Raw genomic sequence first — 61938 nt, 5'->3', positions numbered from 1 at the left:
ATCCTGTGACCAGGGCAGCTCCACACAGCAAAGCATTATCAGTCCAAAATGCCAGTAGTGCTGAGATTGAGAAACATTGCTCTAAACCTGGGCTATTCGGTACAGGAGCCGTAAGACACATTAGGCTGTCGATCAGCTGAAATGTGTCTAGGCTGAATTGAGACGCGCTGTAATATAAAAAAAATACCATGTTTTGAAGATTCAGTACAAAACATGTGAAATAATAATTTTGATGTTGATCACACATTGAAATGGTAATAATTTGAATATATTAGGTTAAATAAAATTCATCATTAAAATTAATTCCACTTCTTTTTACTTTTTAAATGTGACTACCATACAATTTTAAATTATACACGTGGCTAACATATTTCTGTTAGTACTGTTCAAGACCTTTTTCTGATTTTCACAACTTTGGAATATCAAGTTAATTTAGTTAACTACCTGGGAACAAAAGGTTAAATTATTTTAAATTCCTATTTAACATCACATTCCAAAAACAAATCTTGGTTTTCTGAAAATGTTAAAAAATTTCAAATGCTCTAACATACTAAAAGAAAATGTTCATGAATATACATGAAAGGGAAGGTCTTTTCTAAGCCTGATATCAAAGGCAGAAACTTTAAAAGAAAATACTGATAAATTAAAATACATATCATAGATATTCAGTAATTAAAATATATATCATAGAACATTCAGGAACTGTAGTTTCTATCTTCAAAGTGTTCTCCTGAGCGCATTTTTTGGTCAACTTACATCTTGTTGAATGTCTGAGCTCTGTGTTAAGCCCCAGGATGTCCTAGGATATTCCATCTGTCTGTGGCCCCAAGGAAGTCGAGGATCCTGCTGTTCCATCTGCTTTCTGAAACTGCAGACCATGAATTTCACGAATCATTTGTACGTACCTTCCAGCTCTGGTAGGTGTGTTTTGTGTGTGTGTGTGGCGGGGGCGGGGGGACACTTTAATTCTGAACTGAGTCCCAAGAGACCACTTACCAGTCCGATCCTTCTGACTCCAGAAGGATGTGGATGCAGAACAGGTCCAGATCCCTGTGTCTTGGAGCTGTTGTGCTGTTTTATGATTTATGAATATAGAGTTTGGACATGAGGTGGTCTTTAAATTCCCTGTGAGTCCTACAGTCCATCAAGCTAGAATTAGACCATCAGATGGAATCCTCTGATTTATACGATATTACATTGCTTGCTTTTGGGGGGTTCTTAACTCTAATCTAGATTATTTCATTTTTCACGGGATGTGGGATGTTTTATTCCCCAAATGGTGTAATTTTCTACAATTTCAATCATATTTGAAGTGCTCTAGGATGACTTTTCAATTAATTCATTCAGTACATTTTTCCCCGGCATCTATTATGTGCCAGGCACCAAGGCTCTGAAAAAGATGGACAAGGTCCTTGCCCTCGACAAACTTATGCGTTACTGGAGGCAACAGGGACTAAAGCAACACATACGTACATATCATCGTGTCAGGAAAGTGGTAAGACAAATAAAGCAGATTGGGGTAACGAGAGCTACTCTTTTAGATAAGGTAATTAGGCAAGGTCCCTGGCAGGATGACTGAATTGTGAAAGAACTCCTCAGGCATGCGTCTAGAATTTATTAGTTCATTTTTACTGTGAAGGTTTTAGTGACTTTTTTCAGTATATCACGTTTGTTGTTTTGTTTTGCTTTCTTTGCCTGGTTTAATGTCGTGGTCCTGTTATAAAAGTATTTTTGATTCCTGCTTTTCCCCCAAACCATGTTGTAATGATTTTCTAAATTTCAAACCCTTTGAATCTATCCTCTCAAATGGCTGCATCATATCCCTTAGCTATTTCCATGTTGTTGGAATACTTAGATTACTTCTAATTTCTTGCTGTTACAAGTAACACTAGTGTGAACTTCCTTTTTTTTTTAAATTTATTTATTTGACAGAGATAGGGACAGCCAGCGAGAGAGGGAACACAAGCAGGGGGAGTGGGAGAGGAAGAAGCAGGCTCCCAGCGGAGGAGCCTGATGTGGGGCTCGATCCCATAACGCTGGGATCACGCCCTGAGCCGAAGGCAGATGCTTAACCGCTGTGCCACCCAGGCACCCCCGAACTTCCTTTTTTTAATAAATCTTTTTAAATGTTTGAAGTATTTCTTAGAAGATGTTCAGAAGAGGTATCTACCGATTAGGAAAACTATTTAAAATAATAGTTAAAAATAATTGGAAAGATTACACGATAAATCACTTTAAGGGAAAAATATTTTCATAACCACACAGATCTCCAGTATTACCTATCCATGTACCATGTGTCTCTCTATAGAGACACCTAAGACGTCAATCTCTATACCCTGTGTCTGTCTGTCTCATCTGTCTACCCATCCATCATTTATCTGACTATATTCCTCATCTGCCTTGACCCATTATTTTTTAAAAAAGTAAGCTTGCCTGTTTTATTTGAAGACTTAAGCCTCAACTCTTTCAACATCCCTTAAAGTACTTAAAAGGTGAGGTATGTCATTCAACATCTCTGTTTTTCCTGTGTTTTTTATTAAGGGACCGTTTCTCCCAAAGTGATTCTGCTCCCTGATATGTCTACTGTCGCCTTGTCAAAGAAACCTGAGGCTTACAGATGATACTTTTCTCAGTAACAACGCTCATGGCTGAGACAATTTGACGCACGTACCACGACGAGAACGGCGGAGGCTTCCGAGACGTTGCCCGAAGCTGGCAGGGTGAGGGGTGAACGGTGGATGAACAGCTTGCTGGGGGAGGGCGCGCTCAGTGTCGGAGGACCTCCCGAGCTGACCCGTCACAGATGGCTGCCAGTGGCTGCTCCCTCGAGGACACTTGCACGTGGTGTCGATGATCTCCTTTCTTCAGCGGAGCTGGCACTAGGACGAACACATGGGTCACACTCAGAACAGCAGCTCCCTACTTTAACACGGGTTTCACCTGTAAAACATGTACCCAGATTTTAATTTTTATGTGATACATTCTCCCCCACCGCTGTTGTTTTGAAACTTCCCCAGCCTACAGAAAAATGACAAGAAGAATACAGTGAACATTTGGATACCCATCACCTCAGTTCACCAATTTTTAGCATTTTGCCACATTTGCTTCTCTGTGTGTCTGCACACACGTGTGTATACGTACATACATGTGTGCATGGGTGTGCACACGCCTGTAGAATTATGTGTATGTGAACCATGTATAGTGAATACATATACCAATAGTTTTTTTAAAGATTGATTTATTTTTGAGAGAAGGAATCTCAAGCTGACTCCCCACCGGGCACAGAGCCCACTGTGGGCTTGATCCCACGACCCTGAGATCACAACCCAAGCTGAAATCAAGGGTCTGGAACTCTTAACCTACGGAGCCACCCAGGCGCCCCTGTACAAATAATTTTAAATGAGCCATTCGTGAGTCAACTGTGGAAGTCCTGAGTCTTCCCCAAGGCCAGGATTAGCTGAGGCAAGTGTTGCAAAAAATTTAAGGGGGCACCCAGAAACTCTTATCATCAAAGTAAATATTGTAGTGCAATCTTTAAAAAAACCCGACATTACAGAAAAAAGCCCAGGATGATCAAAAATATCAAAAATTTTTAATAAAGACGGGCTGTGGTTTGTTTTACGGGCTTACATAATTGTGCAAGGAGAGGAGTGTTTCCAACCAGCTGGAGGTCCTGGGACATGTGGCTGTTGGGTTTATGAGGCATGACGGTGGCTTGTGAGCAGATTAGGCAATGAGGGCTTTCTATATTCTCACGTGTTTTGACTGTAGAGCTTGCATTAGCTTTTTGTCTTTGGTGCACAATGTGTCAGAGGGGCAGGCATTCCTCCCTCTGCATGTGGCTCTGCCCCGAGCCCTCGAGCACGCGACTCCTTAGGAGCGCAGAGTTTCTTTTGTACCGCCCCGTGAAGTCACCACGGGCAGGAGGCTCGCCGGCGATGCACTTGTGACTATGTGGCATCAGTCCCTATTTAAGTTTCGGGGATGGTGGCATTGATGTCTTTTAGGTCTTACCGCCCCCAACACCCCCCCCCAGGCAGGATCTGATCAAGGATCATGTACTTTTTTCTCCTTTAAGCTAGAAAGCCTCCCCACCCCCACTTTTGTCTTCCGCGCCACTGGCAGTTTTGAAGACTCCAGCCCCATTGTTATGCAGACTAGCTCTCAATTTTGATTTGCCTGATTGTTTTCCTCGAGAATAGGCATTAGGCTGGATTTTAAAGAACACGTCCTTGTTTGGATCTTACCGCACTGCTAGACGGAGTGAAGGAGTGACTGCATTCCCAAGTAGCAACTGTCAGCCAGCTCAGCATGCAGAGCCAGCTATGCAAGGACAACAGAAACAGCTAGGCGTTTGGCGGGTGGCGCAGATCATTCCAAATTAGCAGAGGAGATGTGTACCTTTGGGGTTTTAAAGGTTTTGTGCTAGAAAAGTTGCTGGCTGGAATGACAAGAGGTTTCTGCTCCTGGGCCGACTTTAACTGATGGGAGGTGACTTTCAAGGCTCCCCAAGGCCTCGGGGCCGGGGCGGGGGTGGGGGGAGAGTCTTGCAGTCCATGAGTGGTGTCAGCCGTGTACATCTAGGTGAGGGGTGCAGAGGCACTGGCTGAGCGTTAAGACTGCACCTGATAAAGAATGACTGTGGCCTTAGTGCTGCCGCAAGCCATAATTCTCTCTTCTTACCTAACCTGGGCCAAGTTTCCTGAACAGGCGCACACACGCATGTACGCATGCGCGCACGAGGACTGACTGGAAGTTTGTAAGGTGTCCTTCTCTTGGGGTAAGCCCACCCATTCCTCTATAATCACAGCTCATACACATGTAAATCAACTTTATCCCCATACAGACCCTTAAAAATGCATGGCCTTCTCTAGTAATGGTTTTTGAATTCCTGACTGAAGTGTGGCTGAAGAGTTAAATAAAAAAATCAGGTCCCATCCTCCACTATTCACGGGAGGTGACCAACAGTATAAATGTAGCAAGAAGGTTAAAAGCTGATTAATTCCCTCCCAGGTACTAAGGCAACAACCTGGAAATCCTCTTTATTGTCATTTTGGACAATAAATTTGGATATGGAAAAGTGCTATCTTCTTGGAGTTTAATTAAAAGTAAATAAAGAAGCTGTACCATGAAGACTTTACTCAAAGAACAGGGATAATATTCAGGATCCCCATGGTGCCTCTCTGTTTAACTCCTTGTCATCCAGTCTACCTTGGGAATACATTTCTCAGTCTCTGCCAAATGCAAGTTTTATAGTTCTTCGAATCTTTCCTGATGTTGCAGTGAACAATGCCTATGCCTGTGGCCTGTTCAGATAATTCTGGAAAGAACCGGACGGCAGTTTGGCAGTGTTTCTATCAATCTTAAAGGAACAGCCCCTTTTTTCATTTGCATGCGGTTGTAAGCAGTAATACAGAGAGTTCTGCCGCGGCTTTGCCCACGTTCCCCCAACGACAGCTTTCTGCAAACCTTGAGTACAACGGAGCTCGACCGTGACACAAGCCACCGACCTCATTCAGAATTCTCCAGTTTGGCTTGTAGTCACTTCTGTGTGTGTCTTTAGTTCTGGACAAATCATTGCACGTGTGGGAGCACACCTCTGACCCGGCATTCCCGCTCTTAGGAATCTCTCCTCCAGAAACATTTGCAGTTGTGCACAAAGCCCCTGAGACAAAGATATGGACTGCGATGTGTTTGTGGTAGTAAAGAAATGGTAACAGTCTGCTTCCATCACAGGGGAATAGTGAAATATTTGGGGCCCAAGATGGAATGCTACACAGTAATGAAGAAAGAAAGGGACAGCTATATGCGCGGGGAGAGATCTCGAAGATAAAACAAGTGTGAGAGGCATAGAACAAGATGGTAATATAATTACATTTATGTGAATAATGTAAAGGGATAAGTGTGTACCCATATGTTTGCACAGAAATGCATTTAAAACATGAAGGGCAGTGGCTGCCACATGTTTCATTTCAGGCAGGATCCCTAAAACAGCTACCTCTTTGGCATTAAAAAAAAAAAAATCTGCAGTCATTTCACAGACTGCGCCTGAGACTAACACAGAGCCTTCCCTCCCTGGGAAGAAAAATGCCCTTCACCTGGAAAAGAGGCCCAGTGGGAGTCTCGGGAGGGCCATCAGCCCGCAGCAGCACCCAGGGGTGCCGGAAGCTGTTTTCGTAAAGGCAAGCGGGCGAAACCTCCCCAGAGTAAAACTTTTTATAATTAACAAAGTAGTAGGTTTCCCCCGCAGGCCATGCAGCCACCCATTTCCCAATAACAACCATTAATTATTTATTTAGAAGTTAAAATACAGTGTGGGGAGGAAGGGCGAAGCAGGACGCCCAGTGAAATCCTCGTAGTCAGAGGGAAGAAAATAGAAGTTCTGGCCAAAGGGGCATTTTTGTAACATATAGACACATTTTCCCATAAGAAACTCCCAGAAAAATTGAAACCACATGTGCAGATGGCCAGGGCGTGCTGTGCATGTTGCTGTGCAAGCGATTCAGCGGGGCTGCAGCAAAACCAGCTTTCTCAGCTCTTGGGTTCTGGGGCTTTCTCAACAATGAGAAGCCCCCAAAGAACAAGCAGATCCCAGCAGAGCGAACAACGTTGCAGCAGGGAGTGGTTTCCTTCACCCCCACCCTGTTTGTTCCCTTTGCTCTCCAAAAGTTACAAACTGGCTTTCCTTCCTGATAAACCAAGGCTTCCTCACTGATTGGTCTCAGTTTGGGAAAGGACGTGACATCAGCAACTTTGCAGACTTGGGGCTTGGGGGGCCGTTGTGAGCTTTGGCCAACCTCCAGCCAGCTAGGTGGAGCGTGCGTGCGTGCATGTGTGTGTGTGTGTGTGTGTCTGGGCGCGTGCGTCTGACCACAGGTAGTGTGCTCAGATTACCCTGCCTGTTCTGTTCTCTGCTGTTCTCTGCCGTCTGACCAGGACGGTACGGCTCGACCAGCCACAGCACTGGAATTCCCAGGAGCAGGGGGAGCATGGAATTTGGACTCTCCTGAGCAACTGAAGTGGAGCACAGAGCTGGCCCGGCCCAGGAGAGCACCATGGACGGCGAACCGGGGGGCAGGAACAGCAAGTCCCCGAGGCCAGGAGACCCTCCTGACACCAGGCTCCTTGCAAACCCGTGGATGGGGGGTGAGTGGACGGGCTGTGGAATCAGAGTGCTGGGGAGGCTGCCTAACGTGCTGAGGAGAGGAGAGGGCGGGCTGATTTCAGTGGCCCTGTCTGAGGTGTGTCCACAGCTTGGAAGATGTATGTCCTTTACACGGTGGTTCAAAAAAGGTGTGCACCTCTATCTGCAGAGTCCTAGAGACCGCACTAAGTCGACTGTCACAGCTTATTCACCGGTAGAAACTTCCGCTCCCAAAGAATTCTCTTTTGTGGGCCAGAGGTATCACATATATTACATCAGAGGTATAAAACTTATATTTAAATAGGATAGTTTTACTGCCAAGACATTATTAAAAGGTCTTAGGTATTTGGCATTTAGGCGGGGCCGGGTTTATAAATGATGTCCAAACACTGAGTACTGATTGATTCACTTTAAAAGCAGACTTCTTTTTTTTTTTTAACTTTGGAGAAGCATCTTGGATGATTCTCACCTGTCAGGTGGTGTCTTCACTATAAAGCCTCATGCCTCTGGGCAACTGTCATTTTTGGTGAACATTCAACAGGTGCCTGAAAGGATTCTGAAAAATGGGTCTAAGCATTAGAGGAGCGATGCTGACATTCGGATTCATATTACTAGCAAGGCTGCCCACAGCACTTGTCTATCAGAGGGGCAATATGCAGGGACCCAGAAGTCAGGCAGGATTTATTACTCTCCTGTCGTACAGCTGCCGAAAGGCGAGGAGAAACCAGAAGAAATTAACAAAATGCCTTCCCTCCCACTAACGACTGCTTCGGTCCTTCATTCATGTATCCAATTTTGCTGCTAAAAGGAGCAGAGCTTTCAACAGTGAGTAGGATTTGCATCTGCAAAGGCAGAACTGGATTAATCAGATTTTTTGAGCCCAAACTTGGAGGAGTAGAAAGCAGAGTGGCACCAAAAATTGCTTTTAAAAAAATGAATTTGGTAAATATATTTTTCAAGCAGCAAATTGTATTTCCGAGTTCATGTGGGAAAGAATCAGTAATCTGGATGACTTGCACGTGATTATTTTACACCTAAGTATGATGTTTATTTTTATTTCCACTCCAGAGAGGGGTGGCAGCCACTTTTCACTGATTAGGGTTTCTAAAGTTCCTAATCTCCATTTGGGGCCGGATCAGTGGGTGGAGGCGGGCAGGCGCCTGTATACTTAAAGGTCTAGTGCTTAGAAAGTGGATAGAGGGTCACAAGTAGGATGCAGAGAGTCTTAGGGAGTCCGCCGAGGGCAAGTTTGGAGAGATGAACTTGATCATGGAGCTGCGGAAGGCTCGGACGAGTGAAGCCTTCATGAGGCAGGGAGTTGAGAGCCATCGATGGTTCTGGAGTGGAGATCGGGCAGTAATGAAGGCTGTTAAGTAAGTGAACCTGGTGGCCAAAGTGAGGCTGGATAGTGGGATCACGGGAAGTTCTTGCACTAATCTGCTGCTTCTCCAGCTCTCATGCAAGGGCGTCACCCGGAGGGCTTGCTCGCATGCAGATGGGTGGGCCCCACCCCCGGAGCTTCCGAGGCCCTGGTAGGCCTGGGTGAGGCCTGGGAGTCTGCATTCCTAATAAGCTCCCAGGCGATGCTGATGGTGCTGTTTGGGGACCAGGCTTGGAGAACCATGCACTCACTATCTCAGCATGGAGCTTACACTTGGATCGAACGTTGGAAATGACAGAGAAATGGGAAACGGGTGACTATTTCAGAGGAGAGAGCAGCCAGGCTATGTTGCTTGATTAAATACCGGGACGAAAGGAGGGAAGGCAGCTGAAACTAGTTTTGAAGCCTAAATTAATGTCAGCCAAGGGGGCAAGGTACGAGAGAAGTTGGGGACAGGAGCTGACGTGGGAGCCAAGTGAGGAAGGGAGGATAGGGCTTCTGCTTTGAACATCAAAGTACCAATGCCGCTGCCCGGCGCACAGCATGACCATGTGGCCCGGACGCTGGGGAATGCGAGGGGTCGGGAAGCCGAGACCTCAGAGTATTCTGCGGGGGCTGTGCTGAAATCCTGGGAAAGGAGAGCTGGTCTGATGGCCCACAGCTGAGAGCCAGGGTTGGGCCCCGGGGCCAGGCCTGCAGGTGAGCACGTAGGACCAGTGAGAGAAGCAGGAAGAATTCAGTGTTGGCATTCCCCAAGAGCTAAAGGAATAGGAGTTTCCAAAGAAGCAGGAGTCACAAGGGCAGATGGCAGGACACCTCTGCTCTCCTCCTTCCTCGTTTCCTGCCTCTGACTGGCCAGGTCCCCCTTATCTTCCACCCCTCAGCCCTGCCACTGCCACCACGAAGCCCTCCTGGGCTCTCTGCTGCTCTCTTCCCGAGTGGAGCCCAGCTCCCCTTGCTTTGTTCCAGCCTTGCCCCTTGCGCGTAACCTCAGTTCTAGCCCAATTGCATCTGTTTGTGCTTCTGAAGTCCTGACCTTGGCGAGGTGTGGAACGTGAAGTATTCCGAACGCTGTTTCCCAAAGGCCCTGCCGAGAGACTCAGCTCAGGTGAAGCGTGTCCCCTGGCACAGGACCAGGTCGGGGTTAACGAGGGCCCAGGTGTGGTTCATCTGGGGAACTTGGCTGCTCCCTTTCTCCCTTGCAGGTCTTTCTCTGACTCCTACTCTGAGGCAAGGGAGGAAAGGGTAGGCAGATGGCAACCAGCTCTTCGCAGAGATTGGTTTAATAGTTTAAGGAGAATGTCTTTATTTTCCTGAAAATACCTTGTTATGTATGGGTTGAGTTGTGCCTCCCCAAAGGATGTTGGAGCCCCAACCCCCATTACCTCAGAATGTGACCTTATTTGGAAGTCGGGTCGTTGCAGATGTAATTAGTTAAGATGAGGTCATACTGGAGTCGGGTGGGCCCTAATTCAATGACCGATGTCCTCATAAGAAGAGAGGAGAAAGGGAGAAGACCTGTGACAGCAGAGGCAGAGATTGGGGTGACGCGTCTAACAAGCCAAAAAACCCAGTAAAGATGGCCGGCCACCACCTGAAGTTACAAGAGGCAAAGAAGAAAGGATTCTTCCTTAGGGCCTCTGAAGAGAGCATGGCCTTGACAACACCTTCCTGCCTTCCAGCCTTCAGAACTAGATGACAATGAATTTCTGTCGTTTGAAGCCAACCTCGTTAGGGCAGCTCTAGGAGAGCGATGCATACCTCCTCTTAGCAACTCGTACTCCTTACGGTGGAGGAGAAACTAGACATCACCCATGACGCACTGAGCAGGTCCCCACTCTTGCAGGTTTTTGTAGAAAGGTCTTTCCTCCCGAAATCGAGCCCACCCTGTAGAGAGTGGGCTCGCATTTAAGGAGGAGACAGGCGCGAACGGGCACGGAAAGGAAGCAAGCCCATGTGCTCATGGTGGATCTTGAGATATCAGGGCGCTTCGGCGGGGGCAGGTTTTCTGGGGAAACCTGCCTGACCAGCCAGAATGGGTGCTGCTGTGAGGTCCCTGTGGAGAAAGCAGCCTGAGAGAGAGACACAGACGGACACCGGGAAAGAAGAGGCTGGGCGATGGGGCTGGAGAAGGAATTACAGTGGACAGGTCTGACTTGCCCAAGAGCTGCCTCAGTGGGCCTTTCTGTTTCCTGTTTCTGACCACGAGGCTCTGCCTCTCTTCCTCTTCTTTTTGTTTGTCCTGATACCCAACCAGGGTCCATCGTAATTGTGAGCACAGCCCCCACTCCCTCTGTGTCTCGGTGCACACCCCTGAGCCCCCCTCGCCACGTCCCGTAGACCGAAGGCAGACGCTCCCACCCTCTCACGGCCACCCAACCTCCCCTTCTGCCCCTTGACCTCGCAAAATGTTTCCCAGGATGGAGACAGATTTATGCCACTGCCTCAGAGCTTCGGTAGTAGCTCTTCTCAGAATGTACCAATTAGCGCCTTTAAAATCTCTTCTGAAATAATGGAAATTAAAAAAAATCATTCCAGAATTGCAATAAAGATGAAATGGCAGCCTTCCTAATGCGCTGCAGGGTTTGACGGCGGCTCGATTTAAGAGGAAGGTAGGTGTAATGGCCCTAATTGGAGGACTGGTGGAGTGGGTTTGTGAGGAGAGCTGCCTGCCCCATTTTCACCTCGAGCTCGGCTGCGGCATCTGTGGCGTTGCCAATGACCCCATTTGGCATTGATTTTCTGGCAGTCAAACCAGTAGACCCTGGCTGAGCGAGTGTTGGGGAAGAATCCTTAATATATCCTCAGGGCTTGGGTGGTGTGTCGTGTACAGATAATGGCCCTTGAGTTTCAGAGGCGGTGGTGGGGTCAGTGGAAGAGGGGATGGTGACCTTGAGTCCCTTCTTCGTCCAGTTCCCTACTGGGAGCATTTCTGTGTTCTGGTGGAAATTGGTCCCCTTTCCTGCCCTGTCTGCTCTCTGGTGGTTAGCAGGAAGGCAGGCAAAGCTGTTTCTGGGTGTAATTGCACATGTTGTCTATAGCTCATTGCCTGCTTGGGTGTGGGCTCTGGAAAACCCTAGAGAAACCTCTTCCTGATCTTCCCAGGCAGGAGCATATAAGGTGTATGCCTCAGCTGTCTCTCCAGTGTTTTTAAGAGCTGGAGAGAGAGAGTGTGTGTGGGTGTGGACTAGTCCGTGTTGCAGATTACGGTGTTTACTAAACCATGTGTGTGTATGTATGCATATAGATACGTATCTCCACGCTCTCGATGCTAGAAAAATGTCAACCTTCCCACCATCATGGTTTTCAGTCTTCACACAATCACTCAGTTGTTCAGAGACCAGCTGAGGCTGACGTCCTTGTATAAATTTGAGATGAATTTTGCCTTTGGCAGGACCCATGTTTTTCTCCTGGGCAGGAGTGATCGACACATTATGATAGGCTTACCGAACCCTAGTCTGAAATGACTTCCAATGAGAAAGGTGCTGACGGGAATATAAAGAGGTACGACCCTTTTGGAAGAGAGTTTGGAAGTTCCAGAAAAGGCTAAACATTGGGTGACCATGTCCTACAGCACTTCCACTCCTAGGTATGAAGCCAAGAGAACTGAAAACAGCCACGCACAGATTTGCTCATGGATGTCCATAGCAGCGCCGTTAATAGGAGCCAAGAAGTAAAAACAACCCAGGTGTCCATCAACCGACAGGTGAATAAGTAAAATGTGGTCTTATCTCGACGGTGGGTATTATTTGGCCTTGGAAAGCGATGAAGTACTGATAGGTACTAGAATGTGGACGAACCTTGAGACATGACACTAGGTGGAAGAAGTCAGCCGTAAAGGACCACGTCCCGTACGATTCCATTTACGTGAAATGTTCAGCTTGGCAGATCCATGAAGGCAGACAGTATATAAGTGGCCACCAGGTGTCGGGGAAAGTGAAACTGGGCAGTGACAGCTAATGGGCGAGGGGTTTCTTTTGGGGATGATGAAGGTGTCCGAAAATGGACAGCATAGTAGGACGGTTGTACAGCTCTGTGAGAACCAATGACTGGTACACGTTAGGGGCGTGAATTGTATGGTATGTGGATTATGAGTCAATCACGTCGTTAGAGAGATGTAGATGGTCAGCCGCTCACCACGTGCACCAGGACAACACCCTGCGCTTCTCAGTGACACAGACTGTGTCTGCTTTGGAAATCCCACACTCTAACGCAGGGGGACCAAACCGCAGGTGACCTTTTTTATTCCTCTTAGAGGAGTACGTGGTTCTTTATTTACGGTAAATGGAAGGAGTAATGGTTTCAAGACGAACGAACAGAAAGTAAAGCCCGTTTTTGTCTCTGGTTGATCATATAATTGCATCGTTTTTATGAAATCTGAACAGAGTTACAATTTAGGACCCAAATTACCTGCCCGGACTGTTTAGGCTGTCAGCTCTAATTAACCGAGCTCGCTTTAAGAAAGGGGAATGTACCAGCTAGGTTTCTTAGCAGCTGAACACTTGGAAGGAAAAATGGATTAATCATCACACACACGGTGAACCATTAGGGTGCATTTGCAAATGTCTTTTAAAACAGATCTTCCAAACCTTTTTTCAGTTTTTGGCTCTTCTTCTCACTCAGGATTCGGCGCACATTTGTATTTTGCATCAGCACCGACAGTGCAGAATTAGTTGTCCTTTTAATTCTAATTTGGAGAGAAGTCTTTCCGTATCTGCAGCCTCGGGGGTAGGCTCCAAGCACTAGAAACAGCAATATTTTTTTCCTGAGAGAATCAGGAACCTCAGAGACTGCTGCGAGGCCATGAAGTTTCTACTGAGCGTAAGGTTGTGGAGGTAGGAAAAGCCATTTCACGTAAGGAACTCGTAGGGACCCCCGAAGGAAAGCGTTGGATGGACTGCGTGTCTGTAGGCTCGTTCAGCTGCCTCTTACCTATCAATGCTTCACGAATCCATCTGGAAGGATGGTAATTTGCTCCCTAGGACAGATTTTCCAGGGCCTCGATAGCTCCAGATAGCAGGCGGACCTCAGCCAACGCGTGTTAAGTACAAAGTGTTCTAGCCACCTCCTTTCTGGCTTTTCGGTCGGTAAGGCATTAGTAACTGCCCTGCTTCCCCAGGTCCCCGTAGCTTTTAGGAGCCCCTGATTCCTTTACGAGGCGTGGCTGGCGCAGACCATTCTGCCTTGTTCGTGTGTAGCGTGTTTACTCAGGCAGGCAGGGTGAAGCAAGCTCGGATGAACCGCCTCACATTCTGATTTCCTGTGTTTGTTCTAGAAATCAGACACAGCTTGAGAGGAGGAAAATGCAGGTCTCTGTCTCATTCAGGTTGCCTCCACATTCAATTAGAGGAAAACATTTAATGTGTTGGGACAGGGTTTACAGGCTTCCTTCCGCGGAATGTGTATTCTTTCTCTGTGGTCATAAAATACGTTTGCTATTTGAAATAGCAGTGATGAGGGGGTATAATCAAGACTCTGCCTGATGGCAGGGCAGGATAATGATAGTAGCTAATAGGTATTGAGCTGTGGGTAAGTTTATTACTGTCCTTACGTGACAGGGAAGGAAAGTGAGGCTCAGAGCCTGTCCACGGACCCACAGCTCAGGAGCGGCCAAGCGGGTCTGAATCCAGAGCTCTCTTAACCACAGCGGCATGCTACCTTTTGGGGTAAATCATGTTCCCGTTACAAGGTCAGACTGAACTCTACTTTGTGCTTGATATTGGGATAGGAGGTAGTTCATAAATAGATAGGGTTCTGTTTAGATCTGATTTCAAACCTAATGGTGTATGTAATGATGTCAGTACTACTATTAGTATGTGGCGCTGTTTGCTGAGATACCAGAGTTCGGATTTCATGCGGGAAGCTAGACTGGCAACCACAGCTTAACACGCTAATGCTGCTGATTAGTGAAGCTCTCACTTAACTAAATGGACCATTTGCCTTTGAAACCAGTGTGTAAATGGAAGTCCAGTAGTCCGTCATCCCAATCTATCTCTTTTGTCCTCAGCTGGGAGACTGGCTGTCGTTCTTTCTTTAGCTATCTCGACATTTCAAATAAAATGTGTACTGGGAGCATCAACAGAGGGGAGAAATGCTGAAGGGCTCATGGGAGTCTTGGTTGATTGACTCCAAGCTCTCCATCCAGGAAGACCCTTTGGGCTCTTCTTGACGGGGGAGGATGCGCCTTGGGTCTATAGTGTGTTAGCACGATGTAACCCGTTCCTCCCTTTCCGTGTAGATGTTGTGTCTGATTGGTCTCCTGTGCACGAAGCTGCCATCCACGGACGTCTGCTCTCTCTGAGGAACCTCATCAGCCAGGTACATGGATTTTTTTGGGGAAAAAGATAAATATTAAGCATATCTATCTCTTGCTCACCATGCTGAGAAAAAATTATAATCTGATTTATTAAGATAGAAATTTCCTCTTTGGCAAAATGAAGTGAATCCTGTCCCCTTTAACCATTTCTTTATCGGGAGGCTGGCACCAATACTAGAATTTACTAAATTCTATGCGCATAATAGGTACTATTATACCTACTGGGTGAATAACTGAGATCAGTGCATTCGAGTTACCCTCGCTTTACTCGATAGACTGTGTTCTTGAAAATTATCACCTGAAACAGTTTTTCTCAACTGGGGCAATTTTGTCCCTTAGGGACATTTGACAATGTCTGGAGACAGTTTTGGTTGTCACAGCTGGGAGTGGGGGTTGGGGGGGGTGCTACTGGCATCGAGTGGCTAGAGACCAAGGATGTCATTGACATCCTACGTTGTGCAGGACAGCCCTCTACATCAGAAAACTATCCAGCCCCAAATGCCGGTAGCGCTGAGGTTGAAAACCCCTGATGTAAAATAAATGCTTGAAAATGTCTTTTAAAATATGTAATCTTACCATTTTGAAGATACTTTCAGTCTTACGGAACCTCTAGCTGATAGTAGCTCTGCCCAGTTTGATAACCAGTTTCTCTGCTCCCCAGGTGTAATTTCAAGTACACATTAATTTGAGTTTTGCTGGTTCGAAATTATTGGGAACTTAAGCAAAGACACTTGTAAAAAAAAAAAAGCGATTGAAATCAAAATTCTAATAAAAGTTTTTGTTCAGAATGTTCTGTTTTCAGAAAAGACTGTAGTCTTTCAGGTGGGAGCTCTTGGCCCTTTCCGTACCATGGACCCTTTGACAGCCTGGCAAGGTCTGTGGACCCCTTCTCAGACTAATGTTTTAAATGCGTGAAACACAATATTGAGACGACCTATCAAATGAGTAAAAGAACAAATGTGACATGGTGATATAAAATGCATTAAATAAGATTTAGTGGCGATTCCAGTGACTACCGTATTTTCTAAGTAGGCTGAGTGCATGTTTTGAGATATTTTAGATGTCTGCAACAATCGAAACACAATAAGAGGGTCTGTGATTCCTCTCAGTGATAGTCCTCTGTGCTGGTATTACCACTGTGGCTTGTCGTCTGGATTCGTAATGGAAGGACATCAGACATCTTAGGTAGTTGTTCGTGAAAATAAATGTTTTAAGTTTAAAAAAATTCCAATTTCATGGACCTATCTAGACTAAGAAATCCTCCCATAAGATAACAATTTCTTTTTTTTATTTAAGTTTTTATTTATTTATTTGACAGAGAGAGACAGCCAGAGAGAGAGGGAACACCAGCAGGGGGAGTGGGAGAGGAAGAAGCAGGCTCCCAGTGGAGCCGGGAGCCCGATGCGGGGCTCGATCCCAGGACCCTGGGATCAGGCCCTAAGCTGAAGGCGGACGCTTAACGACTGAGCCACCCAAGCGCCCCGTAAGATAACAATTTCTAAAGAAAAATTTCAGACTACGTTAAGCCACTATCTTGAGCTGTTTATGGTAGCAGCCTATTATAAATCGAAATTTAGGTAGTAACACATAACTCCAGCTAAAAGCAGTTAAGCTGCTTCTCAGATAAAATGAAACATTTACCTTATTTTGGTAGGATGAAAAATGATCACTGTGGCTTTTATATATCACTTATTAAATTGGACTGATATTCATTTATATTCAGTATTTATATGTCTACTGCACATCAGATGGAACCATATCTTTATCTAAGTTCTGTCACATTATTTGAGCAACTTATCTTCTTGGAACCTCACTTTCTACCTTCATAAAATGAGCATTCCAATAACTACCTGTATCAGTCAGATCTTGCTGGGCAACAACGCAGCCCGAACGGAGGGGCATAATACAATAAACATTTATTTCTGGTCAACGAGTCTTGAGGTCAGCCAGCCTAGGTCGGGCTTGGCTGTAGGCTGTAGCTTGGGGGCGGCTCTCCTGCATTTATCCCGTCCCTTTTTGAGCTGCGGCTACCTGAGGAATTTCGGCTTCATGGCAAAAGGCTAGAGCACAGCAGGGCAAGCCCAGCCATGCAGGGGTACTTCCGGTCTGTTCATGTCACATCTACCAACATCCCGATGTTGGCCAAAGCAAGTCAGAGGACCAAGTCTGAAGTGAAGGCTGAAGGAAGTACATTTTGTCAACGATGAGGTGACGGCAAAGGTGTGAATGTGTTACACTGCTATAGGAGAGTAAAGAATTAAGACCAAAAATTCAGTCCATTAGGTTACCTTATATGGGTCTGCGAGGATTAACTGAAGTGACATCATGTAAATTACCTACTCCAGTTACCGTCATCACACATGGCGTTTATTTTCTGATTACGATCTAATAGCACTTTGGCTAATCAAAGAATAATGACAAACACGGTTGCTAAACCAAACCTATTTTAGGGAGGGAAATAAGACCAATGTTCAAATGTCTATAAAACAAAGAGAAAAGAGAAAGAGGAAAGAAATTCTAATTTTGCCCAAGAATGGAGAAACTGAATCCGTAACTATTCTTCACCATGGCTTCACATTAAAACATCCAGGACGTTTTTAAAAAATAACAATGCCTGGACCTCACTCCAGATATTCTGATTTAAACTAGGGCATTCTTCATACATTGGTAGGTTTTTTTTTGTTTTTTTCACATTTTATTTGAGAGAGCGAGCGAGCATGTGAGTGGGGGGAGGGGCAAAGGGAGAGGGAAAGGAAGAGAGAATCTCAAGCAAATTCCCTGCTGAGTCCAACTCAGGGCTCGATCCCACGACCCTGAGACCATGACCTGAACCAAAATCAGGAGCCAGATGCTTAACTGATTGAGTCATCCAGGTGCCCCCCCCTGCTTTGGTAGTTTTTAAAAACCTCTTGTAGAACTACTACATTCAGGGATTTTTTTAATAAAAGAGACCATTATGATAGTGTAGGAGAGAGAGAGGCGATTGGATATGAAAGGAGTAGTAGGAGGAAAAAAAAAAGGACCAATAAGTTGGATTTCATTAAAATTAAGAACTTTATCAAAAGGCAATATTTAAAAAGGAAGGAGGCCAGCCACAGATGAGAAAATATTTGTTTTATATATATATATATATACATATATATATATATATATATATGTATATATGTATATATATATATATATATATATATGTATATATGTATATATACACACACACACACACCCATCCATCCATCCATCCAATGAAGGGCCCATAATCCTTGTCTAAAATCAATACAAAAAAGATAGGCAACCTGACAGAAAAATGAGCAAGAGACTTGGACCGGCACTTCATAAAAGGGGCTATCCAAATAGTCAATAAATGTATCCAACTATGCTGATTAGTAATTGGGGTAATTCAGATTACAAGTAGGAGATTGTATCACCAGCTCTTCCCAGCAGAAGGGTTAAATGTGAAAAGACAGATGATATCAAGTTTCTTTACCTGTGTAGTGATAACATGCATATTTTCTTTATGATAATTCACTGAGATTTACACTTAGGCTTTATGGACTTTATTGCACTTCAGTAAAACCTTATTTTAAAAAAAGTAGCAGTTTGTTAGGTCAGCAGAAAGCAATTATGATACCACTTGACCATAGTGGGACCTTAATCTGGTGGTTCTCAATCTGCACTGCACATTAGAATCGCCTTGAGATGTCTGGGATAAGGTGGGGCTCTTAAAAATACTGATGCCTGATTTCAGCCTCCTTTGATTATATGACAAATGCTCTGGGGTGCAGCCTGGGTGTCAGGACTTTAAAGGCTCCCCAAGTGATTCCAAGGCACAGCTGAGATCTAGAACCTTAGCAGTAAGGTCTGGCTAAAAGCAAGTGGTGAAGACGGGCTGTTCAGTTCCTTGAATAAAAGTCCTTATGCTGCCCCCTGCAATCCTCAGAGGCTGAGGATCAGATCATAACTGCCTGCAAGTTACAGCATGCCGAGCATACGTCATTTCTGAGTCCTCGTAACAACCTTATAGGGTAGGGACAATTGTCTCCATTTTACAAATGAGGAAACTGAGACTTAGGGAGAGAAGTAACTGGCTCAAGGTCACACTGCTTGTTAGGTGATGGTGCCAGCATTTGAACTTGGGAATCACTCTGCTTACCCTCCCTCTGAGGTCTCCGTCCTAGGTATGAGACAATATAGTGGGACCATTCAGAGAATTCGGGCTGGCGAGACAAGGAGCCCTTTTCAGGGAGAGTTTGGTTGTTGGCAGAGGCTGAGTTTATGTGGTTAGTTGGGTCTCTAGATGCTTATGTCTTAGCAGGGAATTAGAAACGTGTACGGGGCAGAGATTGAGTTTGGAAAGCCGTATACGATATGTAGAGAGTATTGAGAGAAAAAAGAGCCGAGGGCAAATCCTTGAAATGCCTGCATTTAGGAGATGTGAGGAGGAAAAGGACTGAGTTAGTGAGAGAGACAGAAAAAGGACAGTAGGAGGTCAGAGAAAGCGCTTTTGTCAGGGAGAGCTTGGTTTTCGAAGCCAGGGGAGAGGTTTCATGAGCTTGGGATGAATACATAGCAACTTCCAGAAGTGGAGGAGGTGGAGGACAGAGCGAGCTATATTGCATTCGATAAGGAGAAAGTCTCTGGTGATCTTTAAAAGCAGTTTCAGCAGGATTGTGTTGGCAGATGAGAGAAGGGCTAGAAGTAGAGACAATGGGGACAGACTAATTTTGAAAAAAAGGAGGGAAGCAAAGGGGAGAAGGGCATTGGATGGAGGTTTAGTAGGGGGCCTGGAATGAGAATGGGAAGGCTTCAAAACGCAAAAGGAAAGTGTGCCTGAAGAGGAGAGAGCTGGGGAACGCCTGTGAGAAGGCGGCCGAAGGCAAGTCATGAGGTGGTGGAGGGACCGGGTAAGGTCACAGGCTGTTGGGGCGAGCTCAGATGTTTCTTTCTCAAAGAAAGGAGCAATGGAAGAGCAGCAGACTGGAGACATGCAGAGAGATTTTAGGGGTGGGGAGAGAGGAATGCGTGAAGTCCTCACATCAAGTGGCTTTGATCTCCTTGCTACAGTAGAAGGGAATGATGTGTTTGATGAGCCTGAGCGAGACGGCTGTTCGTGACCTTCTTCTGCCCCGAGCGCAGAGAATGCTGTGTCCGTTCTGTACAGGACAAAGGAAAAAGCCAAACCTTCTTGTAGTCTTCAGGTTGGTTCAGGTGGGGGAGGGCATGTGATTTGAGGCTGGGACAGAAAGCTGCCAGGTACTGAGCACTGTGTCACCGTGGGTAACCTGACATTGCCCAGCCCCAAGGATGCGTCAAAAAGAGCGTCTGATGATAGGCCGAGATTAGGGACAAATTGATTACAGAAAGGTTAAAGATAAGCCATTTAATCCATTTTTTTAAAACCTGAGAACCCACTGGGGACTGGACCCTGTGTGAAATAATGGGTTAAAAGTTACCTTATGATATCCTAGGATTCAGATTTGTCAGTAATTCTGACCGGTTGCCGCTGTTCATTAAAGTTGCGTCCAAGCCCAGTGGAGGAACCTCTTTGACATGTGCTTATGTGATGGGGGTGAAAAGCTTTTGTATTGTGACTAAATTCTTTTTTGCATTTTCATTTACCTGGGTTTGTGTAGAAGAACCCCAATGATTGCTTAGAAACGGCAGCGGTCTCAGAAAGCAAGCAAGAAAGAAAAGAAACGGCGTTGGTAACTGGAGGAGTTCGTTGGTAATAACAGAGCACCTAATACCTAATTCCTTTAAAGGACAGTCTTCTGTCATCTCATGATCTGTGACCCTGGGGAATTGTGAATTTCTTGTGTATTTCTTGTATATTCTAGCAGTGTGAGTGGAAGAGATTGGACAAATACAGAGCATTGAGAGGGGGCAAAAAAGGATCTGAGAACAGAGCTTTGAGGGGATGCCTCCAATTAAATAATAAAATAATAATGACAATAATAAAACAGCAGATGCCACCCTGAAGTCCCTGGGCAGTACCTGAGAAGGGATCAACGCAATAACTCAGTTCTTCTTGAGTCGGCCGTCAGGAAGCATTCATTCAGTGCTCAGTGGGTACAGAGGGGATGCGAGGTTACAAAGGAAGGGAAGATGTAGTCCCATCCCTTCCTGTGAACAGCAGGGCAGTCGTGGGGGGGAATACTGTAAGGGATGTTGGAATTTCTCGTTTACAAGTGGGTTATTTCGAGTCTCCCAGAACCCCTCCCCAAGCCCACCCAAAGAAAGGCTCTGGATTCAGGATCCTGTTGACTCAGGCGTATGTCCAGAATGATTGGACCTCTCAAAATCTATGAGGTCACCCATCAGACAGTAAAAGCCGACAGGACAGGATGATCAGGAGGCTGACTGACGCATAAATGTCCACACAGGTGGAAGAATGTGTGTTAGGAATGACAACGTGAGAGCAATTCATTGGAATGATTTTAGGCAAATTTTAACTATTATGGGAAGAAAAGGTACAATGTATTACCAAGTCATTAGTTAAACTAACCGTGTTCTCAAAAAATGTGTCCCAAGAAAAACCAATTTGATCGTACCCAATTTCCTCCTGTTAAGAATAATGTGTTCCATGATCAGGGCGTCTGCGGAGCCTCTCCTGGAGTTCTTCCGATGTTTTGCTTGGATTGAGCTCATAATCCATCTCCCGGAGAGCACATTTTCCCAGAGGTTGATGAAGCCCAGGGCCTTCTGACAATTTTCTTGGCTCTTCAGACCTCGAGTACCTAGAGTGGGAACGTCATTGCCCCTCTGCCTTGGGACTTTCCGCCTGTCTGTGTGGAGGCTCCCCTCGTGCTTTGGTCCTGCATGAGTCATCTCTTGCTGTGTAACAAATTACCCCCAAACTCAGCAGCTTCATGTAATAGACCGTAATGGGTCACAGGGTCTGTGCATCAGGAGTCTAGACACAATTTACCTGGGTCAGGGACTCCTATAGCTGTTGGCCAGGTTCGGTTCCTCCGGGCTGTTGGACTGAGGGCCTCAGTTGGAGTTGTTGGACTGAGTGGCTGTTAGCTGGAGACCGCTCTCCGTTCCTTGTCATGGACCTCATCGAGACAAAAAGCCAGCAAGTGAGAGGACAAGAGAGAGCGAGAACGAGATAAGTCAGTCTAGAATGTGTATCCCCAAGAGTTAAATTGCGGGGTCACAGGGACGCATCTCGTCCACTCTAGTAGAGGCTGTCCCGCTGTATTTCTGAGAGGCTGTAGCATATTATCCTTTCGCCAGCTGCATGAAAGTTCCTTTTGTGTTTGTTCGTTTGACGTTATCAGCAACACCTTAGCATACAGTCCGACTGGGAGCAAGGTTAACTTTAAAAGAATTGTCGAAGGGCTGGATCTGTGGCTGAAACGCCGCCCTATGGAGCTGTGACTTTGCACCCCTTACTCTGTTCATTTCCTCTCCTGCAGGGGTGGCCCGTGAACCTCATCACGGCAGATCGTGTGTCCCCACTCCATGAGGCCTGTCTCGGAGGTCATCCCTCTTGTGCCAACATTTTATTAAAGCACGGAGCTCAGGTAAGTGCGGCTCAAATGTCTTAGAAACCACGACAAATGCCTGTTTCCATCCCTTTTGAATAATTTCCAGCACTTTTGACTAGCCTGATCTGAAGGTCGAAGAGGGGTGTTTTTCAAAAGTATTGTGTCCATCAAACTGCTTTGCTTTAGCGATAGATGAAGTATTGAATTTTTAGCTAGAAAGGAATGGTTTGAGTCTGCATCATTTTCTTTAACCGTGACTACTAGTAAATAGCTGTTAGATTTCTGCCTTCGTTCCCAAGGCTGGAAGGTGATGAAATATTATAGAAAACGTAGAACGTTTGGCTCCATAAGACCCGAATAATGGTCCCAAGCCATGTCTACCATTTGCTAATATTGGAAACTTGGTTAAGTTACTTAGGCTCTGAGCTTTAGAGTGCGTATCTGAGAAGAGGGGGAAAGTAACAACGAAGCTGTGTGCCCCAGAGAGAGGAAAAAGCTTTGCGGGATGTCGGTATCTACGCCACAGCGGGCAATCACCAAACACTGTTTCTACCTGTTATATTTGGCCGTGTAACAAGCTACCCCAACTTAATGACTTATGACAAGAGCCATTTATTTGTCTCACAATTCCTTGTGCTGGCCAGGTAGTTCTTCAGGTCTGGTCTGGTTCGGCTGACCTCAGTTGGGCTTCCTTTAGGCATTTGAGGTTAGCTGACACGTTGGCTGGGGCAGGCTGCTCTGTGACGACCCTGCTGGGGTGGCTGGGGAGGCAGAAAACCTCTGTGTGGTCTCTCATCCTTTCGCAGGCAGCCTGGCCTGGTTCCCATGGTAGCAGGGATGCCAAGAGCATCAAAAAAAGACAAGCTCTCGGCTTGCATCCCATTTGCTCTTGTCCCATCGGGCAAAGCAAGGCCCATGGGCGAGCCCCGACTCAAGGATCGGAAAAGAAGTGTCCATCTTGTGATGGCAGGAATTGCAATGCTGTGTCGCAGAGGGCTATGCATACTGGGCAGAGAATCTGTGGCCGTTTTTGCAAACTACCACCACGTGACCAGTGTGAATACTAAGAAGCTTGCTGGGAGCACACAGAAGTGTGCTGGCCCGTTCCTTTCTGATGGGGAGAGGAAGCCTGATGAGGCTTCCGAGGGGAGAATGATGTCTAAGCTGAAAGGCAGAGGACCCGTTGGCATCAGTCAGCTGAGTCGTGGGTTGGGGCAAGTTCTGGGCTTCCCACCCACTGGCAAGAGCAAATGCAAAGACTTGAAAACGGAAGTGAGCAATTTTTTTTTTTTTAACTTCCAATCACTCCTTGTGGCAGCAGAGCAGAGTGGGTAAGAGGGGCCAGAACACAAACAGCCTTGTCGTGCCCGCCAAGAAAATGGGCTTTGTCCTGAGAGCAGTAGTAGAGAGCCATAGGTGAGCGCATCATCGGGTTTATACTGGGGTTAAGAAAACTGACTCCACGTGTGGAAGCAGGGCCGAGACGAAGGAGAGGCTGAGTGGCACGTAGGGTGCCAGGTATAGAGAGAGACTCCCTGCCGGGGTTGCTGAGCACTCGCGTGTCTCCGGGAAGGGAGTGCCTCCTTAAACTTTGTGCCCTGGATATCTTCTGTGCCTCACTAGTCCTCTTCTTCCTTGGAAGTGGCTTGTGAGAATGATTTCATGGTCTTCATAATATCTTTGGTTAACAATGTAGAAAATTTGCATTTGGCTTGGCTCTTCCCTATTTGATTATAGCCCAAACTGTGAAGTCGGATGTGAACTTGTAAGTTTCGGTCAGATTTCCAACCTTAGAAAAGATGGCCCCAAAGACTCTAGCTTTATGGCCCTGTAGGACGTTAGCGAGTCTTGTATCTATTAGCAGATTTATTTCAGCATTTAATTGACTGACGATATAATTTTTCCTTTGAGCCAGCCGTACCATCTTACTGGTTCTCTCATTAACGAACGAGTTGAAGAAAATCTTTGGCACGCATTCACACTATAGTTCTGTGAAACTCATGTTTTAAAATTTAAAAAAATACGTTAGCTCTAAAAGGTTACTCTCACTGCTGGAAAGGACACTGGATTGGTGTGGGACGGGTCTAGAATGGCATGTTTAAAACAAGGAGATTAGTTTGTAAGCTATATAGGATTATCCTAACTAGTTTCAAGGTTCATGTTCCTGGGGGCGTGGAAGTGGTAGAATATTCGATAACATTCTCGATGCCTTACCTCAGTCAGTTTTTCATAACCTTGCGGAATTTGGTATTTTTGTCCTCATTTTATAGCTGTGGAATCGAAGGCTCTGAGAAGTTAAATAGCAGCTTAAAGTAGTGGAGTCTAGATTTGAACCCACGACACCCCACTGCCAGCCTTCAGCCTGGAACTTTCCTTTCCAGGTGAATGGCGTCACTACAGACTGGCACACCCCCTTGTTTAATGCATGCGTCAGCGGCAGCCAGGACTGTGTGAATTTGCTTCTGCAGCACGGGGCCAGCCCCCACCCTGCGAGCGATCTGGCGTCCCCCATCCACGAAGCGGCTAAGAGAGGTAAATCTGTTGAGAATTCAAGTTTTCCACCACTCCTTCAACAGACATCTTACTGTTGTAAGAGGAGGGATATTTTTAAGGGCTCTCTTCTCAGTGTGGGGTCCTGGGACCAGAAACATCAGCCTGGCCTGGCAGGCGGTTGCAGATTCTTGGCCCCCACGCCAGACGCATTGACTCAGCGACTCTGGGGTGGGGCCCAGCCATCTGTGTTTTGTTTAGCAGGCATCCAGGTGATTCTGATGCACAAAAAGTTTGGGAAGCACCCCGTCAGAGCATCTGGAATGTTGTTCACTGCTGTAGCTCTGGAACAGGGTCTGGCACACGGTAGACCATCCATCAAGATTTGTGGAATACACTGTTGAACCCATGACCCCAGAAAAATCAAATTATTTTATTTATTTTTTAATTTATGTTTAAACAATATTTATTTAACAGAGAGAGAGAGAGAGAGAGCGCGCACAAGCAGGGGGAGAGGCAGGCAGAGGGAGAGGGAAAAGCAGGCTCGATCCCAGGACCCTGAGATCATGACTTGAGCCAAAGGCAGACGCTTCACCGACTGAGCCACCCAGGCGCCCCGCCCCACGTAGGTTTTCTAAGTGAAACAAACTTTCAATGTTCGGAAATAAAAGATGCTGTATACAGCTTGGGGTAATTCTCCACCGTGCCCGGCTTTATTGAGGTATAATTGACAGACCAAATTGTATATATTTAAGGTGTACTAACACGATGACTTGTTCTACACCTACATCATGAAATGGATACCACAGTTAAAGTAATGAACACATCCGTTGCCTCATAGAGTTACCATTTTTTGTGTGTGGGGCGAACACTTAAGGTCTGCTCTTAGCAGATGCCCGGCACACAATATGGCGTTCTTCTGCACAGTTAGCCTGCTGTACATTCGAACCTCGGAACGTACGCAGCTGCGGCAATCTTCCCATCAAGCCACAGTTTTCCCAATATTCTTAACTCTGGTACAAAAAATAGAATGGCAAGTTCTGCCTCTCCCCAGTGTCCATTACCGTCGTCATCACCAGCACGACCACATGTTGCTAGAAGAGTTTTTATTTCCCCATGACCCTTACAGCAGCCCTGTTCGACTGAAACCATCCATATGATAATTATCTCCCAAAGCACTGACATTTCTCTCTTTAAGAGACCTGTCAACTCATCAATTCCCTGGATGCATGGAACTCAAATGATTTTATAAAAAGAGAAACGCAGGGCGCCTGGGGGGCTCAGTCGGTGAAACGTCTGCCTTCAGCTCAGGTCATGATCCCAGGGTCCTGGGATCGGGTCTTGCATCAGGCTCCCTCCTCAGTGGAGAGTTTCTCCCTCTCCCTCTGCTCCTCCACCCTGCTCATGTTTTCTCTCTCAGGCGCTCTCTTCCAAAGTAAATAAATAAAATCTTAAAAAAAAAATACAAAGGAGCAATGTTTGAAGTATGAGCAATGTTGAAGTAGACCAAGCAAGAGCGATTTGGCTTTCACCATACCTAGTTTGCCAAGCTGGGCCCCACTCGGATTGGATTTGCAGCTGCTTCTCAGCCTCGCCTGTGTCCACCGTGGCCTGTTTCTCCCCAGGGCTGGCCCTTGGTGAGCTGCTCGGCTGCCTCCCCGGGCCCATGGCCCATACGGTGCCCTGTCTTCTTCAGGCCTACCTGCAGTCCCTGTTCCTCCAGCCCTCTCCCCACCCTCCCTTCCATTTCTGTGTTCAGTCTGATTACAAAGCCACAGACACTTAGAACAGGTTGCTGGTTGCTTCCCGTGGCTCGTAAACCCCAGTGGAGTTCTACCCGGAGCTGCAGAGAAATAACCTCTGAGGGTCAGCCCGTTAACTGATGGCAGTGTGTCAAGTGCTTTCCTATGCTAAGTAAAGGAATAGCTTTGGGTCCGTGGCAGATGTAAGCACGCAGGAGAGAGGGAAGGTGGTGTTTCCGTGGTGAGAGAATGTGCACTGCAACCATCTTTCTTCTGTCTTGGGCTTCAGGCCACGTGGCGTGCGTGGAGACCCTTGCGGCTCATGGGGGCGACGTGGACCATAACATCAGCCACCTGGGCACGCCGCTGTATTTGGCTTGTGAAAACCGGCAGGTAGCCTGTGCCAAGAAGCTTCTGGAGTCAGGTAAAGCAAAAAGCACACGAAGCAAGGAAAGAAAATGAAAAGTAGACTGAACGTCTTTTGAAGCTGTTTGTATTGCAGCGGGGGGAAGAGTGTGGGCCACGGCATCGGGTGAGATCAGGGTCCGTGGTGGCTGGGTTCCCAGGAAGGGGGGATGTTTTACACTCTTCGCACTTTGACTGTCTCACTCGTAATGAGGGTGAGGATGATGAGCCTATCTCCTCCCAGGGTGGTCCTCCGTGATTAACTCTTCTCCTCCCTTCCCTCTCACCTCCTCCCTCCGGCTGCTCACATTCTTTTATTTTTATTTTTATTATTTTTTAAATTTTTTATTATGTTAGTCACCATACAGCACATCATTAGGTTTCAATGTAGTGTTCCATGATTCATTAGTTGCGTATAACACCCAGTGCACCATGCGATACGTGCCCTCCTTACTACCCATCACCGGCCTAGCCCAATCCCCCACCCCCTCCCCTCTGAAGCCCTCAGTTTGTTTCCCAGAGTCCACAGTCACGCTCTTAGCCCGGCAGGACTCGCACAGCTGCTGGAGCTGGGCTCGGCCTCCCTCCCTGGGGCCTTCTCCTCCAGTTTGCCTTGTTTGGAGATTCAGCCTGCCCCATTTGTAACTCATTGTCGATCTTCTGTGCTCCTCGGAGAGGCCTATGTTGTATCATTCTTTTCACCTCCGTGCTGTTGTCCAGACCCTTCTTTGACCTCAGAACACCACTTCGTCACCCGCGTAACGACCTGAGTCCTGGCTTATTCTTTAAAACTCCAGTAACCCAACCCTTCCCTTCCCTTCCCTTCCCTTCCCTTCCCTTCCCTTCCCTTCCCTTCCCTTCCCGTCGCTTCCCTTCCCTTTCCTTCCCTTCCCTTCCCTTCCCTTCCCTTCCCTTCCCTTCCCTTCCCTTCCCGTCGCTTCCCTTCCCTTCCCTTCCCTTCCCTTCCCTTCCCTTCCCTTCCCTTCCCTTCCCTTCCCTTCCCTTCCTGTCCCATCCTGTCCCTTCCTATGAACGTTCCTGTGGTTATTGTTGCCTGCTACTCATTTGGCTGTTGTTGCCATGAATTAAGAGATTCATTCTCTCATGGGGCGCCTGGGTGGCACAGCAGTTAAGCGTCTGCCTTTGGCTCAGGGTGTGATCCCGGCGTTATGGGATCGAGCCCCACATCGGGCTCCTCCGCTATGAGCCTGCTTCTTCCTCTCCCACTCCCCCTGCTTGTGTTCCCTCTCTCGCTGGCTGTCTTTGTCTCTGTCGAATAAATAAATAAAATCTTTAAAAAAAAAAAAAAAGATTCATTCTCCTTCTCTCTCTCTCTCCCTCCCACCATCCTTTCCTCCCTCCCTCATCCCCTCCCTCTCCCCTAATGCTCTAGGGAGATTTTAAGCTCTTAGTCAGGAAAGGGTAGGGTTTCACATCCGTCACAAAACCAAGAACAGTACCGAAACAATCCAGTTACTATTCATCGAGGGGACATAGGTTTCCATTTTACTAGGGGGACAGCAGCTCAGGCAAAGCCACATGTCCCCGCATGTCCCAGTGGCAGCCAGCATCCGGCCAGGGCGCAGATTTGTAGAAAGTGTAGGGGTGCAGTTGGCTTGGGATGGTCCTAGAAATCCACCTTACTCCTGAAGAGGAGGACTTTTCTTGTATGTAGCACACCTACGCTCAGCACTCAGAGGCAAGGTTTTAAACCTCGTGCGCTCTACAGCTCGCGTCTTATTCAGCGGGATCTAGTCATCTCCCGTTTTCCCAGGATTGCCATGCCCACCGTCGAAGCCCTTTTGTTAAGGGATCTTGAGGCACGGTGCTTTGGGAAGTTAGATGCTCACACTCAGCCTCCTGGCTGACTCTTATTCTCGTGATTCTCTAGGAGCCAGCGTGAACCAAGGCCGCGGTCTGGATTCCCCTCTTCATGCAGTGGCCAGGGCGTCCAGTGGGGAGCTGGCACTGCTGCTCATGGACTTCGGAGCAGACACCCAGGCCAAGAACGCCGAAGGCAAACGTCCCTCGGAGTTGGTGCCTCCAGAGAGCCCTCTGACGCAGCTTTTCTTGCAGAGAGAAGGTGCTTCTCCTTTGCCCGAACCTAAGCCCTAATCCATAGCGACTCCTGCGGGCTCTAGCAGGAGGCAGGTACTTACCGAGTTCTGACTTCTGATGCTATAAGAAAGAGCATTCTCTGCCGCCACCAAATGTGGGGAGCGGAAATCATTTAGTATTCTACAAGGAATGGTCTTGGTCACGTGGCAAAGAACCATCTGTTGTTGGAAATGTTGGAGACAAGCTGTTTTGGATGATCTAATATTCATATACGGGGTAGGCCAGCTTTAAAAGAATTAACATTATTTTCAACTTTTGATATTAAAGTTATCTAGAACATGCTTTAGAATGATGCGGCAGAATCCTCTCGGGGGTTGTACAATGCCCCCGGGATGCCTTACTGCACTACAGATGGGCCAAACTACTGGGCACTTGGGTTCTGGGGGCAAGAATGCTACTCGCTAAGTGCCGTAAGTTCTTCCTTTCATGATCGGCAGCAGTCTGAAGACATTGACTATGGACCGTTGCAGGTCAGTCAACACCTATGTCCACACTGCCCCCCAAATAAGAACCAGCACTTCCAACCCAAACAACTAAACATTGTCATTAAGTGCTGTGCAAGGGGATAGGGCTGTGAGGTCGGGGATGGGCTAGGGTGGGGAGTAGAGACCCCTCAGAGGGCATTCGTGATTGTCCCTAGAAATGGAGAAGAGCCAGTTCAGGACCTGCTGTCTTACTAGAGTGTGGACTTTATTTATTTATTTTTAAAGATTTTGTTTATTTATTTGACAGAGATACAGCCAGCGAGAGAGGGAACACAAGCAGGGGGAGTGGGAGAGGAAGAAGCAGGCTCCCAGCGGAGGAGCCTGATGTGGGGCTCAATCCCAGAGTGCCGGGATCACGCCCTGAGCTGAAGGCAGATGCTTAACGACTGCGCTACCCAGGCGCCCCTAGAGTGTGGACTTTAGGTTAAGTTTTCAGGGTTGTGGGACTTAGAGGCAGGCTTCCCTATCTGAGGGGTTCTGAGGACAGGTTATCTTGGTATATACTGCCTGCGTGCTGAGAATTAGGCCTAGCTCTGTGCAGAATTGTGAAGTGGCCACAGAACCTTCTTCCTCCTACCCCGACTGCCTGGCACACTTGCAGCCAAAGCCCTGCCTTCGGGCCCCCAGACGAGGCCGTCCTCCCTGAGCAGTGTCACGCTCAAGGCACAGATCAATAGAACCCCTTTACGTTAGGCAGTGTGATCAGCGCCAGGCCGCTCTACTTGCATTTTGATGATTTGTTTTTTGAAAATTCTATTTATATATAGGGCCTATTTCTCCAGCAAGCACGGATGGTCAATGCTTGGGGCCCATGATGTTTTTAGGGGCCCATAGAAATGTGTTCATTTCTTTAAAAATCCGAAGGAAGAAAGGTTTAAAACTCAGCCTGGATTATGTGTGTCTTTATACCGACACAGTGGTAAAGTACCATTTATTTTTAAACTGGGAAAGAGATCCACAAAAGTTACAAGGTCACATACACACGTACACACACACACACACACACGTATGTGCGCGTGCATGTATGTGTGTATACACACACATACACGATCCCTCATCCCCTGCCTCAGCAGATAATCCCATTGGACTTTCAGATCCCCTCCACTGGCTCTTCCGTCCCCCTTGATTTCCCCAGGCCATTTGTAGGTATCCTTTAATTCCCATTTTGGTGACAGTGTGGTCAGTGATCCCACTGGTTTATAAAATGGCATTTGCTCCTGGAGAGAATTACTGCTGCTTTTGCCTCCATGAATCATTTTTGGGGTTCTGGTGAGGTCACCTCTCAGCAGTCTGGAAGCCCACGGGAAATGGGGCCAGGCCAAGTGCAGAGAGCCAGACCTGCGGATTTAACAGCGAATTCGGTCTCGGGATGTCCCTGGAAAGGAGTTCAGCAGTATTACCACGGCATTGGTCTTGAAAAGCGTCTAAAGCCGTGTTTACTCACAGCACACAATGAAACCTGAAAATGACTCCAGCCCAGCATGACAGGGCCACCCTTGAACGCACTTTGGCTTTAAAGCATCGTGAGTGTTGCTGGGGGAAAAAAAGAAATCGAGACCAAACCAATATGCCAATTCCTAGATAAAGAATATGCTGCTTTTATTATGGAGTCAGATGCACTCCTGGAACACTGGCAGGTGCCAGGAAGCGGCTGCAGGGCTATGGTGGGTTTTCAGCGCTGCTTCTGTGGACGGAAGGCTACACTTGTGCGTCAGGCTACTTAGAGTAAACAGCAGACGTTCAGCTAGTCACGGTAGTTGCGCTGAGCTTCCTCCGATGTCCTTTTCTGCGTCGTCCGATACTGCTTTATCCGTACCTCCCACAGTTGTCCCCGACCGCGTGTCTAGCACAGATGCTGAGGCCCTCCGTAGTGAGACGGAATGCAGTTCAGTTTCCCCACAGTGTACGTCTTGCAGCTTGCTACCGTATGCCTCGAGTCCACCGGGAAACCCTTCCTTAGTAGATGGCCTGAGTCCACAGAACAGAGTCCAGAAGGTGCCCTAAATCCCCACAGGGGCCTTGTGAATGTGTTCTGGGGTCCCCATTGACAGGACTGCATTTCTTTCTTTGGTCGTGGAGGTGTCTCTTACCCCCCGTCCTCTTCTCCGTCAGCCGAGAGATGGCTGTAGCTCGTAGGGATGTGGTAGGAAAGCCGAGGCCGCTGTGTCCTTTCGCTTGGGTTCTCAGTCCTGGCTCCACCGTGAGATGACCTGGCGCAGGTGCCTTTAAAAAATCCGATGCACCGGCCCCACCCAAGATGAATGGAAGCCACGGCCCCCGGGGTGGGGCCCAACATCTGTGGTTAAGCTTCTCCCCCTGATAGGTCTTTCTGAGATGGAGCCTGGATTGAGGACCACTGCTCTATGGGATTCTGGAAGGTGTATAGCTTTGCTTTTGTGTGTTTAATAAGAGAGAATTCCCAGTACAGTTTGGTGCAGGGGGTGGGGTTGGGGAGTGGGGGGGAAATCGTGGCCCATCCTTCTACGCTGTAACAGGGTTTCTCAACCTTAGCAGTGGTGACAAACAGAAGTGTCTCCAGGCTTTGCCAAGTGTCCCCTCCTTTGCCCTTCTATCCAATACCCTGTTGAGAACCACTGTCCTAGAACGTAAAGTCTTGGCTGGTTCGCAATGCAAAGTTTGTGCTACTTTGCTCTTCACCTCTGAGTCGAAACATTGGGTTTGCTCTGAATGCAGAATAAAAAACAAATATGACTTAAGAAGATAACATACCCTTAGGCTTCACCGATAGCTCACGATATTTGAATATCTTAAAATTGCTAAATTATAAACATGTTTGTATCTAGAAATGCCTTATTTTTGGGGAAATACCTTATTTTTTAAGGTAAAGTACAAGAAAGCTGTTGAACGCAAATTTTATTTTTGCTAATGGGAATTTTGTGTGGCTTCCTAATTCCAAAATTAGCTGCCTTCAGCCTCCATTAGTGAGACTAAGCTTTGATTTTTTTTTCAATCTGTTCTAAATCAAAACCTAATAAGCTCATTTCAGTTAGATACCAGAAAAGAGAGAGAACGTGGCCTAAAAATGCCTCCTGCTACAAAACCCCGAAAATGGTCTTAAGCAGAACCACGTTTATTTCCCTATGACAATGTTACAGCTTGTCTGCTTTCAGAGAAGGAAGGGAGCCTTAGATCAATGACAGCGACGCGCGGCTTGTCTTGCGATCTTTCTCCAGGGCCCCCTTCTTTGCTGCAGCTCTGCCGCCTTAGAATCCGGAAGTGTTTCGGGACCCAGCAGCATCACAAGATCAACGGACTCGTCCTCCCTGAGGAGCTGAAACGGTTTCTCCTTCATATGTAAATGTGTCCGGGGACCCGAGTCACAAGCAGCCCCCAGAGATTCCCGAGTGTTGTAGCCCCTGGCATTTTGCAATAAAGTCAGGTTTATAGAGCTTGGCCGCTTTTGTCAATTAGAGTTTTATTTTCGACAGAAACACACTGGGTACTTTCGTACTATTAGTTGGGAGGCATAGGAGGCCTTTCCACCCCCCCCCAAGAGGGTGGCGAAAATCCCAACTCTTGTTTGAGCCTCTTCTGAGCCAGGACCAGCGTAAGCAGCGGCCCTGCCAGGTAAGTACCATTCCCTCCCCTTCTCCAGGTGAGCCGCGGAGACTCTGGGAGGTCAGTTTGTCTAGTTCCTCCCAGTGAGTTCAGGGAAGCCAGATTCCAGGACGGGTTTTCTGAGGCTCACCTGGGGACTTTTGAGTGAGGCCGAGTTTTCAGACAGGACTCTCTGGGCTCCATCTGTTACGTGGGAAGGAGGATAAAGAAGAAAGGAATTTCTTTTCTACATCTGACTTTTTTTTTTTTTAAGCTTTCCCATTCTTATGACAAAACCACTACTGCTGTAGTACAATGCAGGGGCCATTTCTTTTTCTCAATGAAAATGTCATATACATGTTAGGCATGTTCTAGAACTGTGCTGTCCACTACAGTAGCTACTAGCCTGGAGGTTCTCAACCAGGGGTGATTTTGCCCCCTACGGGGCATTTCTGGGGCAATGATTGGAGACTTTTTTGGTTGTCACAACTTTGCGGGGTTGAGGGGTTTGGGGGTACTCCTGGCATCTAGTGGGTAGGGGCCAGGGCTGTTATTAAAGCAGCCTGCTGTGCACAGGACAGGCCACCACCACAAAGAACGATGGCAGTCCAAAATGCAAGTAGTGCCCAGGTTGAGAAACACTACACTAGCCATCTGTGGTCGGCTATTTCTAAAAATGTAAATGAATTAAAATTGGATAAAATTAATCCAGTTCCTCAGTGTCATTCACCACATTTCGGATGTTTAATAACCACACGTGGCTAGGGGGTTCCTGTATTGGATACGCACAGATATGGATCATTGCAGAAAGTTCTATTGCTCCATTGTTGCAGACCTTTCTATTGGACAGCACTCTTCGGATGCTGAACAAGTGGATTTTAGCTGCCTTTCAGTTTCTGATTTACATGAGACCTGTAACATAGTTTAGTAATAATGGCTGTCGTCTGTCTTCTCTGGGAGAAATGAATTTGGGGCTCCATTGTATCAACAGATGATCTCTAAAGATATTTCTGACATAATTTCCGTGATTCTAAATTCAATTTGCTTTTTGGAAAAAAAAGACTCTAGAATATTGTTCTAAAATACCCAACTAGTCACCCAGCAGATGGCGCTGCTGCCTCACAGTCACTTAAGCAAAAAGGCTCCTTATAAATGACCCATTGTAAGATGGTTTACAACATAGGGTCTGGAAATTTCCATTCAGGAACAAAAACTTTGTAGTGGTAAATTCATTCCGTTGACACTGGGTTTCCTTCTTTCCTTCCAATGTACCCCAAAATGCAAATATGACTCTTCAGAGCCTCACTTCCCTGCTCCTTTGTTTTCCTTCTCCATCTGATCACATGGACATTTGTAACTGCTCAGAATTGAGACAGAAAAAGAACACCAGCATCCTGCCACTTGCTAATTCATTTAATTTCGTTAATTCGCTTACTCAGGAACCATTCCGTGCCTGTGCCCGTACCAGGCCCTGTTCTAGGCACCACAGTGAAGGGGGCAGGCAAAGATATTACATTGACTTTCTGGATCTTAACACTGTAGTTGGGGGAATCATTTGCCAAGGAGTAAGGAATGATAGGCTCTTTGCTATAGTTTTCTTTTAGAAAACATTAGTTCAAAAAATAGCCTGGATTCTCATTTAAAATGTATCGGGCAGACTCTTGCTTATGTTAATCTTCCCTCGGCCAAATCCTCTGAGTGCAGGACGGTACAGAATTACTAGAACAGCATTTTTCTTCTTAAATCTTCCAGACAATTAACCAATTTGCAAATCCCTATAATAGATGGTCATCTCCACAAATGGGAAAAATACCACCACTACCTCAGTCATTGCAATTTGGGAAAATTTCAAATTACCTCACTTAGCAATGCTCCGAAAGAAGATTCGATTTAAACAGGGAGTCTATTTTTATGAGTCTGGATGTGGTTATATTTATAAATGGCATATACCTTTGAACACTTTATCACAATCTGGCACAACCTCATAAATTCTATCATCAAACTGGTTCGGTGACATTTAATAGACACCCCCCCCCTTTCCTGCATGAGGGATGTAAATTTTTAGCCTCACAAAACCATCTTTTAAAAATGGTAATTACTATGTCTGTTTTTAGAGTGCCCACTTCACTCCTATTGACTGTAGCCCAGTCTCCTAATGTGGGCGACTGCATTCCCTTGGTTTTATTCCAGTAGAAACTGCTGACCGGTTGGTAACCATCTCAAGCACAATTCCCGTTCTAACGAGACGTGAGCAAGAAGGGCGAGGCGGGGAAGGACAATTGACTTACTCTGGGTTTGTGCTGGGGCTGATTGACGTGGTCCGGTACTCCGCGTACCAGGTGGGAGTGGTTAGTCATTAAGCAGGCGCTGCGAGCTCAGAAACAACAGACCAAGAGGTGCTCAGCTGTCTGTTGTGCAGAACGGGGCTGGGTATTTATAGTACGATGAACGCTTAGCATTAGGGCTTGAGTAGAAGACCCAGGCAGCATCAAAAGCAGCTAAACACCACCCTCCATTTTAGAGGGCCCGCTAATGGCTAGGCCCTACGGACGTATCAGTGATTTGTAAGCCTGACCTCAAACGCTCACAACTCTGTTATCCCCATTTTCCAGATGGGGGTGCAGAGGGGTTAAGGAATTTACAAAAAATCACACAGTAGGTGGCGATACCAGAGTTTAAGGCGGAGGCCACAGCTCTTAAGCATGATGCTCTCTGCTTTCTATCCTCTTCCATAGCTCCCGGAGCTCGGGTCCCTGGGTCCTAACACCCCTGCCAATTTCAGGCCGGCCTTGGCAGTGGAGGCGGGGCCAAATCTGTAGGTCAAAGGTCTGGACACGCCTGTCGGAGGCTGCTCGGGCTTAGGGTGGACGCCACCCCCGCCCTCCCCCAGCGAACGAAAGCGGCCTGGGAGGCCCCACGCTTGCTGCTCCTGGGCCGGCCGCGGAGCCTGGCCCCGCCAGGGACGCCGGTGAGTACAGAGCGACGCCTGCCCGTGGGACCAAGCCCCGGGGGGCGACTGCCGTTTCTTGTTTCTGAACAGGGCGAGTATTTTGTATTACCTTTCTCCGCGTCAGAGACCTTCAGCAGTAATGTGGCCGGGTGGAAAGGAGGCTTGCCTGCGTTTTGAACGAAATCGTCCAACTGGTCATTTGTTACCTGTACCTGTTTGGTTTTTTCTTTTCTCACTATATTCGTGTTCTGTTGCCGCATAGTAAGTGACCACAAACGTGGTGGCCTCAAGCGATACCGATTTATGATCTCATGGTCTCTGAAGGTCAGACGTCCAGGCACAGCGTGACCGGGTTCTCTGCTCAGGGTCTCACAGGGCTGAGATCAAGGTATTGACCCAGGCCGCAGTTTCTCATCCGGGGCTTGGCGGGGGAGTCTTCCTCCGAGATCAGTGGTTGTTGGCAGAATTCGGTTCCTTGCAGCTGTGGAGGTCAGGCCCTTTGTTTGCCTGCTGGCTCTCAGCTTCTAGAGACGTCCCACAGTTCCTTGCTCCAGCCCCCCCCCCCCCCAGGAATTTCACAGCAAGGATGCCGGGAGCGGCTTTCTTCCAGGCCAAGTGCCTTGCATCTCCCCAGCTCCCCTGCTGCAGCCAGCTGGAGGAAACTCTGCTTCTAGAGGGTTCGCCTGATTTAAGTCAGGCCTACCTAGATCATCTTCTCATTTGGGACCTTTGTCACATCTGCAGAAATCCCTTCAAATGACCACTTGGATTAGTGTTGAATTGAATAACTGGCAGAAGGAGTGTGGATACTGGGGACCCAGAATCTTGGGAGACATCTTAGAGTTCTGCCTACCACACCTGCTAATGACTAATTGCCATCAGTTTTGTGTTGATTTGTCTGAAGTCCAATATATAATAACATGATCATGGTTATTTTTGTTATTTAATCAAACACATAGTGCTTACTCTATGTCAGGCATGGCTCTAAGATTTTCACAAACATCAACTCCTATAATATAATAATTCTTTGATACAAGTGTGTTATTATGTCCATTTTACAGCTAAGGAAAGGGCCGCAGAGAGGTTGAGTAACCTCCCCAAGGTCACACAGCTCTGTGCCACGGCATATTCCTTTAATCACATCGAGGCTAGATCAACTTTGATAATGATAAATGAAGGTCCAGATGGGACCAAGAAGTGGGATTTCTCAGCCTCTACTCCATTTCTTTTGGAACCTGCTTACTGAGTACAAAGTCACTGGCATGCCTGCCTGAGAGGTGAGGTGGGGTTGTGATGTTCTCTCTTATGCTGGTCTTCATGACTCTTCTGTAAGTCTAAGTATGTTATGGACTGAATATTTGTGTCCCCCCAAACCTGTGTTGATCATATGTTGAAATCCTAACCCCCAAGGTGATGGTATTAGAAGGTGGGGCCTTTAGGAAGTGATTAGGTCATAAGGGTGGCGCCCTCATAATGGGTTTAGTGCTCTTATAAAAGAGACCCCAGAGAGTTCTCTGGTCCCTTCTGCCATGTGAACATATGGGGAGCAGATGGCCCATCTCCAAACCAGGAAGCCGGGCCCCACCAGACACCAATCTACCAGCACCTTAATCTTAGACTTCCCAGCTTCCAGAACTGTGAGAAATATATTTCTGCTGTATAACCCCCCCAGTCTGTGGTATTTTTGTTACAGCAGCCTGAATGGACTTAAGACGAGGAAGGACAGTTTCAAGCAGGCAGGTGTTTTACAGGAGTCTTCACTAAAGTTTATGAAAGCCACAAGGGAACCCAAGTAACGTGCTTACGAAACGCAGCTCAGTTTCCTACCGGTGCGCCTCCTGGCCTAGCCCCTGGCCACCTCCCCTTGAGCAGGGGACATGGGTCCCTCACCTCTCCTGGCTTCCCTTAAGCATTTCTCTGTGACGTCTCCTCCACACTCAGGAGAGTGAAGCCAAAACAGACACTAGCCCCCACGTCTGCTTTCTGCTCAAGGCCCACCTTCCGTGCTCTGGTTTCCTGTCTGATTTCCTGGTGATGTCACTGGGAGTGACCAGCCCCTACTCACTGAAGTGTGGCCTTACTCTGCAGCCACAGGACGTGTGTCTTATCAGATGGCTCAGTGACCCCTAAAACTCGAGGGGCATTCAAATCAGAGGCAGGATAAGGGGAGCCATCTGTTAATGTAATCTGGAAGCTTCTGGTGAGTCAAAACAGGCATTCTTAGGACTTCTCGTGTCTTACCCCAGTGCCCCCCTTCAGGATGTTTGGGCCAGGACTAAGGGAGTCCTGTTCACGTTTGGCTACCGCCGTGGGCTCCCCTTAATGAGGGACGTGGCAAAAATCCTTGGCAGGGTCCTTTCAGTACAGACAAGGGTCCCATCTTCATGCTGTATTCTCCACCACGTGATGGAGAATGTCCTACTGCCTAATAGACCCTCCAAGACCTTCCAGTGTATAAATTCTCACTGCTTTGACAAGATTGATTTTCTACCCTTTACTTTGCAAAATCCATTGTGAGGCCGAAGCAAGTAAAATTGATTTCCGCTCACTTTCCTCCCCACCCAAGGCCTCTTTGCTCCCTTCGGGCGATATGAGATTTTTCAACTTTCTATACCCTTTTGAAAGCTTGGGTTTTTTGTTTTTTTTTGTTTTTTTCTTTTCTTTTTTTTTTTTGGAGTACAGTGAAATCAGGTGGCTCCACAGGCCTGTGTGGGAATTTTAATGTGACGTTTTCGGTGTTTAAGCCTCACGGGCTTAGAAGATACCGCTGTTGGAAGCCTGAGTATTTCCATTGTAAACATCAGGCTATGACCACGGAAACTGGGGATGGTATCGCATTTTGCTTTCATAAGAATGTGCCTCAGAGAGCCGCGGGTGCGCCGAATCGAGTGGAGGAGGTGTGTGTCTGACTCCTCAGCGTACGCGCTAAGGAACACCCCGTTTATTTTAGTTCTCTACGGTGGATTTAATTGGTCCCAAAGCACCATCAGCCTGGCTGGAAATTCAACCTGAGTCATAAGATGAGCCCCACTGAAGAGTTAAGGCGAGATCTCCAGGGTCTTATGTTGCGCAGAACAAGCAAGGAGGGCCTCCAGGTCCCAGGTCTGATGACGTCTGTCGTCCAGGCTCATGTGCTTCCTCGGAGACAGGAGGCTGGAGGCAGCCGCAAAACCTAATGCTCAGGCTGAGGCTGGGAGCCCTAGTGCCCGGGACCCAGCCTCCCCGGACGGTACCGGTAGCAGTTCTCTCTCAACGCTGTTGCGTGGGAAGACGGCAGGAGCACCTTTGGCTGAGAGGCTGGGAAAGATGTACAGCCGTCGTCTTCCATAGTGGAAAAGCTGACTGCGCTAGGGAAGGGCGGTAGGATTGTTAGGCTGTGGAGTGCCCACTTGACATCTGAGGTCACGATTGTGTTTTTCTCCAGCCACACTCAGAGCTCAGGTGCTGCTGTGGCATGGGTGCCAGACTGGGAAAGAGGGGCGAGACAATCAAGGGACTGAAGGGGAAGAAACAAGGGGATGAGTGCTGCCTAAACTGGGCAGGGAGGGATGGGGGGACGCTGAGGGCACGGCCGGCGGACAGTGAAAACATGGTAGGGCCAGTGGCCTGGAAGTCTCAGGGACCTCAGTGAGTCAGGACTATCGGCATCTAGAGTCAGTAGTTTAGAGCAAGAGGGGTTGATTGTTAGTGAGAGGCTCGAAATCAAGGTTTGGGAGGTCGTTTGGTTATTGGCGATGATAGACTCTAGGAGAAAGTGGGTAGATTAAGGGAAAGATCATTGACAGTGGAGGCTGCAAGGGACAGAGGAATGAGGCAGTAGAATATATGAACTTCTCCAAGAGTGGGAAACGGACAAGAGCAATGACAAGCATGAAAGCGTAGGAGGAAGACAGAGAGGCGGGTCTAGAAACCGGACATTTGTTGATGACCATAGCAAGGAGGGGTGGTGGCTCTTGTCCTCTGCCGGCATACACTTAAAAGGAGATAGAGGTTGAGGGAGGAGGAAGAGAAATGATCTAGAGCAGAGGCTGGCAAACCGATTAGCAGACCCAATCCATCTTGCTTCCTGTTTTCATAAGTAAAATCTTACTGAAACATAGCTGCACCCATTATTCACGTATTACCTACGTTGGCTTTGCCACTAAGTCAAAGTTGAATAGTTGTGCCAGAGACCGCAAGGCCTGCAAAAAGCCTAAATTATTTACTATCTGGTTCTTTTTTTTTTTTTTTAAGATTTTATTTATTTATTTTAGAGAGAGAGAGTGCGAGCAGGGGGAGGGCTACAGGGAAAGGGAGGGGATCTCCAGCAGACTCTACGCTAAGCACGGAGCCCGACGTGGGGCTCAGTCTCATGACCCTGAGACCATGACTGGAGCCGAAAGCAAGAGTTGGGTGCTTAACCCATGGAGCTACCCAGGCGCCCTTTTATCTTCCTTCCTTCCTTCTTTTCCTTCCTTCCTTCCTTTCTCTTTCGTTCTTCTGTTCAAGATTTTATTTATTACTATCTGGTTCTTTACAGAAAAATTTGCTGGCCCCTGAACTAGAATTAGCGCTGACGAACATTAACCTTATATTGAGAAGTAAGCACCATTAATATCACAATAACTTCTCTTGGCACACAAATGTCAAATCCTTCTGTTCCTTTCAGTCTGAGTCTGCTCGAGGTCACCAGCTCAGTGAATCGACCCATTGGATGGCTGACATGACAGAATGGTGGGCTGCGTTAGCTTTGTGCAGAGATACATTTTTCCATGTAAGCCAGAGCCAGCATGCGTAATTGTAATGTTTGAAATTTATAGAGGTGAATTTCATCATGTGCCAATCCAGAGTGCCGTTCATTCAAAAATGAACCGCGGGCTCTGGCACTCCTGGCTGGCCTGTTAGGTTCTTGAGTAAAAATGATTCTAGATCTGCTTCCCCAACCAATTTCCTGTTCTGCTTACCTTGTTCCCTGCTATTAGCTTTAAAAATGGGAAACTGTCCTAGATGGCTTTCCCCAGCACAAAGAGACAGGCAGGGACAGCATTCTGGGAGTAGCTAATCTGAGGCTTGCCTATGGTCACTCACATTTCTTCTCTGGAAAGTTTGAATCAAGCAATAGAAAGATTCAGAATGGTCAACTGACTCAAATAAATGGTGGGACAGTGGAGTAAGGATTCATGTATGCCTATCGTTAAGCTTCTTGAAACTATTTTTTTTTTTAAATTCTGATCTTTTTTGGAGCCTGGAATCTATACAGCTTCGTCTTCCGTGAGATCTTTATTCTTTAATGTAAACTAGCTTGAGTAGCTGTTTTTCCTTAGGACCAAATGGTTACTGAAAGAGTCTCAGTGCCGCGTTCTTGGTCGAAAGTGGGTCCGTTGTCTCGTTTCTTCTAGGATTTCAGGTAAGATGTGTTCCCCAGGCCAGTAGAGCTTTACGCCCTTTGTCATGTGGAGAAAGGATACGGAAGGAGCAGGACAAATGCAAATGAGTCTTGACTCTTGGGACGACCACTGACGGCAGGAACCCAACTGCAGCCGAGTCAGCCACTGGGGTTATTTGCTGCGCAGAGACAGCCTAGGGATTCTCTCAGACAAAGCTATGAGTGGAGCGTTGGAGATGCAAACAGTCTCCTTGAAAGATTTTTATTAACAAGGGCGTCAGCTTGGCTGTTTTCCTCCCTGCATTTTCCAGAACTGACAGTAACTGTGGTTATTTGTAGAAACGTATTTCCAATGTGGTTGTATCAGTTATGCTCTGGACCTGTCAAACTGCAGGAGATGAGGGAAAAAAAATCCACCTTAAACAAAAATTCCTGTGCAGCCCCTAGCTCCTGACGGTTACTGATGGAAACTAGCCCTGTGTGCCCTTTGGCTCATTAATGTTTTTCTGATCCAATCACTTCCTATGTTTGTTGTGTCTAGTGAAAATGCATTCCACTGTTTGGAAATTTAGCAGTAGAAGAGAGGAAGAAATAAATATGTGTGTTAGTACTGGCTACAGAAAAACACGGCACCAGAGATCTGGAAGGATTTTGACCCGTGGGAGTACTGCTGTCTTGGTTCCAAGGCATGCCTGGTCAATGATGACTCCTTTCGCTCTGATTAATGAATAAGCCATTCTCTGTCTTTAGTTCAATAAACTGTGGACGGAAGGTAGCTGTTCCACGATGGGTCCCCACCAGTGGCGGCGATGCCAAATTGCTTGTTAAATGAGGCTGGCAGATAGTTTTCCTTGGGCTGTGAATTTTTGTGTCTCGTGTGATTTCCACGCTAGGTCAGGACTAGAGACGGCCCGCTGCTTTGGAAGGGAGCGAAACTTCAGTTTGATGGGAGACGTCCAGCCGTCCTCTGCTGGAGGAAGTGATCAAAACAAATGACTTCTTTCTGGAAACCTTCATCTTCTTAGGCTTGTCACAGGGGGCAAAGATCCCTCTTCAAATAGAGAGTCCTGGAATAATGAGCTTCTCTGCATTAGTGTTAGTCATGTAAAGAGTGACTCAGAGATTAGGGAGGAGGCTTGTTTCCCCCGCCATGTGGAATAACAGGACAAGATTTGATATTTGGCTGCTCTAATGTGTAGAGGACCTACCGTCGCAAACACCTTGCCTGACTAGTGGAGGCAACATAATGATTCGTCTGGCTACTCCAGGTCAATTGTATGTGGCCTCCAACTACGTTTTCATCGTGACAGTGCAGAGTTGTGGAAAGAACTTTGTATTGGAGTGGGGGGGGGGGGCCCATTAGGGGAAAGATCATTCTTTTCTCCTCAGCTTCTCCCATAATTGACCATTTCAGTCTTGGACAAAGCATACGTCACCTGCCCCCTTCCTTGCCTCCCCAACGACTTATGAATAACAACTAGACACCAGCTTCTTCCAAACCAACTTGAAAGCAAGTCTGTGGGGCTGTGCACTGTACATTCATCTTCTCTACTCTCCCTCTGGAAGTTCGAACAGTAAGAAAATAAATGAAAGAAATACAATGTCCGCAAACTCACCGAGCCCAGAGCAAATGGTGCAGTCTCCTCTGAAAAGATGTCACCACTTGGACACTTAAAAATGTAACGTACAGCATGGTGACTGTAGTTAATAATACAGTGTTGTGTATTTGAAAGTTGCTAAGAGTAGACTGTAAAAATTCTCATCCCAGGAAAAAAATTTAACTCTGTGAGCTGCTGCATGTGACCCACGCTGGTATCAAAAAATAAAAATTAAAATCAGATTTCTTGAGAGAAAAAAGAACATATAAAAAGGAGTTTTCTCCTATAATTCAAAAGAAGTGAATATAATTTGCTCATTAAAATCACGAATCACTTTTGAATTGACTAATTCTTTACAGTACAGTTTAGAAAACATATTCCCCAACTGTAAAATCACACACAGAAGTTCTAAAAATACTGATTTCCCACCTCAGACCTGATGATTTAGAATCCCCATTGGGATGGGGAATGGAGAGGAAGGGCAGACCCTGTGTTTAAAAGAGGGGACTTGGTTATCGCCCAGCTAAGCAGCACTCAAAGTTAAGCCTGTGTTTTCTAGATCAGCAGTCCATATGGGAGCCCAGAAAGACTGAGGGATTTACAGATTAATGTTGCCGGTGGTAAGAAGCCAAACCTCTGTATCAGTGGCCCATCGAAACGGCTCCCCATCAAACCTTTGGTTCCCCAGACGTGGCAGCTGATCTCACCGTGGTGTTTGCCAGCTGCCGACCATTTCATCCTCCTGCCTGTAGAGCAAAGTCCCCGAAATACAGAAGCTTCTGGAAGTACTAGGGAAACTGAATGCAATGCCCCATCTGGGTGACTCTGATGGCCTTCAGGGGCTGGGCGAGCTGTCAGAAAGATAAGTTCTTAGCCACTTGTGGCCCTTCGTGGACATCAGGTTTTGGTCTTTGAGTCAATGTCAATTAGGTACATCAATTCCTATCGCAACCGACCGTCAGCATCTCTGTGCCTTGTGATAACAGACTTGAGTATAATCAGCAGGTGAACATACTCTTTATCATTGTCCATCTTTCTAAGCTTCCGCGTATTGATTTCCAGCCTCAGAGCTGGGCCAAAACAGCCTTGAACTCTAAGTGGTAGTTCTCCTCTGCCTCTTTCTGCACTTACTTATTCATCAAATAATAAATGCAGAAGGTCTGCGACGGTCCAGAGATACAGCAATAAAGAAAAAATTAGACCAGAAACCCTGCCCTCAGGGAGTGCCCTGGTGGGAGGACAGTTAAAAAATTATAAGCAAAGTAATAAATAAATATGGTAACGCGGTCAACAAAATCAATAAGTAAAATATACAATATATCAGATGGTGCTTAGTGCCGCGGAGACAAGGAAGAAGAGGGAGAGCTGGGTCGGGATTGTGCGCTCATGGTGGCACTTAAACAGGGTTTGGTTGCTAACGAACCCTCCCAGGACCTTAAATGGCAAGGCCGACGAGTCTGGAGTTTATTCCGGGAAGGGGGTGCGATAGAGAAGTCAGGGCTGGGCTCTGTCGCCTTCCGTCGGTAAGGCTGTGGCAGGAATGCGTTCTTGCTTTCTGCTCAGGAGCCGTGGTTGTGTACCCGGGACCCCTGGAAACCAGGACACTCCAAACGGAGTCTTGGCTTGGAGGTTTTCTCTTTTGCCGGTTCTATATGCACATTTCTGCTATGTCACCAGAGTTAGCAGCAGAGAACTCTGAGGCTCTCACTCGGACCGGATGAAGATCATCGCCTCACTGTAGTCAATAAATAATGCGGACAGGCTCGTACGAACTGCTCCAAACTCCTCCAACCCACGGTCACAACAGCACTATTAACTAATAGGTTTCCTGCCTTAGCCGGGAGCCAGTGCTATACAGATGCGCTTCTGACTTTAACAGAATAGCTTAGGCCAATTCTAGGCATGCTACAACCAACTCTCCCAGCACGGATTGCAATTCTAAATAGGAAGTCAGGGAGTTTACCAGAGAAGGTGACATTTAAGCCAAAATCTCAAGGTAGTGACAGAACTAGCTGTGTACAAATCCTAAGGCAGCCCCTCCCCCCACTCAAGCAGGGAGATCAGTAAGTGCAAAGGCCCTGAGGCAGGATTGTCTTCAGGAAAAAGCAAGGGGGTCTCTGAGGTCAAGGCTGAAATGAATGACGGGGGAACTTAGCAGATGATCTCAAAGAGGTAAGGTACAGACACTGAGTGGAACTCTGAATCACGTGGTCTTTGCAATGTTTTTGGACACTGCCTTGCTTTCCCCTTCCTATGTTCGTCCATTAGAACAGGAATTCTTAATGGGGGGGTATTAATGGATAGAATTCAAGAGGCCATACATTTAATTTTTAAAAAAATCTCTTTTATACTATGTAATGGAAATGAAACATTTCTTTCACTTAGGAATTCAGGAAACCAAAGTAGTATTAGCAATACCTGTTAACTCGGCTCTACATAGATCTCACAGATATTTTTATGTCCCATTATAGTTGTAGCAAATATTCTGAAATATCTTTTATGCTCCTCACATCTTTGAAATTGCTGTAGTTAGTGACCTGCTGCTAGATTCCACATGGCCATGGTCTTCCTGTCTCCACATCAAATGATGAAGTTGCATATTTTTACAACTGGACTTAGAACATTCTAAGAGAGTAGATTTGAAAGTTGCTAAGAGAGTAAATCTTTTTTTAAAAAAGATTTATTTATTTATTTGAGAGAGAGTGAGGGGTGGGGGTGGAGGGGCAGAGGGAGAGGGAGAGAATCTCAAGCAGACTCCCCGCTGAATTGCGAGCCCAATGCTGGGCCCAATCCCATGACCCCGAGATCATGACCTGAGCCAAAATCAAGAGTCAGATGCTTAACTGACAGAGACACACAGGCACCCCCTAAGAGACTAGATCTTATTAGTTTTTTAAAGATTTTATCTATCTATCTATCTATCTATCTATCTATCTATCTATCTATCGTGCAAGCAGGGGGAGGGACAAGCAGACTCTGTGCGCAGCGCAGAGCCTGATGCAGGGTTTGGTCCTATGACCCCGAGATCATGACCTGAGCAGATATCAAGAGTCAGGGGCGCCTGGGTAGCACAGTCATTAAGCGTCTGCCTTCGGCTCAGGGTGTGATCCTGGCGTTCGGGGATCGAGTCCCACATCGGGCTCCTCGGCTGGGAGCCTGCTTCTTCCTCTCCCACTCCCCCTGCTTGTGTTCCCTCTCTCGCTGGCTGTCTCTCTGTCACATAAATAAATAAAATCTTAAAAAAAAAAAAGAGTCAGTGGCCTAACCGACTGAGCCACCCTGGCACGCTTCTGCCCCCCTTTTTAAAAGGAGAATAAATCTTAAAGTCCTCATCATAAGAAAAAAAATTGAAGCTGTGTATGGTGAGAATGGTAGCTAGATTTATTGTGGTGATTATTTTGCAATATATACAAATAATCATTATGTTGTCCACCTGAAACTAATATAATGTTATATGGCAATTGCACTTCAATAAAAAAAGCCCAACAGCACCACCACAAAAGCAAATAAATAGTAATAATAATGACAGCTTAGAATTCCTATTAAAAAAAGCTCTGGAGAATTCTAATGTCTTTGAGAGAAGATTATCTTCCCCTTGCACAACGAGCTATGAGAGTTTGATGTTGTTTGCAAGAATGTATCTCTATGGATTGGCTTTTCGACATTGGAAATCATTAAAATAAAAGAAATGCTATTGATGGGCTATTGAACGTGATGTGGCCCCCCACAGCCAAACTCCACTAGTCACGGTCCACGTTTTTTTTTTTTTTTTTTTTTTGAAACAAAGCAACAACAGCCTTTGCACAAAATGTCTTCTGAAGGATCCCGAACGTTGCGTATATGCGTTGTATGGTTATTTGTTGTTCATTTAGGGGGATAACGAAAAAGCACTTAAGTTACTAGGCCATGAATTTATTCATTTTGTTTATTTGTTTTAGATTCATAGAGGTATACTTCACATCCAATTCGTAGAACTTTACCAGCTGCCAAAAAAAAAAAAAAAAAAAAAGCGCTCAGCGAGAACATTTCCGATTAGCTGTTCCAAATAGATATGCAAGGTCTCCAGGATAACAGCTGGTATCTTGAGAAATTGAATTTTCCAGTGCCAGGTAAGGTTGATGAGGTATTAGCTCCTGAATAGAATATATCATATAAGATTTGACAAGCTTGAATTAATACCTAATGTTCTCGAAAGGGGCGGGAAATGATGGGAGAGCAATCAGGGCGCGCTCCCAGAGAGGCCGCAGACACCGTGCAAGCAGCTAAATATGAAAATGCACCCCGTTAGCAGGTCACGGATGGCCTGGCAGGGCTCCTTATTGCTGAGGGCGAGACGAAAGCTTAAGATGTGTGAACACGGCAGGGAACCAGCGCCTCTGCTGATCTCTCCCTCTCGGGTAACCGGAAATTTGTGACGGGGCTTGGCCACTCAGAAACGCATTTGGCTGAAGGCTCTATTTAAATACAGAACAAAAGGTCGGCTCCCGCCGTGCTCCGTCTGCTGGGAAATAGGCGCCCCTCGGTTCTGTGGTTCTGTTTCGGTCCGGGCTCTCACCATGTCTGACACCCCCCCCCATTTCCCCCAGCAGCCCTTTCTCCACCCGGCGCAATGCAGTGGAATCTTCTGGGGTCCTCTGGGGCTCACTGAGTCCTGAGCGAGGGGCTGTTTGGGCCCCTCCCAGGGGACATTGGACAACGCGTGGAGATCTTTTTGGTGGTCAGAACTGGGCGCTACCGGCGTCTAGTGGGTAGAGGCCAGGGCTGCTGCTCGACAGCTTACCGTGTAGGGGACAGCCGTCCCCACCCCGGCCTCCCCCCAGCAGAGAACCCTGGTCCAGAGTGAGTGGCCGCAGGGTGCGAAACCCCGGCGTAGAAGATGATGGGCAGAGCTGCCCGGGAGTGTCAGGCTGACGGAGAGGAGGGGCTTGAGGCAGGGGCAGAGCGGCCAGGTAGACAGGACAAGAGAAGGTGTACCGCGGAGTCTGCCTTGACACCTTTTCCGAAAACAGCTGGCTCTGGACTTCGGATTGTGGCACAGAGCTCACTCATTTCTGTCCTGCTTTCGTGTTTCCTGTGGATAAAACGGGGCAGCCGAGACCCGGGGGGCTCCAGCCAGGCTCCGGTACCACCTAGAAAAGCATCCACACTTGGGTCTCCCTTGTTCAGTGACTTTTTTGTTTTTTGTTTTTATTTAAGATTTCACCCATTTATTTGACACAGAGAACACAGGCAGGGGGAGCGGCAGGCAGAGGGAGAAGCAGACTCCCCGCTGAGCAGGGAGCCCGTTGCAGGACTCGATCCCAGAACCCTAGGATCACGACCTGGGCTGAAGGCAGCTGCTTAACTGGCTGAGCCACCCAGGCTCCGCTTGTTCAGTGACTCTTACACTAAAATATTGATACATTATCAATGAATATTGGTCCTCCCTATATCAATCAATATATCGTGCATACTGATCTGTCCTCCTGCTCCTAATGGCGATTATTTTTAGCTCCTGTTCAAAGAAAGCATTTGAGTGCAGTCGTAACTCCTGTGGCGGAGCAGCTGGGTGACAAATGGGTTTTCAAATAATGTTCCAACCCCGACCCAAAGTCAGAGGTGCTCTGACCAACCCCACGGAGAGGAAGGGCCGTGGTGGGACACTGGAGATGGTGGCAGAGAAGTAAGGAAGCATGCTTTCCCTTGGCCGTGGGACATGGTGATGGGACTCAGGCCAGGCTGACTGAGAGGTGAGGCAAACTGGTAGCAAGTGGCTGTCCTTCACCTCCTGTGATCCCTTTCCCGCCACAGAATCCGTGACCCATGTATTCAACCATCTTGGGGTCTGATGGCTGCTCACTGTTCCCACTCTGATGTTTTTTTTTTTTTAAAGATTTATTTATTTATTTATGTGACAGAGAGACAGCCAGCGAGAGAGGGAACACAAGCAGGGGGAGTGGGAGAGGAAGAAGCAGGCTCCCAGCGGAGGAGCCTGATGTGGGGCTCGATCCCAGATCGCCGGGATCACGCCCTGAGCCAAAGGCAGACGCTTAACGACTGTGCTACCCAGGCGCCCCCCACTCTGACGTTTGCTGATGAAAGCCCAACATGTTTCCTGGCAATGTATTTGGAGATTCTGGGAAATAGCAAAGTCCTCGAGGCACCAAGAAATAGCTTCAAATGTCATGCTGTTTAGGTCAGAAAAACAGATGTTGGAGCTCAGAGAGGCATTCGGAGAATCCCTTCAGTCACCACGTAGGGTGTCCGCTGTCTATTCTCTTAAGCAACACAGCTTACTCTTGCCCCACAGTCCCTTTGATGTGTGAAGTCCCCGGTGCCCTTATCCAGCCCAGAGCTGTAAGTGCCCCCTTTATACCAGCACCCCCAAACAAGTACTAAGAAGTGATTCTCTGATTGGGCCACCACCAATACAGTAATCAAGCAGTGACTCCGCTTCACCGAGTTTGAAATTTGATCGTGGTGGGCTGAAAGCGAATGGTAGGCAAGGAAGTAGATACAGATGGCCACTCTTTCAAGAAGAAACCAGCGAGGACGTTTAGGGGAAGGGAAGGTGGTGACCGATCTCTTTAGAAAGATGCGTCTGATTTCAGAGGCGGCCGCGATGGACAGTTCCTTGCAAATCTAGACTCGGCCTGCATGTACGAGGCCCCGGCTCAAGCGCGCACCGTTCTGCATCCCGCCTCACGGTCCCCCTCGCACCCTGGGAGCTCATAGGCCCTCGCACAAGCATAGCCCAGAAATATGAAGCAAGTACCTTCACCACGAGGGAAGGAACCTAGTGTATAAATGCTCCAACGTCCCACCTTTAGGCTGGTCAGTGTTTTCAGCTTCTCTCTCAGAATCGAGCCCTCATTTCACACAGTGGAGACTTCAGTAAGGCACCTTGACGTTGGCCTTTCCTCCTTCCCCGTCCCATTCTTTTCACTCGTTCATTCCTGATTACTATAGCCTGATGCTTCCGCTCAGAGCTTGTCATCACCAGCACCGAGCAAACTCTTGGCTCTGATGAGGTTTAAATAAAGACCTTTTCCCCCAGTTTCCTGCCCAAATGGAGCTGTCGCATCTTTTTGAGTCGGGTGACAATATCAACAGATTCCTTCCAGGACACTCCAGTTTGCAGTGTCCTCAAACAGCAGCACCTGGTGCCTTTCTCACTGTTACCAACCGTCCATCTCATGATGAAGAGTCACGTGGGGTTGGTCTCTTTTGTCTTAAATCACTGAGTCTCAAGATCTCACTTCTCTGATGGTCCTTTCGCAGCCTCAGAGTGAAGGGGCTCATATGATGAGTTCTGACTTTTCTGTGTTACTATGTCTGCTCATTTAATCGTTGCTTTCTGGGGTCCAGGCTTTGCATTTGCTTCGGGATCCCTATCAGTGTAAGACTCTTGATTGTGTACTTTTGGTGACCAGGCCTCCCTGGAATGCTCCTGTCTGGCAAGAATATTCTTATTGTATGGATCAACTATGGTCAGATTTCCTGCTGGTAAAATTTTCAAGCCGGCTGGAGGACACCTGAGATTTCTGGTCCTGAGCTTCTCAGTAAGGCTGCAGCTCACCTTTAGGGCCCATCATGCTCCCAGAAGCCTGCAGAGGGCCGGAGTGGACAGGAAGGGGTGGACGAGATGGATTCATTTTCTGGTCTCTGGCAAGGATCGTGCCAGCCTCAGCAGGTGCGGCCCATCTTCATGAAGTTCTCCTGTCTTTGGATCGCTCCTTCCGGTTTGCAGGTTAAGGCTGCTCTCAACTGGTGCTGAAAAAACATTAAACAAATTCTTCTCTTTGAATGTAGCTGACATGCAACATTACATTAGTTTCAGGCGTACAATGTAGTGATTCGACTTGTCTATATGTTACGCTGCGTTCACCACAATGTAGCTCCCATCTGTCACCGTGGGCGCTCTTACAGTACCATTGACGACGTTCCCTGCGCTGCACCTTTCATGCCCGAGACTTATTCACTCCGTAACTCGAAACCTGTCACTGCCCTTCACTCATTCTGCTCAATATCCTGCCTCCTCCCCTCTGCCAACCATCAGCTTCTTCTCTGCATTTATAGGTCTGATTCTGCTTTTGGTTTGTTTATTCATTTGGTTTTTTTTTTTTGATTCCATATTTGAGTAAAATTGTGTGATATTTGTCTTCCTCAGTCTGACTTACTTCACTTGGCATAATACCTTCTAGGTCCATCCATGTTGTTGCGAATGGCAAGCTCCATCCTTTTTCGTAGCTACATAATATTGCATTGTATATATTTGTATGTGTATGTATATATATATACACCATATCATATCATATATATATACCATATATGTACACACACCATATCTTCCTTACCCATTTGTCTATTGATGGACACTAGGTTGCGTCCATATCTTTGCTATCGTAAATAATGCTGCAGTAAACAGGGGTGCATACATCTTTTCGAATTAGCGTTTTTGTTTTCTTTGGGTAGATACCGAGTAGTGGAATTATTGGGTCATATGGTATTTCTATTTTTAATGTTTTGTGGAACCTCCATACTGAAAAACATTTTTTAATGAGCTGCATAGAGACTGACGAAGTTTTCTTCAACATCTTCTCTCTGTGCACGTGGTTAGACCACTTGTCTACATTCCTCGAGGTTGGTTGTGGCTATGTGACTGAGTGTGACCGGCGGAATGTAGACAGAAGTGGAAAAGGCCACCTCCGGCCCTAGCTCATGAAAACCTCCATTGCAGTCCTCCGTACTCCTCTCCTGGTAGGTCGGCATGGAGGGCAGCTTGTGGAGGACATTTCGGGAGCTACACCTTGAAGATAATGCAGACACAAGATGGACGGAGTCTGAGCCTTGAATCCCCACTTTGAGAAAAGCTGCATGCCTGGTTACGTATCTGTTCTCGCAGCTCTCCCTCATCGAGTCAACGGTATGCAGAACTGGGCATCGTGCAGACTTGACTGCTGCTGGAGGGATTCTAAGAACAGAAGGGAATTCCAAGTGAATGGTTCACACCCTCACCCGTGCATCACAATACTACCTGGAGGGCTTGTCACAAATTCAAATCTCTGAGCTTTGCACATGAGAGGGTTTCATTCAGCAGAGCTGGGAAGAGGCCCAGGAATGCGCACTTTAATTGATTTGGATGCAGGTAGACCAGGAAGACTATTTTGAGAAATGGGGAGAACATGGTCTCTCACAGTGCCAAGGGGATGTTTGTCAAATGAATAATTAAATGAACAAGGAGCAGGAGAAGGGAGAGCAAAAATGAGATTACAAGCGGGGAGACGCGAAAGAAGAAGTAAACAGCTGGGGAGAACCTAGCCCTGAGGCGCACGAGAAGGTGGGGACATTTTGTCACAGGTGGCTGCGGCTGACGATGGCAGACAAGGCATATGGAGTGTGCTCCTGAGCTTGCCAGCCCCAGTTTCCCCAGGGGAAGCCCTCTGTTTTGAGGAGGCTGCTTTTGATCAGGCGTTTTATGTACGTCCTGCTGTCGCTGTCCTCTGACAAGCCGCTGCTCTGCCGGACACATTTTCATGGCTGATGGCACTGACGTTTTTGGAGATTCTGGGGGCAACAGAACACGGGGAACGTCGTGTGGATAGATTGAAACCAGTCCCCACATGCCAGCGTTTGCTCATTTGCGGCACAAATTTAATTTAAGCCAAAGAGATAAGATCTCTCTGGTCCTGCAGCCTTCTGCTCTTGCTTTCCTGATGCCCAGGTCATAAATTTGATTTGCTGAAATAAATACCGTTCTGTCCCTAAGGGGGCTGGAAGAAATCCCACCCAGGGCTCATATGGTGCTCATGGCCAAGCAGGGTCAGGCAGAGAGCAAAGGGGTTAAGCTGGCACCGGGACAGAGGGGTCAGGGTGGAATGCACCTTGAGTGATGCGAGCAGATGCCGCCCGAGACCGGCGATGGCAGAGACAAACCGGGGACAGTGCGTGCCCTAGCAGGCGGCTTGACCGCAGACGGGGGTTGTGCCACACACAGCTTTCCGATCGGCCTGTCCGAGAAGTCTGGTGTCCTCTGCCAGTGTCCTCATCAGGTCCTTTCAAAATAAGTGACATGCCTTATGTCCAAAGGTCACCGGTTGGTTATTCATATTGTGTCGTCAAGAGTCCGAGGTGAGCTGGTGCCCCGGCTGAACGTTCCTCCAGGAATGTCGTTTAGAACAATCTTCACTTCCTAAAGCCTCAGGATAGAAATATTGTCACTCTAACGTCACATCAGTCCATTGGAGAAAGAGCTCTCATTTATGAAGCACTTAATGTGTGGCTCGTGTTGTGCAGAGAACTTTACATACGTTGCCTCGTTCGGTTCTAACAGTGACCTCGCGAGACCAAGACCTTGACTCTGTGAGGTTAGAGTCGAGGAAACTGACTCTTAGAAAAGTAAGAAACGGGTCCAAGCCCCCGAAGCAGCAAAGCCAGTATCTGAACCTAAGCATGAAGGGAATTGTTTTAGTATCAAAACATAGAAAAATTACATGACGCTAAGTGAAATTAGAGAAGACAAATACTGTGTAATCTCTTATACGTGGAATCTACAAAAAATCCCCAAATTCATAGAAATAGAGGGTAGTATGGTAACCACCTGGGCCTGCGGGCGGGGGAGATGGGGAGATGCTGGCCAGAGGCTTGTAAGCCTTCAGTTGTAAGAAGGGAGTCTGCAGATTTATGCAGCACGGCAACTCTAGTTAATAATGCCATGTTGTGTATTCGACAGTTGCTAAGAGAGTAGACCTTAGGTGTTCTCAGCACACACGCACACACACACACACACACACACACAAATGGTAACTATGTGAGGTGATGAATGCATTAACTAACTTGATTGTGGTAATCATTTCACAAAGTATATGTATTTCAAATCCTCACAGTTTACCCTTCACATATATCTGATTTCCTTTGTTAGTTATACCTCAGTAAGGCTGAAAAATAAAATGTAAACTCTTAAAAAAACATTTTTCAGCTAACTTTTTTTAAAGGTTTTATTTATTTATTTAAGAGAGATAGGGACAGCCAGCGAGAGAGGGAACGCAAGCAGGGGGAGTGGGAGAGGGAGAAGCAGGCTTCCAGCAGAGGAGCCTGATGTGGGGCTCGATCCCAGAGCACCGGGATCACGCCCTGAGCCGAAGGCAGACGCTTAACGACTGCGCCACCCAGGCGCCCCTTTCAGCTAACTTTTATAGGAGGAGATATAATGAACCTTTAGACACATCACATCTATCAGCCTCACCAGCAGCCCCGGTGGAGTAGGCATCATGCTCGTCCCATGGAGATGAAGGGAAGAAGGGGTAGACAGATTATGTGACTTGCCCAAGGTCATACAACTCTTCAGTAAGACAGAGCTGTGCTCTGCTGATCCCAAGGGTTTCTGGCTGGGCCTTCGACAGCTCTTCTCTGCTGACTGTCCCGTGAGTCAAGCTGCCGTTTGGAACCCCAAATGCTGATTTCCGGTGTCTACTGTGCCAGCCTGCCAGCCGGTTCTAGACCCCACCGAGGGAGGGTATCCTTTATCATTTAACACTGCAGTTTCTAAGTTGTTGCTACTGCTGGAGTTAAGGGGCTCTGGGGAGATGGTGTGAGGGGCCCGGGAGATTCATTTTGGTGGAAATTCTGGCAGAAGAGAATGTGAAATGGTGTCTGCTTCAGAGATTTAAGAGATTGCTGTGTGTGTATTTGCGTGTGATTTCCTTCTATCGCTCTTGGGGGCTGACGAAAGGAAAGCTATCGGTTGTTTGCCCCAGCCCCAGTGCTATCCCAAGAGTGAGAAAAAGCCTGTCTGAACAGGGGCCAGGTATTTGTCTGAAAAAGGAAGTCAGGCGTGTGTAGAAATATACACACAGCGGGCAGCAAATGGGGGGAAGCGTTTAATCTGCCTCTTGAATGGATTAGCGGTTGGATTGAAGAAGGCGCCTCTGACTTTTGGCGGTGTAGACCGGGAGGAGGGGCCGTGCTCCCTAACGAGGATGAGTGCCAAAGAGGAATTAGTTGTGTGTCTGCAATCAGCAAAAAAATAGCCGTAAAATTATTTCCAAAAAAAGCCAGACTTCCTTATGTCAAACTGGGATAGAAAAAAATCACCCACCTAGGATGCTTTCTCTCAGAGGTGGAAAGGGTTTGCTTGCAAAAGCAGCCGGGCATAGAGCTGGGCGGCCCGGTAAGTGGCTACTTAGCCCCGTGTGGTCACGGAGCACATGAGGGGTGGCCATTTCAAACGGCGCCGTGCCATGAGGGTTCAAGACGCACCAGATTGCAGAGACTTAGCAGGAAGAAAGCCAAGTATCTCCTCGATCACTTTTCAACACGGATCACACACCAAAATGATAACATTTTGGATAAATTGAACTAAATAAAATGCTAAGATGAATGTCACCTGTTTACTTTTTTTTTTAAACGTGACCGTGAGGAAACGTGAAATTAGGTATGTGGCTCGCATTGTATTTCTGTGGGAAGGCAGCGGTCTAGACTCTGAGTGGGGCTGTGCGGTCCAAGGACATTGAGTTTCTGCTCACACGTGTTGGGCCAACAACTGCCTCTACTTTCGGGTGATTATGACGGCAAAGTACTGAGCGTGTTGAAAGTGTGGGCAGAGCAGCCCACTCGAGGTAAAGGGTAGTTTTCGTCTTCCCTTCCCTCTTGCCACACACTTTGAAACCTGGAGGGAAATGATTTTGGATTTTGAATCCCACAACCTGGCAAACTACCACTCAAGGGTCAAGAAAAATTAAGACTTTTTAGAGACGCAGAGACTCATGGAGGCCCTTTGAAAGTGCTACTTAAAGATGTGACTTACAGGGGCGCCTGGGCGGTGCAGTTGGTCAAGCATCCGACTCTTGGTTTTGGCTCAGGCTGTGATCTCAGGGTTGTGATCTCAGGGTCGTGATCTAAGGATGGAGAGATCGAGCCCTGCGTTGGACTCTGTGCTCAGCGGGGAGTCTGCTTGAGATTCTCCCTCTCCCTCTGTCCCTCTCCCCCCACAGCTCTCCCCCCTTGCTCTTTCTCTCTCCCCCTCTCTCTCAAATAAATAAAGCTTAAAAAAAAAGATGTTACTTACAGGGCCACCAGAATGAAACTGGAAGCCATGAGAAAGAAATGACACAGGAATCGCAGTGGTCAGCAAAGTACCAGAAAAAGCTATTGATCACTGTCCATGATTATGGAGGCAAAAGCCAAATGATAGTAATAACACTAATGATACAACCCAGGGTCTGAAGCCCTAGCTGTCAGAAGGGAAATGAAAGGGAGAGAAGGGTTTAGATACTGATTGCCTTTGCACGCAATTAATATAGTACAATTTTAAGTATGCTTTTGTTAAAAATTTTTATTTTTTTTTATTATTATTTTTTTTAATATTGATTTTTTATTATATTATGTTAGTCACCATACAGTACATCCCCGGTTTTCGATGTAAGGCTCGACGATTCATTAGTTGTGTATAACACCCAGTGCACCATGCAATACATGCCCTCCTTACTACCCATCACCGGTCTATCCCATTCCCCACCCCCCTCCCCTCTGAGGCCCTCAGTTTGTTTCTCATAGTCCATAGTCTCTCATGCTTCATTCCCCCTTCTGATTACCCCCCCTTTCTTTATCCCTTTCTTCCCCTACTGATCATTCTAGTTCTTATGTTCCATAGATGAGAGAAATCATATGATAGTTGTCTTTCTCTGCTTGACTTATTTCACTAAGCATTATCTCCTCCAGTGCCGTCCATGTTGTAGCAAATGTTGAGAACTCGTTCTTTCTGATAGCTGAGTAATATTCCATTGTATATATGGACCACAACTTCTTAATCCAGTCATCTGTTGCAGGGCATCTCGGCTCCTTCCACGATTTAGCTATTGTGGACATTGCTGCTATGAACATTGGGGTGCATATGGCCCTTCTCTTCACTACGTCTGTATCTTTGGGGTAAACACCCAGTAGCACAATGGCTGGATCATAGGGTAGCTCAATTTTTAACTTTTTAAGGGACCTCCACACTGTTTTCCAGAGTGGCTGTACCAACTTGCATTCCCACCAACAATGTAGGAGGGATCCCCTTTCTCCACATCCTCTCCAACAATTGTTGTTTCTTGCCTTGTCTATTTTTGCCATTTTAACTGGCGTAAGGTGGTATCTCAGTGTGGTTTTGATTTGAATTTCCTTGATGGCTAATGATTTTGAACATTTTTTCATGTGTCTGTTAGCCATTTGTATGTCTTCATTGGAAAAGTGTCTGTTCATATCTTCTGCCCATTTTTTGATTTATTTGTTTCTCGTGTATTGAGTTTGAGAAGTTCTTTGTAGATCTTGGATACCAGTCCTTTATCTGTAGTGTCATTTGCAAATATCTTCTCCCATTCCGTGGGCTGCCTCTTAGTTTTTCTGACTGTTTCCTTGGCTGTGCAGAAGCTTTTTATCTTGATGGAGTCCCACAAGTTCATTTTTTCTTTTGTTTCTCTTGCCTTTGGGGATGTATCATGAAAAAGGTTGCTTTGGCCGATGTCGTAGAGGTTGCTGCCTATGTTCTCCTCTAGAATTTTGTTGGATTCCTGTCTCACATCGAGGTCTTTCATCCATTTGGAGTTTATTTTTGTGTATGGTGTGAGAGAGTGGTCAAGTTTCATTCTTTTGCATGTAGCTGTCCAATTTTCCCAGCACCATTTATTGAAGAGACTGTCTTTTTCCCAGGATGTTTTTTCCTGCTTTATCAAATATTAGTTGCCCAAAGAGCTGAGGGTCCATTTCTGGGCTCTCTATTCTGTTCCATTGGTCTATGTGTCTGTTTTTGTGCCAGTACCATGCTGTCTTTGTGATCACAGCTTTGTAGTACAGCTCAAAATCCGGCATTGTGATGCCCCCAGCTTTGTTTTTCCTTTTCAACAGTTCCTTGGAGATTCGGGGTCTTTTCTGGTTCCATACAAATTTAAGGACTATTTGTTCCAGTTCTTTGAAAAACGTTCTCGGTATTTTGATCGGGATAGCATTGAAAGTGTAGATTGCTCTGCGTAGCATGGACATTTTAACTATGTTAATTCTTCCGATCCATGAGCATGGAATATCTTTCCATCTTTTTATGTCTTCCTCAATGTCCTTTAAGAGTGATTTATAGTTTCTAGAATAAAGGTCCTTTACGTCTCTGGTTAAGTTAATTCCAAGGTAGCGTATGGTTTTTGGTGCTATTGTAAATGGGATGGATTCCCTGATTTCTCTTTCTTCGTTCTCGTTATTCGTGTACAGAAATGCAACTGATTTCTGAGCATTGATTTTGTATCCCGCCACGTTACTGAATTGCTGTATAACTTCTAATAGTTTGGGAGTGGCTTCTTTTGGGTTTCCCATATAGAGTATCATGTCATCTGCGAAGAGAGACATTTTGACTTCTTCTTTGCCGATTTGAATACCTTTGATCCCTTTTTGTTGTCTGATTGCTGTTGCAAGGACTTCTAGTACTATGTTGAATAATAGTGGCGAGAGTGGGCATCCTTGTCGTGTTCCTGATCTTAAGGGAAAGGCTTCCAGCTTTTCCCCATTGAGAATAATATTTGCTGTAGGCTTTTCATAGATGGCTTTTATGAGATTGAGAAATGTACCTTCTATTCCTACACTCTGAAGGGTTTTAATCAGGAAAGGATGCTGTATTTTGTCAAATGCTTTTTCTGCATCAATTGAGAGGATCATATGGTTCTTGAGTCTTTTCTTGTTGATATGATGTATCACGCTGATTGATTTGCGAATATTGAACCACGCTTGCATCCCAGGTATGAATCCCACTTGATCGTGGTGGATAATCCTTTTAATGAACTGTTGGATTCTATTAGCAAGTATCTTGTTGAGGATTTTGGCGTCCATATTCATTAGGGAAATCGGTCTGTAATTCTCCTTTTTGAGGGGATCTTTGCCTGGTTTGGGGATCAAGGTAATATTGGCCTCATAGAATGAGTTTGGTAGCTTTCCTTCTTTTTTTTTTTTTTTTAAGAATTTATTTATTTATTTGACAGAGATAGAGACAGCCAGCGAGAGAGGGAACACAAGCAGGGGGAGTGGGAGAGGAAGAAGCAGGCTCATAGCAGAGGAGCCTGATGTGGGACTCGATCCCATAACGCCGGGATCACGCCCTGAGCCGAAGGCAGATGCTTAACCGCTGTGCCACCCAGGCGCCCCGTTAGCTTTCCTTCTGTTTCTATTTTTTGAAATAGCTTTAGGAGAATAGGTATTATTTCTTCTTTGAATGTTTGCTAGAATTCCCCAGGAAAACTGTCCGGGCCTGGAGTTTTGTTATTTGGAAGGTTGTTTATCACTGACTCAATTTCTTCATAATTAATTGGCCTGTTTAAGAAATCAATTTCTTCCTGTTTCAATCTTGGTAGTTTATAGGTTTCCAGGAAGGATTCCATCTCTTCCAGATTGCTTAGTTTATTGGCATATAGCTGTTGATAAAAATTTCTAATAATCCTTCCAATTTCAATGGTGTTCGTCGTGACCTCTCCTTTTTCATTCATAATTTTAATAATCTGGGTCCTTTCTCTTTTCTTTTGGATAAGTCTTGCCAGTGGTCTGTCAATTTTATTGATTCTCTCCAAGAACCAGCTTCTAGTCCTGTTGATCTGCTCTACTGTACTTCTGGTTTCTGCTTGATTGATTTCAGCTTTAATTTTGGTCAACAGCTTCCTCGTGCGTGGATTAGGCCTGTCCCTCTGTTGCTGTTCCAGCTTCTTGAGGTGAGAATATAAAAACTGCATTTTAGATTTTTCTATTCTTTTGAGTGAGGCTTGGATGGCTATGTATTTCCCCCTTAGGACTGCCTTTGCAGTATCCCATAGGTTTTGGACTGTTGTATTTTCATTCTCATTGGTCTCCATAAATTGTTTAATTTGATTTTTGATTTCCTGGTTTATCGAGTCATTCCTGAGCAGGATGGTTCTTAGTCTCCAAGTGTTTGAGTTTCTTCCAAATTTTTCCTTGTGGTTGAGTCCCAATTTCAGAGCGTTGTGGTCTGAGAATATGCAGGGGATAATTTCAATCTTTTGGTATCGGCTGAGACCTGTTTTGTGTCCCAGAACATGGTCTATTCTTGAAAATGTTCCATGGGCATTAGAATAGAATGAGTATTCTTTGGTTCTGGGGTGTAGTATTCTATATATATCTAAGAGGTCCAACTCGTCGAGTATGGCATTCAAAGCCTTTGATTCTTTGCTTAGTTTTTGCCAGGGTGTTCTGTCTATTTCTGAGAGTGGAGTGTTGAGGTCCCCTACTATTAATGTATTTTTATCTATATGTCTCTTTATTCTGGTTAAGAGTTGTCTTGTGTATCTTGCTGCTCCCCTGTTGGGGGCATATATATTTATAATTGTCATATCCACTTGTTGAATACTTCCTTTAAGAATAATATAGTGCCCTTCTGCATCTCTAACTATAGTCTGTAGTTTAAAATCCAGTTTATCTGATATGAGAATTGCTACCCCAGCTTTCTTTTGAGGTCCATTTGCGTGAAAGATGGTACTCCATCCCCTTACTCTCAGTCTGAATGCATCTTTGGGTTCGAAATGAGTCTCTTGTAGACAGCAAATGGATGGGTCATTTCTTTTTATCCAATCTGCAACCCTGTGGCGTTTAAAGCAAGAATTTAAACCATTCAAGTTAAGACTGAGTACTGAGAGATATGCTTTTAATTCTGCCATGTTGTCAGTAAAGTCTTTGTTTGTATTGGCTGTGACTTTCTGTTTTGTATCACTCTTGGGGCCTTTTTACTTTTATAGAACCCCCCGTAATACCTCCTGTAGGGCTGGTTTCGTGGTTACGAAATTGGCTAGTGACTGTCGATTCTGAAATGTCTTTATTTCTCCATCAATTCTGAATGACAGCCTTGCTGGATAAAGGATCCTTGGCTGCATGTTTTTCTCTGAAAGAGCTTTAAAAATGCCCCCCCAACCCTTTCTCTCATTCCAGGTCTGTGTAGACAGGTCTGACGTAATTCTGATGCCTTTGCCTTGGTACGTGAGAAATTTCTTTGCCCTGGCCGCTTTCAATACTGTATCCTTGCATCTAATATTTGCGAATTGCACTATGACGTGACGTGGTGTAGGTCTGTCATGGTTGAGCTTGGGAGGGGTCCTCTCTGCCTCTTGGACACGAATTTTTGTTTCCCTTGCTAGATTAGGGAAGTTTTCAGCTACAATTTGTTCAAATATCTCTTCTAGACCTCTGTTTTTCTCCACCCCCTCGGGGATGCCGATGATTTTAACATTGGATCGTTTCGTTGAGTCAGTAATCTCCCGTAGCCAACATTCGTGGGTGTGGATTTTTTTAAGACCATCTTATATTTTTATTTTTTCCTCTATTAACCCATCCTCCAATTCACTAACTCTTTCCTCTGCTTCGGTGACCCTGGCCATCAGAGCCTCTAGTTTTGCCTGCATTTGGCTCATAGAATTTTTAATTTCTGTCAAGTTCGCTCTCATTTCCGCCCTTAGGGATTCTATATTCTCAGTAACATTTTCCTGAATACTTTTTTCAAGTCTACTCATTATCTTGACCATTGTTACTCTGAATTCCATTTCTGATAATTTGGTTACATCCATATCCGTTACTTCTGTGGCAGAGGCCACTGACTCACTGTCTTTTCTTTGCTGGGGGGGGGGGCTTCTCCTTCTTGTCATTCTAATGAGGGGAGGTTGCGGGGTTGTCCAGAGCCCAAATTATTGACTGGGTCCCAGGCCGTGCCCCTTGTTTTATAGGGATCTTAGAGATGTGGGCTTCTTCTTTAAAGATTTTATTTATTTACTTAGAGAGGGAGACAGACAGCAAGAACGGAACAGAAGCAGGGGAGTGGGAGAGGAAGACGCAGGCTCCCAGCGGAGGAGCCCGATGAGGGACTCCTTTCCGGAACGCTGGGATCACGCCCTAAGCCGGAGACAGGT

General features: G+C 46.5%; 1 protein-coding gene and 1 pseudogene across 4 annotated transcripts; both read left to right on the top strand.

Annotated features, from left to right (window-relative positions):
* Positions 1-3028: 3028 nt before the first annotated feature.
* Positions 3029-32985, top strand: ASB9 (ankyrin repeat and SOCS box containing 9). Of its 4 annotated transcripts, none has more exons than XM_057310213.1 (7): positions 3029-7146; positions 14764-14843; positions 22260-22367; positions 24713-24863; positions 26853-26987; positions 28860-29051; positions 32786-32985. In XM_057310213.1, exons 1-7 carry the CDS (start codon positions 7056-7058, stop codon positions 32797-32799), a joined length of 771 nt encoding a protein of 256 aa, XP_057166196.1. In that variant the 5' UTR covers positions 3029-7055; the 3' UTR covers positions 32800-32985. The 4 variants fall into 4 exon arrangements, with proteins under 4 accessions (XP_057166196.1, XP_026333887.1, XP_026333888.1 ...); XM_026478102.4 differs by having other exon boundaries at positions 32766-32985; XM_026478103.4 differs by having other exon boundaries at positions 28860-29119; positions 32766-32871.
* A 25001-nt stretch (positions 32986-57986) lies between these two features.
* The window catches only part of LOC130543364 (beta-hexosaminidase subunit beta-like), a 7801-nt pseudogene continuing 3849 nt past the window's right edge, over positions 57987-61938 (top strand).

The sequence above is a fragment of the Ursus arctos genome, chromosome X (assembly GCF_023065955.2).
Source record: "Ursus arctos isolate Adak ecotype North America chromosome X, UrsArc2.0, whole genome shotgun sequence".
Taxonomy (NCBI): Eukaryota; Metazoa; Chordata; class Mammalia; order Carnivora; family Ursidae; genus Ursus; species Ursus arctos.
Note: the sequence above shows the minus strand (reverse complement) of the source record. Positions and strands in the feature narration are given on the sequence as shown.

What these genes read in the sequence shown, in the direction of transcription:
- ASB9 (XM_026478102.4), top strand. Translation starts at nt 7,056, where the DNA reads ATGGACGGCGAACCGGGGGGCAGGAACAGCAAGTCCCCGAGGCCAGGA. An exon ending in TGCAAACCCGTGGATGGGGG is followed by an intron (nt 7,147 to 14,763) that starts GTGAGTGGACGG and finishes CTTTCCGTGTAG; the next exon opens with ATGTTGTGTCTGATTGGTCT. An exon ending in TGAGGAACCTCATCAGCCAG is followed by an intron (nt 14,844 to 22,259) that starts GTACATGGATTT and finishes CCTCTCCTGCAG; the next exon opens with GGGTGGCCCGTGAACCTCAT.